A 56,582-nucleotide genomic window follows, 5' to 3' on the forward strand; every position below is an offset into this window, starting at 1 on the left:
CTCCTCCTGCCAGTTTTATGTTCTGTGACATGACGATAATAGATGGAGGTCTGCTGTCTTACCTAAAACTACTAGAAACAGAGCATTTTCTACTAAATTAGGTAAATTATTTCTGCTGTATCATGTATCTTCATTGAAGGAAGGTTTTATATTTTTCTTCTCTTTTTTTTTTGCATGTATAGCCAACTGGATACTGGATTTTTCACACATTGGTTATTTTTCCAAACTTTCAAGCGAAAGCGTTTTGGACTTCCCCAAATAAGTGCTGCATGACTTGGGTATGAGATGCTACAATAATGTTTGATTGTGCAATAAAATGCAAAGCTCAACCTGCACTGTGTGTGTACAATGTGTTTCTTTGTCATTCTCATTGAGAAGCTCAGCGCTTTATTGTACACTACAGATTTATGGTACTTCTTCATGAATAAAAGTAGAGAAAAACTGGTGTCATTTTAGATCTCATTGTTCTTCTTGGTGATTGACAGTTACTTAAGAAGAGGAAGTGGCACATTTTGGAAGCACAATTTAATGAGTACAACTGAGCTCGGTCTATGAAAACACCTTTGCAAATGAGACACAAATCACGGTTCCGGCAGCTCAAAGTGTTCCTGTCCTTGCCTCACTAACATAAAATAGAAAAAAAGTTAAAATAGATCATCCAGAAACAGGAAGGATGTAAAGCATTTTTCAGCATCATCTGGGAGCCCAGGACTGATTCCCACATGGGTGCTTAGCTTCATCATTTTGTAGTCTTGCCAGAGAGCTGTTGTTAGACATAAACCTGCACATAGTAATATTTTAATGGCTTTTGCTCTCAGAGTCTGCTCCAGCATGTTTCAAACACTCGCTGGCTGGAGAGATGGCCCCTGGCTCCACCTGCATGTCAAAGATATTGATAGTTGTGAGTCACTTAGTGGTTCCAGGCTCAGATACCTTTCTTCTGATTTTACTGAACATGAACGCTTTCCCAAAAAGGAGGAAGAGGAGGTAGAGGAAGTCTGTCTGTTTGACCGTCAGCTGAGCTTCGGCGGGGGAGAAGCTCGCCAATGCGAGGAGACAGTTGTGTCTCCTCAAACATGCAAGAACAATTGTTTTCATGTGCCAGACAACTTGGCAAGGCCTTCAGAAGGAGAGGGAGGATGACGGAGAGTGAAGGGTGGGCGGGCAGAGTTGGTAAAAGGAAATCCCAGAGAAGAAATTAGGGAACAATGCACACCGTCTTAACACTGCTCTGTTCTGTTTCAGGCTCGGACAATCAAGCTTTAGGAGTCAGCAGGCTGCCAAAGCCCAGGGCTTGAGGTGAGAATCCAGCAGCACAGACTTGAGGGGTTTTTGCTTCCTTAAATAAACAATTGAACAGGCAGCATGATGCAGCTCTGCAGCGTGTTGTGCCTCACAAAGACAGGATTTATTTCAGTCAGTTACAGAACTGACCAAAACAAAACAAGACATTATCCAGATCAAACGGGAAGGAAAAATAATCTTCCCCACCATGTGGAAGCGTTCATTATTGGATGTTTAGAGGAAGTGTTTGTGTTCATTTAGATACATTTTCTCAGTTTCCCGCAATAAATTCTGTCCCACTATTTCACTATCTTCCCTTTTAAGTTTGGTTTTATTGCTTATTCCTTGTGATTTTTTCTTGTTGGTATGTTTTCCTAGTTTGTCCTGTTTGTTATCCCATACTTGCTGTTAAATTTGTGGTTATCATGACATATGTTTCATTTTATCACTGATTTTAATTTGTTCTCTTTGTCATATGATCACTGATCATGTGGAAAGGACAGAGGATCAACAACCAGCAATAACTGGAAATAATGTAACTGCACAGACATCTACAGGAAAATGGACCTTTAGCTCTCTTCATCTATGACCTCAGTGAATACCTTTCTGATGAGTTTATGGTCTCGTTTGCTAGTTTCAAGTCCTACTGAGCACAACATAGGGCTGATTTCATAAATTGTAGTCAAGATTACAGTCATAAAAGACAATGAAGCGGTCACATTTGGTTCTAAAACTGTGTTTAAAACACAATTAATTTAGAATTAATATAATGATTATTTTCTTGATTTTAGGACCTAGATTTGTGAAATGTTTGTTGCATATTTTCATGCTAGAGACAACCATAAGGCAAGAGGCAGAGTACACCCTGGACAATTTGCCAGCCTGTCGCATGGCTAAAACAGTGAGGCAGACCATTTAAAATCACTAAATAACCTTATAAGCGCATAAATTAATGGCTGTTTTTTAGGTGCAAGTTTTCAAAATACAATGTATTTAATAATTTTTGTTGTTTTTACATATAAACCTTGTTTTGTAATATGTATTCGGTTGTCCTGCTGTGTTTTATTGTGTTTATGTTTCAGTGTTTTCCCTCAATGTTATCGTGGAATAAATTACAACAGGGTATTTTAGATCAGTCTATAACGTGACCCCCTGCTAGCACAGAATCACCGGTACTGTTATGGCCCATCAAAGAGCTATATATCTGTCAAACCCTAGTAAACATGCGTGGTCTTCATGGGAAAGTCTCTGTGTACAGGGCCTGTGGGAGAGATGGCGGAACCATTGGGATGTTTCATTTCAGCAAACAGAGCAAACAGTCAGAGGATTTCCTCAATCAGAGGCGAAAGAGTTTGCAGTGAACAACCTCGCTGACAGAAACATGGAGACCTGCACAAGCAGCTGGGCGTGCTAACAACCTCTGGGATTTACTGTGGCGTGCAACACCCTTTAACAACAGGACTAAGAGGCAGAATCAGACACACACACACACACACACACACACACACACACCATACATTCACTCACTCACATTTACACCAGCAATTAAACCTTCAGAGAGTCACAACTTCGATGAATCTTACAAGTTTTTGTCACTGACTTTTATGACTGCACTATTTCCTTATAACACATAGTTTGCATGAACTTTAAGACTCCCTTGAGCTTGGTTATGACGCTTTTCTTAATCCAGCACAGGAATATCAGCACATCTGCAGCACAGAGATATTTAAGAAATGTGGAGTAGCATGTTTTTGTATAAGCTATTTATTTCTCATGCTGGGATTATTCCCTGTCACAGATCTGAAACTGCTCGCAGCTGCACTTAATGGTGTCCAATAGGAAGTGGCCCAAAAAAAAAGAAAGAAAAAAAAGAGAAAATCCTCATTTCCACCAATGTTCTGCCTTAACATCAGTAAATTTCTATGTCCCTTTGCCAGCTGCTGCTGAATGAGGTATTGTTTAATGCAGATGGTGGAATCCAAAGACCTCACGCTTCCCTTTTCCATAAAGCGAGCCTGCTATTAATAACCATATATCGACCTCCTTTGTCAACAAGAGCGACGCATACAAATAATATGGTTCAAGGAAGACAATGGGGAGTTCCCTGTGTTAAAAACAACAGGATGAGCCAGACTCATAAGAGTGTGTGTGTGTGTGATTAATGTGAGACAATCTGTCTGTGGGAGAAAGATCTTACTGACCGACTTAAGATCTGTTTCATATCTAACATGTTTTGCATTCTTCCCTCTGGTCAGTGATACATTTTTCTCAAGGTGCAGCTGTACTGACCAACAAGACATTAGGTCCTGCACACACCTTTTACAGTTAAGGCCACAATTGTTAGACAAAGACAATTTTTGTAATTTTGCCTCTGTGCACCACCACAGTGGATTTTAAAGTGAACAACCAATATGTGATTGAAGTGCAGATTTTCAACATTAAGACATTTTATATAAAACAAATCTTGCATTACCTGTTTAAGTATCACACCCATTTTTATATATAGTTCCCCCCCATTTTCAGAGGCTCAAGGTTAACTGGACAGACAACATTTTACATATGGGCATTGTTTTGAACGCTGCACTCAGAAGTCTGAAGTCTAGAACCCACTGACATGATAAAATGCTCTGTTTGTTGAGATGCTCTGAGCAGCTTTTACTGCAGTAACCTTCAGCTGCTGCTTGTTTGTAGTTCTTTGTGGATTTAATCTGTATTTAATAACTAAAAAGCATGCTCAGTTGGGTTGAGATATGTTACCTTGATTCCTGGGTTGTTTTTGGAGTATACTTTGGGTCTTTCCCCATTTGCATTGTGCAGAGCTGTCTGGTCAGTTTTGTAGCATTTGGCTGGATCTGAGCAGTACAGCCCTGTGAATTCATTCTGCTACTCCTATCAGCAGTTGCATCACCAGTAAAACACTAGTGACCTGGTTCTACTGGCAGCCATATATGCCTATGCCATAACATTGCCTATATGTGGCATGTTTCAGATCATGAGCTTTTTTTTCTTCTTCTTCATACTGTACTTTTTTATCTCCATCATTCTGATAAAGATCCTCTTTTTATTTCATTTGTCCAAAGTTGTTTTGTTGTTGTTGTTGTTTTGTTTTATTCCTGGACTGTGCAGACTCTTCTGTAATTTAGCCTTCCAGTTCTTGAGTTTAACAACTGGTTTGGACCTCATCGTAAATACTCAGTAATTCCATTCATGAAGGCGTCTCTTGATAATCTGGTCTTTCAGGTCTTTTGGTGTTGCTGAGCTGACCGGCCCATTCATTTATTTTGGCTACTCCTAGTAGTCCTAGTTCTTGCTCTCTGTCTCTCTGACAGGCTTATCTCATTTTTTTCATGTGACAGCCTTTTTTACTTACCTTAATTCTAATACTTTAATGCTTTAATACATTTTTTTTAAATAAAAACTTTATGAATCAAAGCTGATTTAAAATCACCTTTAGTGGTGTCTAAAGGCAAATTGACAAAAACTGTCCCTTTGTCCAACAAGTTATGCACGAAACCTTTTTATGTTTTGTACTGTGAATGTTGTAATTACACATATAATGCTCATAAATTGGTTTCCTTTGTCTTATTGTATTATTGTTTGATGTGTTTTCCGGTGGGAAAGCTGGTCAACCACAAATCCTTGTGTCCACGTTTCAAAGTGTTTAAAGACAAACAGTGAAAGGAAACAGGAAAGGATCTTACATGGTAGCTGCAGCAAAGTGTGAATCATGGAAAGTATAAAAGATTATCATGGCTTCTGCGTCTGAAACATGAAGCCGAGCAGGAGTACCCTAAATCTCTCTTTTTTTTAAACAACCAGCAGGGGAGACACCTGGCCTGCAGCAGCTAATTTTCTTACTAAAATGAAACAAAACAAAATGAATAAAGTCTTTGGCTAATGACTTGTGTTTGACAACTCATAAACTCAACAGGAAAAATCAGACATTTTACCACTGCTTTATGACTGAACATCTTTTTCCAGCAAGAATTATCGCCATCTGGTACCTTCATATAGAGTGCTTGTTTTTATGCACTCCTGCATTGTCCTAATTTTTCCGACCTGGACCTAATATTTTTCATGTCAGTTTTCTGAGACATGACTAGAAAACACTTTGGAGCAACTCCTGTCGTTTTACGTCTGCTAGACAAATAGAGATCAATAAATCTGCTAAACTTGACATAAAAACGCCTCACATTGCCTCAAACTATACACCTGGTATTTTCTTAAAAATCGCATCATCTGGTTTATTTGTTAAACTTTAAAAAGCTCATTCAAAGTCACAAAGTATATAATCCAAGTGTCTCCACAGACTGAAGAGGTCTACTTCTGTCTGCATGACTCTATACTAAAATGATGGCGATTAATGCCACAAAATGTATTTTATTCTAAAATGACTTGATCTGACATGAGAAGCTGGACTTTATATTTATCTCTGACGGAGGACAGCGTGAGAACAAAGTCTCACAATTTTTACAACCTTGTCCCCGACGCTGCTCTTTTTTCGGAGCTGTTCAGATTTCTGGCTGAGGAGGTGGTGCTGCTGCTATTTTTAAAAATTCATTTTTATCTCAGATGATCTCTTTAAACTCCATTCAGATGGTGAAAACCAAAATTGGATGACTTAACACTTTGTATGGTATTTTAACATATCATCCACTTGTGTCTGCTGCACTTTTTATCTTAGACTTTCAGGACTTTTTATCTTTGACTATTAAGTGAGGCAGCATTATCATTGTCTGGACTTTAACAGACAGCGATACCGAGGAGTGTGAATGTGCTTGGCCCCATTCACCTTGCAGGACATGCTTTGGACTCTGCCTTCATAAATGCAGTCGCTTTCATTTTAATGTTACACAGAGATAAAACAATTAAGTACAAAATGCAGGTTTTGAACTGGCCTGGCCCTATCTGAAAAAGTAATTGCCCCCTAGCTGGTTGTGCCACTCTTGGCAGCAGAGAACTCCAATCAAGCTTTTGTGATATGTGTCTTTCACATCACTGTGGAGACAATTTGACCCACACTTTAAAGAACTGCTTTAAATTGTCCACCTGGGAGGTTTTCGAGCATGAAGGGCCTGTTTAAGGTTATGCCAAAACAACTTAATAGCTTTTAAGTCCAGACTTGGGCCAATTCAGAACCTTCATTTTATTTATTCATTTATTATTTTTTTTTGTGCTGGTGTGTGTTGGATCATTGTCCTACTGCATGATCCAGGTGTGCGTGAGTTTCAGGGTACAAACAGTCAGCTGGACACGTTTTTCCTGGTAGAGAGCAGAATTCATGGTTCAAGCAGTTCTTTAGATGTTGTTCTGAGTTCTTTTGTGTCCTCCTGGATGAGTCATCTATTTTGGTAGGCTGGCCACTCATAGGAAGGCTTACCACTTATCAAAGTTTTCTCCATCTATTAGTCATGGCTCTGAACTCACTGAAGTCTCAAAGCCTTTTAAGTGGCATTGAGACTGATAGACATCAATGACTTTGTTTCATATTTGTTCTTGAGTTTCTTCAGATAGTGGCATGATGTGCAGCTTTTCCTTTTCCTTGAGTCAGCAGTTCTCTCATTAATCATACCTGGACATGGCTACTGAAACTGAACTCAGCTTTTCCAAAAAAACAGTTAATCTACGATTTAACGAGAGTGGAAAAAACCATGTGTGCTTTTTCATAAAGGGCAAAGTTTTTGGACAGCCTTTTTTCCTCACTAAATGAAATCATCACTTAAAAACTGTATTTACTGAGGTTATCTCTGTCTAATATTAATTTTGTTTTATGATCTAAAACATGTTAGTGTGACAAATGTGCAAAAAATACGAAATCAAGAAGGCAGCAAAGACTGTGTTACACTGTATACACACACACTGCACCACATGGGGGCATACTTTTCCACTCAGTAAATACCTCCTATTAATATGCTCGGCTTAAAAAGCCCCTTTTACAGGAAACTGGTAAACTATGACTCACTTTCAAGGAAAATGAGAAACACTTGTTACAGTGAACTTAAGTGTTGATTGACTTGTAAAAGATGTGCAGGCTGACACTGGTCATCAAGGTGAGTTAAATCTGAATTTTAGAGCATCATCAAAACTTTTTGCAGGTGCTTCCAAATATTCAAACTGTAGCTCTCTTCTCTCTGAACGCCGTGGTTTGTTTATCTCAGCTGTTGCTGTTGCATTATGCGAGCCAGAGTAAAATCGATATCAAAAGAAGCTGCAATGAAGATGTCTCACTTGAGTGTCCAGTTGCTGAAAAGAACAGCAATTTCCTCTCTGTGGCATGGTACAAGGTTAGTCATTTACTTCAGGCTTAAAAGTGTAGATTGTATTTTGTAGATGTAAATTTTGTAAACATCAAAACTGCTTGTGTTTGTTATTTAACAGGTAAACAATGGGAATAAACATGGCATTATCAGGAGGGGTAATGGTGAGGATCCAGTGTACTACAACTTTTCTCGTGAGGTCACATTTGGGGAGAAGCAGAATCTTCTTCTGCGTAAGGTTTCACCTGCCGATTCAGGCGATTACGAGTGTGCCATCAGCGCAAATGTAGGGGGTCAAAACGAGAATCACAAAGTCAGCCTGATCATTAATGGTAAGCTTTCAATTAAATATCGCTGGCAGAAATATGAGTTTTCGCTACCTCAGGTAGCGCATTGAAACTGAGCTACATATGAGCCTAGACAATGTATTGACATATTTGCTGATCTTGAGAGACAGAGTCAGAGTTTATTATGGCAAAGCATCGTCTTCGTACAGGGCAGTTAAAGCTCTGTAGGATATACAGAATGTTAAAGGTTTATCAGGAAATGTGAATATTGAACAAATGTTTGCTAATTTAAATGTATTTATTGATAAATGTACAGTGAGGTGTTAATGAAACTGTATACGATAAACCTAAATATACTGTAAAATATATATACAGATATGTCCTCATATGGGACAATGATTTTATAACACAATAAAGTCATCATTGCTTAACAAAGTATAAAACACTACTGAGCAGACCTGTAAGTGTAAGTGGCATCAAAGCCAGTGCATCATATAATTCTCACACAAGTCTCAGGAAGTCTCAGGAAGTTAAATCTATCTAACAGTCTTACATAATTTAACCCCCGCCGTACCTCTGCAAACTGTCATGATGCCACATCAAAAGGCAGGAAAAGCATCTCCAGAAATCACACTTTTTCCATTTCCACTGTGACATTTAAAGAGCATATTTTCCATCCAGCCTCTTTTATTATTTCAAGCAAAAAAAATTTCTAATGGGAAAATGTTTAATTAAACCACATTTGTATCCCAAATGCAGAAATTCTGCATAACTGATATCACAGTTTTTCAGGAAGTAATTTGAAATCAATTCAAACTGATATGCAAATAACCTCACTTTGTGCTATAGTGATTTTTTACTTTATGTCGTCTAAATACAGAATGCGTGCCCACAGCTCCGCTGACAACACTGCATTATTTGAACACAACAATGACAGCTCCGACCAGTCCGCCCTGCCAGACACAACTCCTGGACCTGCCGGTCACGTGGAGCATAGCTGGCTATGCGGCAGTGGCCCTGGCCAAAATAGTTCTGTCTCTAATCGTCATCTGGGTAAATATAGTCTTTTATTTTTCTGCACACAGAGGAGAAATTAAACATTTAGGGGATATTTTGGTACACGCAGCACTTCAGATACTTAAACAGTTTTAAGCCTATTTCACTAGCGCCTGATCACAGAGACCATGGGGTAAATAGATTCAAAGATGACTTCTAAAGTCACAGCCACTTAATAATTTGACAGTTGCTAAGTCTTCTCTTAATAACACATTAAACCGTTTCACATTGTTCATTTGGGGGATTTTCCTCAGTGTTTCCAGTAATGTGGCTTTTGATTTTTGGGGAAAAGAACAACCGTTGTTGGGTGTTTAAAAAACAAAACAGTGTTTTGTTGGTGCACACATCTTTGCTCCTTCATAAATAATAAAAATAAAGTTATTAATTATTCCCCATTTCCTAGGTCACAGTCAGCAACTTGACCCTTTGCCCCTAAAATTGACCACATTTTGGTCTTGCAGTGCCTACCAGAATGACTAATACTGTCTTTTTTATTGAGAAGACAGTTTCCAAATGTAAAGTACACAAAGTGAAACGAAAGCAAACAGAGAATTACACAGGACTCCAACTGTAATTTACAGGCTTATGATTGCTACAATAAATTATTGCCTTTCAAAAAATCATCATAGACAGTTTAGAAAGGAACTATTGGTTAAGTTAGCTAAGTTTAATCAAAACAGATAGAAAAGGGATAAGACTTGATTTTTAACACACTTGCAAAAATCAAACATCACAGTCTTTTCTGGTTTCAAAACAGAATCAGCGGTGAAGCTAAAATTTCTTCCATGTAAACTGATATTTAAAGTAAGATGTGTAGCCTGAGCTGAGGGAGCAAAACAATTAAAACATCTATGTCTTACCAGTTTTTATCAAGAAAGAAACGTTCACCCATTCTGTCTGAAAACATTGTGGTTTTAGGGACCTAGAAACACATCTGGTGGAAACATATGTAGGTAAAAACAGATAAGGCTGAAACTAGAACTGTGTGAAAAAACCACAGAGACAAGTAAAGAAGAAATTCAACTTTTTTAAGTGTCCTTACTTTTATTTACCAGCCCTAGAAAAGTTCAAGATGTGGTTAAAGTGAAGGCTTTCAGGTTCAATTCAAAGGGTTTAGCTATTTCCTAATACCCCATTTCCAGAGGCTCACAAATCATGATGCAAAATAACAATGTCAAATATAAGGAATTCCTCTAATTATTGGATGAACAATTTTTTGCAGTCAACGACTGACAGAAGTATAGAAGCCATGGACATCACTAAATCCTTGTCTTTCCACTCTCCGTCATCTGCAGTAAATGCTCTGCGTGGCCTTTACACAAGCCGCCTCCAGTTGCTGCTCTCTGCGAGTCTTTTGGGGTTTGGTTTTGTATTTAATGACAGGTGTATTTAATCAGGTGACTGACTCGGCCCTTGAGTAATATCCAATTTCTTTGCATTAAAAAACTCTTGGGGGTACTTTTTTTTGTATATGTTGGGTTTTTATCCATTTGCACTGTGGACCACAGTGAATCAGTTTTGCAGCATTTGGCTGATTCTGAGGGGAGCGTGTAGCTACGTACACTTACCAGTTACGTCATCAATAAACACCCTGGCTCCACTGGCAGCTGTAGACTTTAACAATAATACGCCTACATCCTCAAGAGTTTTATTCACTTAGTTCATGTGAAGTTGCTTATCTTACCTAGAAAATGATTCTGCGATTTTTTACTTCAGTTGTCTTCATTGTCATTCTTTTTAAGAATGTACCAGATTTTTCAGTTTTGTCCTTTGCTTACTTTTTTTACTGTCTTTTTTTATTTTAATTTATTCAGAGGCCTAATGATGGCCTCCCTGCACTGACATCTCTTTGGAACTCAGATTTTAAATCACAGTGAAAAACTGTATAAACATAAATTCAACACTTTAAATCTGCTTTAGATGATAGGTCTGCTTCATTTTGCAATGAAATATCAGGGGAACAGAGCTCATCTGTACATGAAACTTGTGCCAGTTGTGCAATTAATTTTGAGCCTCTGAAAATGGGAGAATATCTATAAAAATAATTAATCCCTAATCAGTTAATACAATGCTTTTGTTAAACCCCTTGAATTCAACATAGAAGGCGCCACTTCAATCTTGACTGTTTGATTTAAAAGCATGGTAGTATACAGATTTAGAGTATATTTCCCAGACTTTGTAGAAATAAAAATAAAGAATTTGTATACAAGTCAAGAGAGCCTAAACAGACATTTTCAAGAATATATTTATGTTTGTGATTACGTGAACACAACAATGTAAACACTGCAACAGAAGAAACGATTGTGTATGGTATGATCTGGTGGTTGTAGTTCAGGAAGTAGAGCAGGTCATCTACTAACTGGAGGTGGTCCATTCTCTGTGTGGTGAGGCCTGGTCAGTGGTGCCATGCGGACGCACCTGCATGGCATCCACAATCACGCCAGCCGTGTTAAAAACACAGGGAAGAAGGGGTTGTTGGGTATGGTGGTGTGTTGCATGTGCGGCTGGCAGCTTGTGAGCTGCAGCCGGGCCAAATAAAAATGGTCTTTACCTTGCAACTTTATTGCAAGGTAAAGAGCAAGTACTTCATGAGAATCAGAAGGAAAAATTCCCTTTTAACAGGAAGAAACCACAAAACCACAAAACCAGGGAAGTTTGATAATGACTAATGATTAAATGTGGAGTGGTGTATAAACATGAGAGTGAAAAGAGGTGAGTAAAGAAGAAACTAATAATGAATATAAAAAATAAAAATCTTTTTTCATTTTGATAGCCTGATTTCATTTAGTACAAAAATCAAACTAACTAATGAAGAAGTCAGGGAGCATTTCTTTTAGTAGAGGACAGACATTACAGAGATGTCTCTTAATGTAACAGTAATGGCTTAATATCACTGTTGACGTTATCTCTAATATTCTAAATACTACGTAAATAACACAGTTAGTGTGAAAACCCCATTTCCTGTTAGTCAGTAATGTCACTGCCATCCTCCAGTTGATAATGTGCACCCATGCAACAGTTTGGTTGATGTGGTTCATGTTGTTGAGAAAATGTAGGCAAACAGCCTCTATTTCTGCACTGCATTTCCTGTTTAACTCTGATGGTATTTCTTCCTACAGTCAAAGCTGACAGTCTTGTTTCCAGCATAATTCCCTCAATGTATCTTGTATGTACATTTTTTTTTTTTTCTGTGTGTTTCTTTGAAAATCCAGGTTATTCGTCTCAGATCTTCAAGGCAACGATATAATAAGTGGCATGACTGAACCAACAATACAGACCGTCTACACACAGCCTTCCACGCGAGCGGGGAATTTTTTCCTTTTTAATTTATTCTATTTCTAAATGAGTTTTGTAAGACTCGTGTATTTTTTTTTTTTTACATGTAAATTGTAACACAGTTTTTGAGACCTCTACATAATGAATGTAAATTTTCAAATGTAAGAAATAATAAACACTCCGGTTTTAACAAATTAGTATTTTCTGGCAGTTATTTCATGTTTCGGGCGTTACAGGTTTAAAAACACGCCTCGTCTCTTTATTGGTAACAAGGAGGTCAACGTTAACAGGCAAAGGTACACGATTTGTTTATTTCCTGTGGCCTAGTTATTTTCGTCCACCACAATTAGTTTCAGAAAGCAAACGTCCACAGAAAGCAAAAGTATTGTATCAACTCTTTAAGAAGTATAATCATTTTTATGCATAGTCCTTCATTTTACAAAAGCTCAGAAGTATTTCTAGACTAGTATATGTATATTCTAGCCTAGTGTATTCTAAACTAGTGTATGTTTTTCATCTTTGGATGAAAACCTTTGCAGCCTGCCTGAAATCTAAGACCTACAGACTTCTTGGGTTGCTTTTGCAGTATGCTTTGAATCGTTATCGATTTGCACTGTGAAGCACTGTCTGATGATCTGAGCAGAGAGCAGAGCCTTGTACAATTCACCTCGCTGCTTCCATCAACAAGCTATCCTCAATAACCACTAGTAACCAAGTTCTTCTGGTAGCCTTACATGCCCACACTATGACACTGCCTCCTCTGTGTTCAATAATGTTGTTTGGCTTGGGGTGCTGTTTCTCTCCTTCTTCATACTGTTTTCTTCCTGTCATTCTGCTACAAGTTAATCTTGGTTACATCTGACCAAATGTTTTTTTCCTAGAACTCTTGAGGTTCTTTTAGATGCTTTGTGGTGAAGTGTAATTTAGCCTTCCTGTTCTTGTGTGTAACCAGTGGTTTGTTCCTTGTTGTAAACCCTCTGCACGAAGATGTCTCTTGATTTTAAACTTTGATGATGATAAAACTGGAGAGTTCTTGACTTCATCAGAATTGTTTTTCTTAACCATGGAAATAACTCTGTCAGCATGCACAGTGGTCTTGGGGCTTTTGTGGTTGCTGAGCTTGCAATTGCATTCATTCTTTTTAAGCATGTACCAGACTGTTGATTTGGCCACTCCTGACAAATTATCTAATAGGTTTTTTTCTGCTTATCAACCTAATCATGGCGTCTTTCACTTGCATCGACATCTTTTAGGACGTCGGTGTTAGAGTTCCAAATGCATGTTTAACACTTGGAATCAACTCCTGATGTTCCAGTTTCTCTTAGTTTGTCGTGAAATAACGAGAGAACAGACCTCAGTTGTTCAATTCCTCCTGAAAATGTGGCACTATACATAAAATTAGCTGGACATATAAAACTACTGCTATAGTCAGTAGTTTTATAGTTTCAGTTTCAGGGACAGTTTCAGTAACGTACAAGAGGAAACCAAACAGTATTGAGGTCTATTGCAGAGCAACAACTAAACTCACACTATCCTTTTTCCTGTGGAGAAATTGGTTTTAGTCATCATATTTCCAAATTATTCTGAAACCCACATCGTTTGGTAATCTGCATCACAATGTAAACGTGTCATTGCTTTTCATTTGCATATTTGTCATATATAGCACTGTATATAATTTCCATGGAGCTCATCTAATAATTCCCTATCAGATAACTTTAACAACAACATGTAAGCAACTGTAACTGAGTGTTCCTTCCTCCTTTTCTTTTTTCAAATGTCACAGTCTACCAACACCCAATGCAGTTTTCTTGATTTTGAGGTCTTGTTTATAAAAAGTTAAACACACCCTTACTGCATCCATAGGAATTAAGAGGCCAAGTAACATTGAGGGGGTGCTAATCACATTCACTTGATTAACTGATCATCAGTATGTGCCACTTTTCCCTTTTACACAGCTGACTCTCGTCAGTAATCAAAAGTATTAAATCCCAGGGAAAGGTGAGCTCTGGGCCAGAGTGCCATGTGAGTGTTTGTAGCTAGTGAGCTGCTCTCTTTCTTTTTGGCTTACGTTTTACTTTATTGACCAACACCTGAGTTTTGTTTGTTTTCTTAAATGGTGATAGCGGCTTGTCCGTCTCTTTTAGTTGAGCTACTTTAATAAAACTCTTTAATGTAACCCTTATGCCTTCTTGTCTCCTTTTTCTGACCCGGACACTTTTTGTTACTTCCCATCCACCGCCTAGACCCCTCAGGGGAACGTAACAGATCGATCATTATACAGTTTTGTTTGAAGAGAGAGAGACCAGAAAACAAGCTGGTGCTCTTTTATGAGGAAGTAACACCTATAACTAAACTTAGCACAAAAGGTAAGGAAACTTGTTCTTTGTTGTAACAATGCTTCTTGGCAAGAAATCTTATACTTTTGGAAAGCTTGTTTATTTCCCATCAAATGGGTTTGAGTTGAGTATGTGGGCTGCACCCATGAAAAGCTTCCCAGATCTTTTCTGCCAATGCCAAACAGGTTATGCTGTAATTAACTCTTGTTTGGTGTCATTTATTGACATGACTGAAGTCTGAAGAAACAAGACATATCGTAATTTCACAATGTATTAATTTAACGAAAGCATGTGGAAAGCCATACACAGCCACAACAGCCTTGTTGTAAAGCACAGGCGTCAAACTCCAGGCCTCGAGTGCCGGTGTCCTGCAGGTTTTAGATGTGTCCTTGATCCAAAACAGCTGATTTAAATGGTTAATTAACCTCCTTAATGTGTCTTGAAGTTCTACAGAGGTCTGGTAATGAACTAATAGTTTGATTCAGGTGTGTTGACCCAGGGTGAGATCTAAAACCTGCAGGACACCGGCCCTCAAGGCCTGGAGTTCGACAACCCTGTTGTAAAGGCTCACCATTCAGCACACTCACTTCATCAGATGCACCTTGTTTCTTTTCCTCACCTTTGATTGGGTGCGGTGCTTGCCCTTAATTGCACTCACCTGTCACCCGTTATAAAAGGACTGCACTTTATACTACTGAGTTCATGTATTGTTTTGAGTTACTTAAATCACACTTTATTTCCTTTCAGAAATAGCAGTCCATGTGTGTCTTTTATTTTGCTCATTATTCAATAAAATGAGAAACTTGCAAGTGATTGCTGACTGTTCATTCTCATTTTGATCGAATGAGCCATGATGGTAACAATCTCCAACCTCCTCTGAACCTTCATTCAAAACAAGCCTAGCACCTCCTCCTCATGCATGGAAAACAGGCCTGGCTGTGAAGGGCAGTCGTGGCAGGTCTACTGGAAGCCCTATGAGACCAGAGATTAGCTGTCTTCAGTCTATTCCACATTGTCTGGGTAGAGAGCTGCCAGCCATATCATCCTGCAAACTTTGACTGGAAATCTGCAGGACTGCCTACAGTTTCCAATTCTTGACAGGGTGGTGAAGTTGCCCTATGGCATTGACCCTATACAGATCAGTCAAATGTGGCCTGCTTGGTGAAGACACCAATTGACCACTGTAGCAGGTCCATGCTCATGGGTGCTGCTAATCAGGCACTTGGCTGTCAGCACCTCAGGAGCAGAATAACCAGTTTGGCATTGGCAGGAAACATTTGTCAAGTTTTTCATGGTTTAACCCACATACTCAACTCTGCTGCTCAAGCCACAAATGTATTTTCCTTACGAACATGGAATTGGTTAAGGGGGGAAATAAACAGGATTTCCAACATGTAATATTTATTGCCAAGAAACATTATTACATCAAAGAAATAAATCAGCCAAATATAAATTTCCTTACTTTAAAGTTTTCAAAATTAAAATTTCGAAATTAATAGCATTCATTTTCACCCCCACAGAGCAGCTTCTTTTGGGTGTTATGACTGCAGTTTAAGTTGCAGATAATAAATATTTTAAACTTAGACACAGACTGAATGCTTTCTCCTTACGTTATTTTTATCCTAAACTCTGATAAGATACTGCTCCACAACAGATTCACATTTTAAAAACATGCTTAACTGCTTTCATGCTGAAGATCAATACCCATCATGTCTGCTTGTATCATTATGATTAACTCATCCATTTTCTGGATCAGTAGCACAAAATATATATTTTTACAAAAACAGAAATGAGACTTCTGTGTTAAGAGGAAGTAAACCGATTTACTGGCATTCCACAACACTGAGCTCTTCCTGTGTGTACCACCCTTAATTCCTGTTTAAGAAGTGAAAGTGTAGCATAAGCTTGTGCTCTACAGTCTGCACAGACTTGGACTATTGTTGGTGCAGGATTCTAGCAGCTAGAATAAATGGTTCACTCAGTAGAGTGGAGTAAATACCTACCTCTGAGTTCTCCTCCTGCTTTACAAAGTCAGACACAGGATACACGTCATTGTGTTTGTAAATACGGATTAGAGATTATACAAGAGGTGAGGTGGGAGTACATGCTGCTCACTGGGAGCAGCATGTACAGTGTGGAAAATAATGTGCAGAGGCCACCATCTACTGGCAAATCCTCAGAAAACATCACAGTCTGGCAAACCGGCACAACAGCTGACTTATCCAGAATGACACTGGACTTTTAAAAAATATTTAAAAGACAACCTTTTAAATAATGGCCTATGATTACAAAATGTTTGGATGCACTTTCAAATTGTGCATATGTGCTGTGTTTAATGCACCTGAAGAGCATTCAACATGAAAATAGAGTCAGGGGCCACTAGTGCAATGCTTGGGTAACAAAAGTTATATACTGAACAGGGTGTTCAGTATATAACTATTAAGTAAGTACATTTTTTCAGCTCCAAATTAGGTTAAACGGAGCAGAACATTTTACAAAGCTATGATAATGAAATTTCTTTAGTCAACCAGTTAGGCGCTTAGTCAAGAAAGTAACAAAAAGTACAAAAATTCAATGAATCTTCCAAAACAGACCCCAACAGCACATGCTGACTCACAAAAAATAGCACTGGAAAGAGGGCTCAAATGTAGGACACTGAAGCCAGTTAAATACACAAACAAAAAAGGCAAGCCTTTGATGGCCAATGGAAAAACCGAAGATACAAATTCCAACAGGTGAGTAAATAAAACAGAAATTCACACACGGGGCACAAGAAGCTAGGGAAGGCCAGCCAGAGTGAACAGTGAACCAGTGTTATAAATGTGGAGAGCTAATTAGGGGATTATGTGAATGCAGGCACAAGTAGGTTGGTTTTAAGTTTTGTGTCTTAATGGAATTAAATGATTTCTATTTTTATGTTGTCATCACATGTAGTGGTAGAAAACATTTCTAGAGTCTGCAGGGCGAAGAAGGAAACGGTTAACAATGTTTCTATCTTCTACCCTTTAAAAGCCGGCAACCTTTGACAACTTCTGCACATTTCAGCCCATTTTGACCTTTAAAACCTCTCATTTTTATAACAGGGTTAATGCATAGAGGACTCAGATGACCATCAAAAGGTGTTTACTTAGTTTAAAACCACAAATTTCTCAGGCAATGGAAGGAAAAAGCAATCTGTGTCAAGCGTTATGTCCTTTATGTTTCCTCATATTTATACTCTAATGGTATTCTTTGTGTGGCAGCATTATGAAGTAGTCACAAAGTTCTAGGGAAAACAAACTTACCCATGGATGCTGACACAGTAAACACTAAATACAACACAAGTGGATGATTTTTGCAGCAAATACATAGCAGCAAAATAAGTTTTATTTGATCTTTTCGAGTCTTCTTTGAAATTGCTGTCAACCGTTTCTGAGAATAAAAAGCTTTTCTGCACTTTGCAAATAATGTTTGATGTTTTTCTTTTTACATATGTTTTATGGATTTAGAGAATAGAATAGAATAGAATAGAATAGAATAGAATGCCTTTATAGTCACAATACAGACGTACAATGAGTTACAGAGCATCTCCTACTCAGTGCAAACATGTGGGAGGAGAAAGGGAGGTGAGGTGCACAGTTTCAGCACTATATACATATGAACAGTATTTAGAAAAAACATTAAATAAACAAGTAAATAAATAGTGTTATGTATTTACAGTGTGGGTTGTTGCAGGTAAAATTAAGTGGTGGTTTATAGAGGGACGTCCTTGGAATGGGGGGTGGAACTGTGTTACCAGTGCATGTATGAGTTCAGGGTGGTTATGGTTCTTGAAAAGAAACTGTTCTCGAGTCTGTACACCTGAACACTTCCCCTGAGGGAAGCAAGTTGAACGGGTCAAAACCAGGGTGGGAGCTGGGGGATACTAAGATACCCACCCAAGCCCGCTGCCTCTCACCAAGGGCAACTTCAGACTGAGACAGACTCCAGTGAATGGAGAATGGAGAATCTAGAGCCCAAGCCATGCGTTGAGGTGGGCCTCACTATATCTAGTTGGTACCCCTCAGCCTCGTGCACTAACTCAGGCTCCTTCCCCACCAGAGAGGTGATGTTCCATGTCCCAATTTCTAGTCTTGGTAGCCTGGGATCAGTCTGCCAGGGCCTTCACTCCTGGTACGGCCACCAAACACTTGCTCTCAGGCACCCTCCCTGGGCCTGGCTCTAGGCCAGGGCCCCGGTAACCCTATCCCGGGCCGGGTGAACTGTTCCCTTGATCTTGCACTCATAGGGCTCTTCTGAGTCGCTCTTTGTCTGGTACCTCACCCAGAACCAATTTGCCATGGGAGACCATACCAGGAGGCAAAAGCCCCCGGACAACATAGCCCCTAGGATCCCTGGGACACACAAACTGCTCTACCACGATAAGGTAGCGATTCGCAGAGGGGTAGTGTAGTTACCTGAAATAAAAAAAATAAAAGTTACATTCTAAGAAAAACAGCAAATTGAAATACTTTATATTTACAAACTAAAAAATGAAGCAAGAATGCATTTAATGTGTTTCTGTCTTTGTCAGGTTTAATTTCTTTTTTCTTTTTCTTTTTTTTTTTTTTTGATGTACTGTATTTGAAAACTAAGTGTTGAAAATTGCTAAAGTGGAATAGAAGGACCTTAAAGCACACCATCTTTATGACTTCTTAGTATGACATTTCTTGGTATTGTGTATTCATGTTTAGATACTTTTACAAGCTTAACAAGCAACTCTGAGGTAGTCTTGTGTGACTAGTTTGTGTCTCTCTGTCCATCTGAGGCACAGAGGAAACTTGCAGGAGGAGAAGTGCAGAATGCACAGGTGTATCCTTTTACTCTTGAAGTATAAAAGAGCCATTGCACACAGCTGGAACACACACACCATTTAGTTATTTAAGTTCACCAGCAGCATAACCTGTTCTTTAACTTGTATACATGTCTAAAAATAAATCTTTGTTTGTTAGCTCACATTACCCGGGGTTGGGCTGGGAAAGGCACACTGTAGCTGCTTCCTTGGCTGGAGTTTGGCCTCTTGTCTTGTCCTGTGTCCTTGACCTTCTTGCTTATTATAGGGTCTTCTCTTTGGTTTTATGGTTGCTTATTGTTATATTAGATTTTCAGATTATTTTATATCTCAAGCTTTTGCTCATCTTTATTGATACTTGTATTTTTGCTTAGGGCTTATTTCATATAATATATATAATAATAATATAATAATTCTTTAATAGCCTTGTTCCTTTCAACTGTGTGAAGTTTAAGTGGATTTTGGTATTTTATTTGTGTTTAGTAAGTTACTTCCTGTTTTATTTTGGTAGTAGTGATGGAATTTCCGGATCTTTTAGAGAACCGGCTCTTTCAGCTCACATCACTAAAAAGAGCCGGGTCTTTCGGCTCTGAACCGGCTCTTCAGGTTGTTTTGTTGCTTTAATTAATTTATTATTAACAATAATATAAAATTATGCACAAAAGGAATTACTAATGTAAAAAATGTCCAAAGACATGCAGCTTGTGGGGATAGGTTAATTGGATAATCAAAATTGCCACTAGGTGTGAATGTGCGAGTGAATGAGAGTGCGAATGGTTGTCTGTCCCTGTGTGTTGGCCCTGCGACAGACTGGCGACCTGTCCAGGGTGTACCCCGCCTCTCGCCCTATGACAGCTGGGATAGGCTCCAGCGCCCCCCGCGACCCTGAAAAGGATAAGCGGAAGAGAATGGATGGATGGGAAAAAAAAGTGGTTTTATTTATATATGTTTATATATAAATATATGTGGTGGCCCCTAGAGACAAAGCACATACAAACTCCAAAGCACATACAAACCCCAAAACACATTCCTAGAGTTAACTGAACTTCCAAAACAGAGCTACCCAGATCACTTAAATTACACAATTGAAAGTATATGTGTATTGTTTGTGTATTTATACACAGGCACTCATATATATTCAAATAATTTTTAAAAAAAAAAGTTAATTTACCTGTTACTAACTCACACCAAATCCGGTCGTTGGTACTTGCTGACTTGTGTAGCCACTAGGTAACAAAAGCTCAACACTGCGCCCTAGCATCCTGGAGCACTTCTGTTGTCTTTTGTACGTGTTTGGGAGTGTGTATGTGCTTTGTCTCTAGGGGCCACCGTAAATATACTTTTATTTATTCACTCCACATAAAATGTAATAAATAAATCATATAATACAAAAACCAACTAGTCACAGTTCAGCTTTTAACTATTTAAATTTTCAGCTTTTTCCTTTTAAACAAATTTAAAATGAAACAACATAAAACACTACAAACCACAACACAATTAAATATAAATTAAAATATGAAAACAAAAAGAAGATGCACATTCTCTGTCATATGGGCCTGCATGAATAAACTTTCTGAATCCTTTATCATCCGCAACTGAAAATAGTTGTGGATGATTACTATACCTTTCTAATGTGACGTTGTTGTCCCTGGCTCTCTTTCTCTCTCTCTCCCTCCTGCTCTGTTCCTGTGCTACTGCGAGTGTGACTACCACTCGTAACTACTACTAACAAAAATTCATTAAAAATCATCCTGAATAGTTGAGGTCCAACTTTCAACACATCCCTCCTCTGGGACGGACACCTACTGTACCTGTGTGCCAAGTTTCAGCCAGATTTACTGTACAATTCCTCAGAAATTAAAGGACATTTATATTCAATTCAATACAGTTAATACACTACAATTATGGAAATTTTAAAAATTCATTAAAAATCTTCCGTAATAGGTTAGGTCCAACTTTCAAGACATTTTTCCTCTGGGAAACCTGCTGTACCTGTGTGCCAAGTTTCAGCCAGATTTACTGTAATATTCTTCAGAAATTCAAGGAAACTTGTGTTCAGTTCAATACAGCCAATACAATAGAATTATGTCTATTTAAAAAAATCATTAAAAATCATCCTGAATAGTTGAGGTTCAACTTTCAACACATTCCTTCTCTAGGACACCTACTGTACCTCTGGGCCAGGTTTCATTTCAATCCGCTGCATTAATAATTGTTTAATATTGATGGATCAAAAGTGCTGCTGAGAGAGTCATAACAGGGACTATAAAGAGACAGCATATTTGCTTGTCTTCACTGACTCGCTTTGAAATCCAGATTTTAATTTTGGAATATTAGATGTACTTGTGGTTCCTATAGAATTTTAAGATTGAACAGGAATCAGAGTCTTCATCTCTCAGGCCTCTCTTCTGTGGATGCAGCTCACATCATTCTGTACAATACGATCATTTTTAATTCTACAACTGTTTATAACCTGCATAGTTCACATTTCTGTACAGCTGTATATCTCGTATTTCTGTTTAGTTTTTTTTTTTATTTCATATTCTGTATAGTTTTTCATATTTATATCCTGTTCATAGCTGGTACATAGCTTGTACTCACTACAGCCTGTACATACTTATAGTTATAGCATATTCATAACATACCTTCATACCGTGTACATTGTAACATACCATAATAGACCCATTTCTGTAATATACTTACATACCTATATTATTGCTAATATATATTGTAATATATCTATATCATGGCTAAAGCACTTCTTGATGGATGCAAACTGCATTTTGTTGCCTTGTACCTGTGACATGTGCAATGACAATAAAGTTGAATTCTATTCTATTCTATTCTATTCTATATTAATTCAGAAGACAAACACCGGTCTCTGCTTTTGAGATTAGCATTAAAACCCTCAGTTTTGACAAATAATACAGTTATAGTGGATCAGGTGACCCTGAATTTTCCCTTATTTGTGCTGCAATAAGCCCAGGCTCTTGCGGGCTTCCCATCATGTATGAATTTTTTCCTTCTTTGCTCGTTCTGTGTTTATACACCTCTCTGCATTTAATCATTAGTTAGTATGTATCTCTTGCACAGTGTATATGTTGTCCTGTCTCCTTTTCATCAACCTCAGCCAGTCACAGTAGATGGCTGTCTCTCCTTGAGCCTGTTTCTGCCAGATGTTTCTACCTCTTCAAATGGAGTTTTTCCTTCCTATTCACACTAAATGTTAGCTCATATGGGGTACTTAAATTGTTGGGGTTTTCTTTGTATTATTGTTGTGTTTTTACCCAGCAACATAAAGTGTCTTTAGGTGACTGTTGTTGTGATTTTGTGCGCTATAAATAGAATAGAATAGAATCGAATAGAATAATGTACTTCAGACCGGGTGATTGGCAAAATGTATAAATAGGATGGCGATTAGGGGAATTGGAGACAGCTGTGTAACACAGCAGGGATACATTGGGAATAAGAAGACAGTGGAAGACTCAACACAGGAAAGAGACAAGAGGCCACCAAACTAAAACACAGACTAAGACACACGAGCTTGACACAGACAAAACCGTAAACAGACATGAAGACAAGACTGGCTTTAACACTAGAGTGGTTTCACAAGTGTTCCATCCACTTGTGAAACGCTGAAAAAGAACTACACTTAAAAGCAATATGGAACTGAAAACAAAAGAATACATAATGTAAACATATCATCAAATAATCCAGGACTCACAAACAATGATATGATGAACAGAACTATAAAGAACAAAACTGAGAAATGCTTGGTAAACTGACCAAGAACTATGTCATCATGTCATTTTTTAATATCATAGTTAATGTGTCCTGATTTGTAGATAGTGCCATCTTACAAATACCAGGAAATCCAACTGGGTGACAAGCCAGAGTTGTTTGCCTACACACCCACTGACTAGAAAAAGGGTCCAGGACTCTTCAAGCTGGGATACAGGCATCAAAGAAAAAGATGTAAACAGATAGAAAGTCATCAGGAAGGCATTGCCTGTTGTTGCTGCTGCTGTCAGACTTTTTAATTCATCCACTTGTGTCAGACACATATTGAACAGGAATAAACATGACTCACTGCGCTCTCTCACTTTGTATGCCACAATGTTTGCTTAGACACCTGTATGCTTATATTGTTTATTATATCCCAGAAACATTAATGTTAAAACTTGTGTTCCTATGTCTATATATAAGTTTATTTTCATATCTCTATATTAATCTATTTATAGCTTCATTCCCTCACTTCATTTTATACAATTGCTTTGTTCCTGCATGAGAGCTATTTAAAGTGGTTTCACACACGGTGCCTCCAGATGAATACAGAGTAGTTTTGGACAGCAGAGGCTGGAGAATGGTATTGCTCTCTGTGTGGAAAATAACTACTTATTTGAAATGAAGATGAATGTATGTTGTCAAGGCAGAGTTGGCAGTTCATCTTATAATTGGAAGGTTGCCGGTTCGAGCCCCAGCTCCCACAGTCTCAGTCGTTGTGTCCTTGGGCAAGACACTTCATCTACTGCCTACTGGTGTTGGCCACAGGGGCCGATGGCGCGATATGGCAGCCTTGCTTCTGTCAGTCTGCCCCAGGGCAGCTGTGGCTACAACTGTAGCTTGCCTCCACCCGTGTGTGAATGAATAGTGGAATTGTAAAGCGCTTTGAGGGTCTCGAAAAGCGCTATATAAATGGAATCCATTATTATTATTATTATTATTATAAGATTAGGGAAACCTGCAGTCAGCTGAGACTGCAGAAGTCACTTGGATGAGTGACGAAACTTTTCTCCCACTGAAAACGCTACGTCCAGATGAACAGAATCAACCTTTAGGGATTTAATTACCTGGATGATTGAGCATGCATCAAGACATTCTCCGTGTTGTTTCTGAATTCTTTGTCTCCTTATGAATAATGTATATAATTTTGAATAATTTCATGTAAATTTAAGTCTTATTAATAGAAACTGAGGAAAGAATGTAATTTGTTTTTACAGGTCTTGATACTTGGATATGGGGATTAATAGGTGGTTATTTGTATATTTTTTATTATGTTCTGTATTTCAAACCGTAAATTAAGCTTGTTTGGTTATATTTTTTATTGCATTCTTGTAATTTTTCATGCTTGTACTTTTAATACATTTTTGATAACATAAAAATAAATCTGAAAGATACCTGCATTTTTCAATACAAAATTCACAGATATTTTCAAAATTGATTTGGCATGCAGTGTTACATTGGTAAAGTATAATATATTGCATTATAAACTTTCACAGGATCAGTACTGGACTATATCAAGTTCTGTATTGCAAATGTGACTGTGGACAAAAGCATTCGGGTTTTCCCAAACCAAAAACCCTGGATGACCAGCGAGGTCTGCACACTCCTCAAAGCCCACAATGCCGACTTTAGGTCTGTTGACAGAGCTCTGTACAGGTCTGCTCGAGCTGACCTGAAAAGGGGTCTCACCTGTCCAGCAACAACACACGAGAGGTGTGGCATGGAATAATAGACATCATAAACCATAGAGGCAGAATTGTGAAAACAGAAAACCTGAGTGTGCAGCTAGCAGTGGAAATAAACAGCTTCTTCGCCCGCTTTGAAACACTACAACAGCAGCATTCATCTGCCTCAGCCCTGCTCCCATCCTCATCCTCACCTGGTTCCTGAAATTTACATAATTGTAGTGCATTGGCTGTATTGAATTGAATATAAATGTCCTTTAATTTCTGAGGAATATTACAGTGAATATGGATGCAACTTGGCACACAGGTACAGTAGGTGGCCCAGAGGAGGGATGTGTTGAAAGTTGGACCTCAACTACTAAGGATGATTTTTAATGAATTTTTGAAATTTCCATAATTGTAGTGTATTGACTGTATTGAATTGTATATAAGTGTCCTTTAATTTTTGAGGAATTTTACAGTAAATCTGGCTGAAACTTGCAAATTTGCGTTGAATATAAGTTTCTTTTAATTTCTGAGTAATATAATATAATATAATATAATAATATATTGACATCAACTATTATGGATGATTTTTAATGAATTTTTGAATATGATGCAATATTTAAGTAAGTGTATTGAATTCAATATACATGTCCTTTAATTTTTGAGTAATATTACAGTAAATCTGGATGATATTTGGTACAGAGGTACAGAAGGTGTCCCAAAGAAGGAATGTGTTGAAAGTTGGACCTCAACTACTAAGGATGATTTTTAATGAAATTTTGAAATTTCCATAATTGTATTGACTGTATTGGGCTGTTCCATGTGTGTGCGCGCGTGACTGTTCGCGCGCGTGCACGTGCGCGCGGGTCAAGGCTTTCAATTGGGATATAAAGCGAAAAGGCGCTACCGTAAAGACTGGTGGAAAAGCGCAAGGAAATTTACGCGGCGGAGAAAAAGCGGCTGGCTTGACCGCGGCTCACAAATGACGGCTCACTTTACTGCGGTTATTTTTGCAGTCCGGCAGTTTGCAGGGTACTTTTTAAAATGAACGTATGAGCGGTGACATTTCCATCTCTGCCCCTGAAGATACCTCACTCCTGTCATGCAAGAGTCCATTCAGTTGGGAAATTTGGCAGTAAGTCGACTATCCCATTTAACACACCATCACAGGAGGAGTTAACCAGTAGCAAAGCGTGTGGTTAATCTTCTCTATGCTCAGCCACGGGCTTCAAAGTGCTGACTCACAGGTTGCTCTCAGCCAGTCTGGACGTTTCCTAAACTGAGCACAACTTCAAGCCAGGGATGAGAATATCCGTACTGTCCAAGAAGCTGTGGTGCGTCCACAAACAGCTAATCCTTGTGCTCACTCCGCTCGTGTTTCTGCCTTTACTTTTTACTCTACCGGAGAAGGTGAGTACATTTTTTTGTGCCACAGTTATGCATCCACTGTTTTCCAAAAAACTTACACACACGAAAGCACGGCTGTCCTATTATAAATGCATAACACAGGTGCAAGCAGGAGATTTATGTGTTTAAAATCAGACTAGTTCGCAAAGGGTTTGGTCCATCTTTATACTTGTTTTGATTAATCAGAAACTTACAGACGTGCTTATATAAACTGAGATTTTTTAAGTAATAAATTTAGTCAATAATGCTAAAAACACTCAGCTTCTAGGGTCACTACAACCTCAATGCTTTTTACTCTTGGTTAAGCACAATAAAGCTTTTGCTGGGAGTATTTTCACTGTTTGTGCATACTCCGTGAATCATCTGATTCAGCCAAAGAGTCAATAACGCAAATCTAAAACTAAAAAGTGATTATTATGTTAATGCTTTCATGTTAACGATGTAAAAATGAATGTTGTCTCTCTGAAACACATATAATGTGAAGGATACACAAGTTACTGAAAACATAACGTGTACTCTGCTTTCTTTTTTCTTGTTAAGTCTTTGCTTTGTTTTTTAGCTGTTTTTTTGTATTATTGCACAAATATTATTGACATGTTTCTGATCTTTTTAGGAGGGAAAATGTCTTTACGTGGTGGTGCTCATGGCTATGTTTTGGTGCACGGAGGCCCTCCCTCTTGCTGTCACAGCCATGCTTCCAGTCTGCCTCTTCCCAACACTGGGAATTCTTCCAGCCAAAAAAATCTGCCCTCAGTACTTCATCGAGACCAATTTTCTCTTCCTCAGCGGCCTTGTGTTGGCATCATCGATTGAGGAGTGGGGCCTGCATCGCAGAATAGCCCTAAAGGTCCTCAGTATTGTTGGAGTAAAACCAGCCTGGTGAGAAAATAACTTTATCAGAAGGCAGTTTAAAGCTGATGAGGATTCTGTATTTATCCCATTTTAAGTAATACCTGGAACTTATTTTATTTCCCTGTGTTGTGGACCTCTGTGCTGTCCAGAAATACCTAAGTCACCCTACATGTCCTTTTCACGTCTGTTTAAATAACATTGTCACAAAATATGGTAGATAGTTAATTCAGAAAATTCTGCAACAGGGAGGGATATAATAATAAAACATATAAATGTCTGAATCTTTTGCACAGAACTACATCTTTTAATTATTTTTATTTTCATACTTAGGGTTGTTTACTGAGTTTAAGATTGTGGACTGAATGTTTTTTCCAGGCTCATACTGGGAATGATGCTGACCTCGTCCTTCCTGTCCATGTGGCTCAGTAACACCGCCACAACAGCCATGATGCTCCCTATCGCAAATGCCATCCTGGAGAGCCTGTTTGGTGATCTGGAAACCCTAAAACAAAAGTGCAAGTCTGTCGAGGATCACGAGAATGTCGTAATAAATGGTACGCTGTCAGTTTTCAAACTTATAATGATGACAAATCAAGGTTTTCTCTGAAATTTACATCTTAAATAATATACTGAATGAAAGTGATCATCTTATGAGTGAGAGAAAACGTTTGACCAATTTTAAATCTTTTTTGGCTGAACCAAAACATTGTTTAATTCAGTCTTATTGTCTTCATAGTCGTTCAAGCAGCAAAGGGCATTGTGACAGGGGCGAATGAACATTAAACCCTTCATCCTCAAATGAACAGGAACATAAATTTCATTGAAGGCAGGTTGAACGTTTATCATCCAACCGTGTCTCTTCACAAAATGTTTCATTCTGGAAAGATGATTATTGCATGGTTTTAACTTTAACCAAGAGCCTTTAATATATAATCTAACATATGAACTTTGTGCAGTGTTTCCAATGAACTATCTGACACCAAGTTAGTCAATCCTGAAGTAGTAATTGATTAAGGGGGCTTTGTTGACTCAAAGTCAGCTATTAAATAAAACAAAAGTACACAACTGTAAAAGAGCTGAAACTCACAATTTAACTCATGTTTGGACACTTTGAAGATTGAGTAAGTTAGGGTTCAGGGTTACATGTGAAACTGCCAAAATCTATTTGATTTATTTTCTTGCAGGTCAGTCTAGTGTAAAGCTGCATTCACTGCCCTCAGTGCCAACAGAAAAACAAATGATGGCAACAGAAGGGTAAGAAGCCTTTTTGTGTTTTGTTTTATATTTTTATTTTAAAGACATTTCACTCCACTGATGTCTTTGATAAATAATTGCACAAACAATAGATGTTGAGCTTTGCTTAGCTTATGTCATGGTTGGCTGCGTGGCAGGCGAGCAAGCAGAGTGGTGGACCCAAAATGCAGAATTCAGACACGGAAGTGAAACTTAAAGCGCAGCTTTATTGCTGAAAATTGAAAAACCTCGAACTAACTAAACTCACCAAAAGACAAACAAAAGTCTGAACAGAGGAACCGAGGACTGAAACACTGGAAAAGAAATAAAACACAAGGAGCCCAAGAACAGGAATTACTCAAAACAAATCCCACTGGGTCGACCATGAGTCCACTAATCAAAAAGTTCAGGAAGCCGACCCGGAGGCCGACAGCACAAAAGTCAAACACAGGGTACTCAGGCGCGGAAGGTAGCGGCGGCGGCGACAGAGCTGGTCCGGAGGCCGGCCACGACGGCGACGACGCCCAGCCAGTGGCCTGGAAGGCGGTCGGCAATGTTAAGGGGCTGGACGTACATTGGACGGTAGCGTAGCAACCGCAGGACCGGGCGAGGCCGAAGCTGGACCAGACGAGAATGGCGCTGCAGGCGGCGGCGCAACAGGCTGGACGGATCCCTTGGACCCTCCAGCGACGACAGGAGGCTGAACGGGCCCCTCAGACCCTTTAGCAGAGGGTGACGGCTGGGCAGGCTCTCCAGAAGCCCCAGCGTACGAGGTAGATGCAGGGCCAGAGGTCATTGAGACCACTGGTTAACCAGGTGGGTGAGAGTACAGCAGGCTAGGGGGCTGAACTGAAGTCTGAACTGGCGGCCGTTGAAACGGTTGTGGTGAGAGTGGAGTAGGTGATGGAGTAGATGACTGCACTGGCGGCCAGGCGGGTAACTGGGCTACAGGCAACGGGGACACTGGAAACTGAGCCGAAGGTGGCGACTGAGCAGAAGGTGGCTGCTGGGCAGCTAACAGAGCTGAGAGCGAGAGAGCAAAGGACACTGGTTACTGAGCTGCGGGCAGCACTAATGATTGTGATGGAGGTTTAGCAGGTGAAGAAGTGGCTAACTGGGCTGCAGGCCGGGCGGCTAGGTGAGCTACAGGGGCTTGAGGTAGTGACTGAGCTATGGACTGGAAAGATGACGGAATTGACGGCAGGGCTAAAGACTGAAAATACCAAGCAGCGAGGGTTTCTAAGAGGGTGGCTGAGTCTACTTTGCCGGGGCCACCAATGCCAAAAAATCCAAAACAGAGCCTCGCTCTTAGTTTTGTTATGATTCGAGACAGCTCACTGATGTCCGGAAAACTCGGGGGGAAAACTTGTAGTTGACAGGAAATCATCAAAAAACACTACCTGAATCAGTCTCTTGGGAGTGTCCCCAGCATGAATTACGGCCCGGCAATAATCCTACAGCTGCTCTAGCAACTCCTCCTCCCAGCCTAAAAATACCTCATACTAACTAAACTCACCAAAAGACAAACAAAAGTCTGAACAGAGGAACCGAGGACTGAAACACTGGAAAAGAAATACTAAACTGGAGCAGGAGACGAAACACTAGAAACAGAAACACAGGGCTTATATACACAGGGGAGTAATCAGGGAATGGAAAACAGGAGGGAGACACAGCTGGGAGGGTATGGGCTAACGAGACACAGGGAGAAAAGCTAGACACACTGAGATAAGGCACAACCTTTCACAATAAAACGGAAAACAAGAAACAGACACAGACTTGACACTGAACTGAACTTATACTGAACGAGAGACACAACCTAAGAACTAATCCCTCACAAAGAATAATACTAATAAACAAAGCATGACAAAAGGATCAGAATACAACCCATAATACAAAGGAATATAAGAACTGAAAATGCTGGTTTAAAATGACCCAGGACTGTGACAGCTTACTGCGAAGACTAGAAATGAGGTAGATGTAGTTCTAATGGCAACAAAATCCAAGAAACTATCCAGGTGCTAGTGCTATGAATATAGGGCAAGTTTAAAATACCCAGGATATATTTTCCTCTCTAGCATCATTTACCCTGATATCATGTTAGATGAGAGAGTGGTGTGATGTTCACGTTTTTGTGGTGTTATATGAAAGAAGTGGCATATACACAGCCAGACAGAAGACATGTGGACAGGTCTACTTACAGCAGAACTGCAAAGACAAACTATAATATTAGAAAAGCTCTGTACAGTAGTGTAGTATTAAAAAGTGTTGCATGAATATGACGGTGCTGTGGAATGCAAAACTGAAAAAGTGTCATATAAATGCTGACCTTGCAAGTCAACAGACTTATAAGTAACATAATTATGTCATTAAAATATGAGGACCTGACTGTAACTATAAATATGTTCTGTTAAATTAGCAGGCGATGCTGTTTCATGTGCATCTAAGAGTTTTTGCCTTAGTTTTTCATCTTCAGCCCAGGCAGTGTTAACTGACCCGTAATGAACAGATGAAAACCAAAAAAAAGATTTCAGATTGATAAATTTTCTTGGCCTTATGGTTAGGTGCCCTGTTTCAGTGTTGTAGTACTATAGTTTAGGTTTACAGAACAATACGATTGCTTTCAATTGCTTATAGCAAACAGGTAAAAAGGAGGAATAAAGCTGCTTTTAAAGACCTATCTTGACTGAGGCTCATCATAGAAAGAGAAGAACTTAATAATTAAATGTTCTAGTCCTAGAACATGCTGTTACCTAAGCACTGAAGCCCGTGCATTTTTCAGGAAAGGAGGCAGTGATTTTGTACATGATGATCTCTGATTGTGAACATGACCTGCTTTCAATCAGGCTTTCACAACAAGGTTAACCCTTAAGTAACCCTTCTAAGCCCCAAATCCTGCTTCATAGTGCAGGCATCATTCCCTTTGTCTGTGTTATATTTATGTTTTAATTACTGAGCTTTACATTTTACAGACTGTGAAATACAAAACTAAGCTAACACATATGAAGTTTGCGGATTCATTTTGACATACAAACTAAAGAGTAATATCCAGCTGTGCAAACTCTGTAATAATTCACATTTTATGTAAAATAATGTTTCTGAAAGGACTGATACACCAGAACTGACGGACCCGAGGACAGCTGAGGAGAGCCGAGCAGAGGCGCAGTATCAGCTCAAAGTCTGGAAGGGGTTTTTGATTTGTATCCCTTATGCTGCCAGTATCGGAGGAACCGCCACACTGACGGGCACGGCACCTAACCTCATTCTGATTGGACAGCTGAAAAGGTAACTCTTTTGTTTTTGTGTAGCATTTAAACAATGCGGATTCAGACACAGAACTGATATGTTTCAGTGTGTTTAACAGTTATAATTTTGTCTTTCACAGCTACTTTCCAGACTGTGATCTTATCAATTTTGGCTCTTGGTTTGCATTTGCTTTCCCACTCATGCTCCTCTTCCTGTTTTTGGGATGGCTATGGATTGCATTTCTCTACGGAGGATTGAATACAAGGTTGTGTATCTTTTCTTGCTAAATTTTTCAATAACACCATCGGCATTACAGGATACAAAAACTGGACCATTCCATGAGTAAGGTTTTTATTTTATGAGAGACAATGTTTACATCATGTGTTCAATTTTTTGCAGATTGTGCATCACAAAACAAGACAGGAGAACCCAGGCAGAAGCCAGAGCCAAGGCACTGATAAAGGAAGATTACAGAAAACTAGGGCCCATAAAGTGAGGACTCGTGTATGTCTTGAAATCTCATGCAATAGATGCTGGATGAAAACTTTCTAGGACATAGTCTTTGACTTACTCTTATTCTGCATTCATGCTTTCAGCTTTGCAGAGGGAGCCATTTCTTTCTTTTTTGTACTGTTTGCCGTTCTCCTCTTCACAAGGGATCCAAAGTTTGTGACCGGCTGGTCTGTGTTTTTTAAAAAAGGGTAAGAGAAGCTGACTTTTAAAACCTTGTACGAAAGCTAGCACATTGTATTCTGGTTCTGTGCTCTATTAGGTGTCCATTTCTATTTTGTGCTCGTCTTGCTGTCCTTCAGGTACGTTTCGGATGCAGTCACCGGTGTCATCATTGTGTCTATATTGTTCTTTTTTCCTTCACAAAAGCCTTCCCTGAGATGGTGGTCCGACCCTCAAGGTTAGTGATAGCATATCTGCTAAAATGCCATTTATGAGGCATCATTGTCTCATTTCAGTTCTATTTGTTACCATATATAGGATTTTCTGTCGCAATATTACAACTTTGATAAGTCAAAAGTTAATATCTAAGACCAGATATTTGTGGAAAATTCAAAGATTCTGTGTCTCTGTTTCTAGAACAGCTTTTGCAAAACACAGAAATTAAGCTGAGGAATGTTAATAATATAGATTAGAGAGTCTGAGGAAAGTTCCCGTCTGAAAGTGAGACTGTAGTTTCTCTGTTTCTGTGATTAGAATAATCTCTTAAAGCTATGTGGACACACTTTGGGTTTTTTTCTTTGTGTGTTTGTGTACTTGTATTTTGGATTACTCGTGTTGTAGCTACATGCCTGAAACGTCCATTTAATAATCAAATTCTGGTGAATCTTTTTCTCTTGGTGGACAAAAAAACCTCTTATGGAAATAATTTTATTGATTTGGTTAACTCCAAAATGTGAATACAAATGCGAATCAGCATCCACTAAAATGGAGAAGCGTGTGTGTGTGTGTGTGTGTGTGTGTGAGTGAGTGAGTGAGTGAGTGCTTATGTTATGTTCAGCTGGTCAAATAAACAACTTGATGCTGGAAAAGAAAGCAAGCCATGTGGTTCATCTGTCACTGAGGGTCACATTATTCGAATAGAGTGGGTTCACTCTATGTCAAACAGAGTAGGACTTTCAGCTCATTAAACTAAAAATAGAGCAAATAAATACAAAAATATGGTAAAACTACAAAAGAATATTTGGTAGAAAGCACTAAGATGTGTATGTTAACATGCCAAATATATTATATGGTAGACTATATGGTTTGCTGCTAAGCAGTTTGGTGGTAGTTTGATTTTCAACTCATCCATATGTTAACGTGTTCTTCACCACAACCCTAAACCCAGAGATACTTCTTCCGCCTTTTTAAGATTCAAGATTCAAGATTTTTATTTGCCATTTGAGCACAGGACCAACAGTCCATGCACATTGGAATTCTTGTGCAGAGCTCTCCGGGTCAAGTCAAACTTTTTACAAGATAAAGACAAAGCAACTAAAAAAGGAAAATAGAAATAAAGTAAGGAATAGAGATGTTATACTGAGGCAGAATCTTTTACTACTCATTATAAGGTTAACAATTAAGTTTAAGGATTTTAATCTCACACTGTATCGGTGCACAACAGCCTTTACATTTTTCTACACATGATAAACATTTTCTAATTGTTTTATCTCACATTTTTCCTCAGCTCTAAACACTCCTTATGTGCCTCTCCTTTCATGGAAAAAAGTCCAGGAATCGGTTCCTTGGAATATCATTATGCTGCTTGGAGGCGGCTTTGCCATGGCCAAAGCTTGTGAGGTAAAGATGCTACATATAATATGTATGTAATACATATAATACACGAACAATGTTTCCTGTCTCTGTGCTAAGTTAAAACTGCTATGTGGTGCCTATGGTGGCATCCAACTTTTTAGCAAATATTTTGGGACCATTTCCCCCAAAATACCAAAGGAAGCTGTTATTTTCAGCTTGCTTACTAATGCTTCTTTAAACCTCTATAGTTTAGAGTGGAAATGGAGGAAGTTAAAGTCTACTAAGTCTGTTTATTAAAATGTGTCTCTGCTCTCCTCCGGTTGTCAGTGCTTTGTTTGATTCAAGTTCTCTGTTTTGGTTTATTATGTTGTTATTTGATCTTCAACCTTTCACCTCTGTCACGTGGCATTCTGCAGGAGTCTGGACTCGCGTCCTGGATGGGAGGCCACCTCCAGCCTTTGGCTCAAGTCCCTCCTGCTGCAGCTGTGATGTTGATCACTGCTTTCCTGGCTTGTTTCACGGAGTTTGCCAGTAACACTGCCACCATTATCATATTTTTACCTGTCATTGCTGAACTGGTAAGGCTGGTCTACAACCTAAATATATACAATTTCGCATACAGTTTTAGACTGTATGCGAAATTAAAGTGAAAGTATATCATCAGATTTTTTTTTCTATTCCTGTGTTATATTTTAGCTGAGAAAAATATCTTCACATATCAGTTTACCTGTGTGAGGTACAAACTCATTGCACCATGCCAATGCAATCAAACTGACACAGACGACCATCAGGGAAACAAACTGGACGACTGTCTTACAAGATAAAGAAGTCAAAGTGAAGGGTGAACACGTTTTGCTGTCGACCTTGTCCTTTATGTCACTCAGAGGTTTACTGGTCTTGTTAAACTTTTGCAATAGATGTTCTTATGTTTGTAGACTGTTGGACATTAACTCTTGTTAGACAATTATTATCTGGAGCTTAAGTACTCCAAGACAATGGCTACACAGGAAGAATAACCACTTAATAGCATATAATTGTATAGGCTAGGTTTAAACTTTAGGACGCTAAGCTGTTTTTACAAACACAAACAGGCACAACACACATTTTGCTTTTACTGTATTTGAAGTTGTACACGTGCTAAAATAATAATTTATTTCTAGACTAGATGAATAGCTGTAAAACATTTATCTTATGGGGATAACAAGTGAATGGCATTTCCTATATTTTTATTTTTCTCCCATTCTGCAGTACCTTCATTAGTGGTGTTATTATTTGTTATTTAACTGGTTACTGAATTCCCATCCTTGAGCTGAGTATTTTGGCCATCATCATCTTGTTTTGAAACTGGAAGTTACAAACAATGGGTGGCGCTGACAATAAGACTTAAAACTAGTGATTAAGACCACAAACCCATCAACAAAGTGTTAAATGAGTTTATAGATCGAGGGAGACAAACATCCATTTTCCCGCAGATCCCAATACAATTGTTTTGTAACTAGCAAAGTTGCCTCCATCTTGATATACAGTCTATAATTATATAGAGTGAACATGTGATCACGTTAACGCTAGCATTTAATAAAAAATAAAAAGTAACTATTCTGTACATAGTTAGTTCATATCAGTACTGTAACATGATTTTTCAGAAATGTAGTCAGTGATGAGTAAAGGCTTTAGGATTTAAACAATCTGTAGGCTAGCCTCCTAAAGCACACAATAAAAGAATGGACTGATTGACTGTTATTGCATTTACAGCCCATATTAGTTTCTTAATTAGTTTCTTAATTTTTTTTAACTAATTTTGTATATTATATGTTAATTGAACTCCAGTGAATATGATCTTGTTGCACTTCTGGCTGCAGAGAGCCATGCAAACCCAGCTCCTGTATTATCTGTTTTTGCAAAGTATTGCTCCAAAATGAAGTATATAAAACTTTTATGCTTCTGTATTTTGCTGCCTTTGCCAAATGACTAATGAATGTTCTTTTCACCTTTGTCCCCTTACTGTACTTTAAATTTAAGATTCTGGATTTTCACTCTAAATAAGCATAATGGGCCTTTTTATACATCCTGTCATAAACATCTTTTCCCTCCACAGGCTATTAATGTCTCAGTGAACCCTCTGTACTTCATGATACCTGCCACAGTAGGATGTTCATACGCCTTCATGCTGCCAGTGTCCACACCACCCAACTCAATTGCCTTCGCATCTGGACACCTTATGGTGAAAGACATGGTAAGATCCTCATTGGGTCTTGACCTTGAAAATATTACACAAAATTACAGCTTTTGTTTTCCATTTCTGGTTCCTCAGGTGAAAACTGGCTTCGTGATGAACATCCTGGGTATCCTGTCAGTCACTCTGGCAATGAATACGTGGGGCATTGCCATGTTTAATTTGAATACTTACCCTGAATGGGCTCTCCCATTTAACAAGTCTGCTCTTGTGACCAATGCACACTTATCTGTGGCTCAGTCGCTTAATGCCACGTTGTGACCACACACCAGATTTTAGCAAGAAGTTATTATAGAAGAAGTACCAGAAGAGTGAGCAGGGAGGAAAAACTGAAGTAGATACAGTTGTGATCAGAGGTTTACATCCACTCATCGTGGGCATGTGTGTCTCTGTAATTTAGGGCTTTTAATGATTTCTTTGAATTCGAGATTTTAATGGGTGGGATGATTACACAGCATACATGTTTCATTGGAATATTTGGGATTTTTGGTCATTAGACATCTACCAATGACAGGGAAGAATACTGTTGATTGACATAAATAAAGTAGTGGGTCACCTAGGCAACCAGGACCTGAAATGTCCACAAGTGACTAGGTGGCAACTTTAAAGCAATATATGCTGTGAAAATTGACTCCTTCCAACCGTACATACATTTCACATACATCACATTGGGAAGATGGGGAGAAAAAAGAACTCCACCCAGACTGAGCTCCTACAGGAGGGCAGTTTGAGAACAGAAAAAAACACAGCAGCACAGAGAGCACATGAACACACCATACAACATAAAGGACGGGCATCGGAGGCATTTGGAGGGGGAGGAGGGGGATTGTACATCTGTCTGTCTATATATTTGAGCCTGTACATATACTTTTGACTTGTGGATTAGAGAAAATCCAAAGTAAATTCAAACTTAAGATGAGATAACTTTTATTAGTCCCTTGTGCACCTATATTCATAAAAGATGCTGTAGAAGTCATTCCACCCTTTAAAAAGTCTAGTTCAAAGAAATCATTAAAAGCTCAAAATTACCATGACATTCATGCCTATGATGAGTGTAGATAAATTCATCACTACAATTGCTTCTGTACTGTCACAGCCAGAAAACACATTTTTCCAGCTGTTAATGATGCTTTGAAAAGGTTATCATATATATATTTGACTGCCTTTTTAGGGTCTCAAAGGTCTAGATTTTAAGCTGTGAACAGATTTGGTACAAAAATGTTACATTTTAAAGACAATGAAGCAATACATGAACTCAGTTAATGAGAGTTGATGTATTGCTAAGTTTAAAAACTGCTGAAGTATTTTACTCTCTGCTTTCTTAAAACTGAATTAGAGCAACATTTAACCTCAAACACATGCTTTGAGCACTGAAGAGTGTTTTATATTTTTTAAATAATCAGTCAGACTGCAGAGTGTGCTGTTTGTATCGTTACTACAGGCTGACCTCTGCTGGAAGAAGGAATGAGACTGTGAATAACACTTTTTAAAGTATATATTATGGTTAAAATCACTAAAAGATTGTTACTTGTTTATGTTTCACATGGCACACTGCTAAAGCCATACCACATAAACAACATTTTAAATCATTTCCTTTATTATATTATGAATCTTGACTAATGAATGTGTAACTTTTGTTACATGGTGATCTGCACTCATATATTGTGCTGTCATAAATAAAGCCAGTTTGTAACTTGATGTTGTTTATGTATTTGTTATGCACTGTTTTTTTTTTTTAAGTGAGTTCCCCTGTTTGTATCAGGAACGTTTTTTCAACTCTTGCTGGAACGTTGCGGCCCCTGCACACACACATAGGCACACAGCACAAAGCACAAAATTCCTTATAATGTTCGCTTGGTGTTCTCACATGCCCCAACAATTGTTAACTTGTGCAGTAATGTGGTGGTTATTCAGTGTAAGCGTTGCCACAGCAAAAGGTCTGTAGTGTTTAAATGTGAAATCAGAAAGGTTATCCAAAGCTAACAGACCGTAACCAAATGTACTAATTTGTACAACAAATACAAAGGTTACAGGCAAATAACCTTTGACCCAAAGCAGATTCAAAACTGTGACTTGATGCTTTTATTTATTTTGTGTGTGTTATTCATAAAATTTGAAACAAAAACCAGTTAGTGTAACCAGTTAGGGCGACCGTGGGTCAGTGGGTTGGGAAGCGTATCTGTAACCGGAAGGTCGCTGGTTCGGGTTCTGGCCCCGGGTTCTCTGTCCTGGTCGTTGTGTCCTTGGGCAAGACACTTTACCCTACCGCCTACTGGTGTTGGCCAGAGAGGCCGATGGCGCGATATGGCAGCCTCGCTTCTGTCAGTCTGCCCCAGGGCAGCTGTGGCTACAACCGTAGCTTGCCTCCACCAGTGTGTGAATGTGAGAGTGAATGAAAAATGGAATTGTAAAGCGCTTTGGGTGCCTTGAAAAGCGCTATATAAATCCAATCCATTATTATTAGTAGTAGTAGTATTTAAGACTCAAAATAAATAGGCCTACCTTTTTACCACTATAAGTAATTAAGTATTTTGTGTATCTTCTCTAACAACTCACACTGTGTGCACAGCTGACAGGTTAGCTTACTTGAATAATAATAATAATAATGGATTGGATTTATATAGCGCTTTTCAAGGCACCCAAAGCGCTTTACAATGCCATTATTCATTCACACTCACATTCACACACTGGTGGAGGCAAGCTACGGTTGTAGCCACAGCTGCCCTGGGGCAGACTGACAGAAGCGAGGCTGCCATATCGCGCCGAATAAGTTAAAGTAGGCTTTGAGGAAGGCTTTTGGGAGCCATGGGTACAGCTTTCATTACAAACAGATATGCCAGCACCGATTATCCATCAGAGTCCTGAGTCCTGACTCAGTTTTGACTTCTTATGATCTTTTTAAACTTTTATTGTTTTTAGGGTGTCTGTCTGCCTTTAGGTTTATTGATTAGAATTGAATTCATTTGTGTTAGTTTATTCCTGCCTACTCAATTGTTTTCTGCCGATTACCCCTATGTGTCTTTCAGTATAAATAGTGTCAGGTGTCCTTTATTGTGGTGTCTCATGGATTTGTTATTCTTCTTTGGATTTTTGGATTTTAGTCCCTTTGCCCATTTAAACATGACAGTCCCTTAAACCTGAATTCTTTCTGATGTTCACCTGACTCACCTGGTTCCAAAGGAAGTCTAAGGAAAAATAGCCTCAATCTCCTTCGAATGTTTGACCCCATTAGATGTTTGCGGTCTCAACACTAGTTTATACTCTTATTGACTATAGCAGAGTGAACATTACGGTTCCTATTAGAGTCCAAAAGGGAACTAAAACAAGGTGTGCTTTCCTGGAGCTGGTGTAACAAAAGTAAGCCAGGATGGCCAAGCAACAAATTAACAATCCCAAGACACAGTGCCAATAGACTTCCTACGTATTCAAGACCTGTGTGAAAATTATAATCCATTTGGTAGGTAAATAAACAAGGCTTACGGATTGAAGATGTAACATTAGCTTGTCTGCAGTTTTAGGGTCCTCCCAGGAACCTTGTGATTTTTTTTGGCATTGCTTCCACCAAACCGAGTAACTAAGGACGCAGTGGACAAAACGTAAAACACAAGGTGGTTACTGAATGTCAGCTTTTATTTGTTTAAACTTGAAGCAATTCTGATGTTTTCTGATGTTCAATTGGACAAAAAAGAGAAAACAAACCCACCTTCATGGATTTCTTGCCTCCATTCAAGAGCTAAAGTTGTTGCTAGATATAATTGCTTAATATATCTTATTCTCGATTATATTCTTAATTCTTAGCACCCAAGATCAGTTGACACAAGACAGAAAGTAATTTTCAGTGGTAGAAACCTTTTAAACTACATTCAGATGACAAACCAGAGGAAAGATGACACACAAAAGTGTTATGTCATCTAAACTATTTTCAGTTTAGAAGAGGAGTTATAAGCAAAGTGCTCTGTTACTTGTATTGTCAGTGTCACCATCATCAAATCATTCTGAAAGCGCACTTTGGTTAGTGTGACCTGCCACAAAGGGCTTACGAGTGTGTCATGCTCTCCATATGATTTTGTGTCATGTGTGGTTTAGATGCAGAGGGACTATCTTTTTTATTTTCCCACGTGGAACTTGTAGGCAACCAACATGACAGTGACTGTTGCGCAAAGTTCCCCTTTTTAGCTTTTACAGTCCACCAACACTTCCTGTTTATTTTCCCAGGCTCCTAATTTCTTAGAGAGGATGAAGATGATCACAGAAAATTTTGTTTTGCTTGTCAGGTAGGAGTTGATCTATTTTTTTGTTATTTAAATTATTTATAATTAACTGTTATTATTATTATTATGATTATTATCTCATTATTACAAAACTTTTGTTTTCCACTGTGTCTTTTACAAACCCAGGCATTGAAAATGCATTATTTGTAAAATAACACAATAGGGAAAAAATAGTTGCATGGTTTTTTGTAACGTGCAGACAGAAGAAAAAATAATGTTTTAGTTTAGCATATGTTTCAATATTTTAGTCTTATAGATGTTGTTGTTTCTCCTCTGATCTTGAGTTTCTATAGATTGAGCATAACGTGTTGCTTTTTTAGATGTTTTAGCCTACTTTACTTTGTCAGACAAGTTCTAGTTTAGTGATTTCTTGATTCAACTGGACTAACAATTCAGGGCTGGTGGGAGGATTTAAGCTTTCCAAAAGATGTAGTTGATCAGTTATTTTGTGATTTAGGGGGGAAATTACTTTTTTTTTACATAGAGCCAGGTAGGTTTGAATAGCCTTTTTTCCTTTAATAAGTAAAATTATCATTTAAACCTGTATTTTGTATTTGTTTGTGTTGTTTTTATCCAATATTCAGATTTGTTAGACCATCTGAAACATGAGACAACTATGCGAAAAAAAAAAATAGAAAGGGGACAAATACTTCTGCACTGTTTAGTGTTAATAAGAAATGCTTAGAGCCACTTCTCCGTTGAATCTTTAAATATTCTAAATAGAAAGTGTTGTATTGTTTTATCCTCAGAAAGAGAGCAGGATCTTGCAGACAGGCCTTAACGTCTCTGCTGTCATACCTCTGGGACGTTTACTCTGCACCTTCTCCTGCAGGCAGGGACATCCTCACTCTGCTGTCTCTCTGTTTCACACTTGCCTGTGTTACTGGTGGCTTGCTTCACCACTGGCTGTCAAAGAGTCTGAGATATGATTACGAAGCGTCGGTTCAAACTGTCAGTATCTACAGCGTGAGCATGTTTTTGGTCTCCTTCCTGTGTCATCCCCTGCGCTGTGTGCTAACAATGATTCTTCCTACAGTCTGCACCAAACAAGGACGGAAACTCCTCATCACGGCCTCTGTCATGATTTTGGTGCTGAATGTCATCCCTAATATCACAGTAAATGTGGGGGCAGTGGCACGCATCCTGAAATGCACTGCTGAGGGTTTTGCAAAGACTTTATTAAACTCATCTGAACCTTTGAACAAAGCCAAGACAGACCTTGTTGAAGAAGCCATCAAAGTAAAGTGGGAGGACTTGAGCATTGTTACCAACTTAAGGACTTTGGATCATTACACACATATTGATGTGTCAGATGTCAAAAGCATGTTTACTAAGATAATTGGGAAGATAGAGGTCAACTTCTCACATGCCAGGAACCTCCTCAGAGAATACAAACTGCTGTCAAACCGGATTCTTGCTGCCGTCTTTGTTGCACTGCTGATCGCTGAATCTGCACGCTACTTGAAATCTTATCTGACATCAGTTCATTTTGATAATGGGTACATTTCCAAAGAGCTCTTGCAAAAAATGCCAATTAATGAAAGGCCAGCTAAAAATAAAATCAATCTTGAAAACTGTAAAGTAATAAGTCAGGAATGTTCCTCTTGTTTCCTATCACTGATTGTGGTGACTTTATATTTCATTGCAATAACCCTAATAGTAGTTTTGGATCATGTTGTGTACTATATAGTTCAGATGATTGTGCCATGGTTGCTGGATTTTCCACCTACATCTGCTGTTATAAGTGTCAATTATAAGGTAAGACAGCACTTGCTCAATTTAATCTTTTTTTCTTTTTCTTTTTGGCTTTTTGGAGTCTTTTATAAATTTGTTTTTCCTTTTAGGTTCAGTGGTTCCCCCCTGCGTTTTGTATTATCCCACAATCCTGCATCAAACGGGAGCTGGTAAACTTCCACAGGGATTACAAGTGGAATTTCAGCCCTGGGCCATCTCTCTGTGATGTGACAACTTCAGCTCCAAACCTGGGAGTCACACTCCTGCTGGGATGTCTCTGGCTGATGAGCTACTTTCTGGTTTTCCTTGAGGTTTATGCAAGGCGGCTACGCAGAAAAATCTCTGCATCCTTCTTCAGAAAGCAGGAGGAGAAGAGAATAGCTTACTTGATGAGGAAAATGCATGTGAAGCAAAATAAAAAACACAGAAAAGGGCACATTTCTGTTCATGTGCAAGTTTGAATGACATGTACCAGCTAATGAATAGACTGCTATGACAATGGGTTGCATGTTTAGACCATTTGGATCAGCTTATCTAGTGGTACTTTCACTTTGTGATGTAACCAAAGTTGTGTGGATGTGTAATTTTGTATATTGGTATGATCTGTCCTGTTAGCCTTTTAATTACAAACTCTAATGGAATAGCTTTGTTTGATTCACAGTTCGAAAAGTTATCTTATACTGGGCTTTGGTGCAGCCCCTCTCTTTATTCTCTATCCCTACTCACACCCATCAAAGCCAACTTCAGTTTTTGTTTTGTTTTTTAATTTGAGGCTTTTTGCAAACAAAAGGTTCATGCCCACAGAGCTGTGTATTTGTGTCGTATTAAGGCTGTTCAACGACTTCAAACAAGAGTAGAAATAACAGAGCTGTCTCAATCCTGACCTTTTGGCTCACAGGGCTCACACTGTTTCTTGTTTTCTTTGATGTCTGTATCATTCGGTGGTCTTCGTTGTTTCTGTTTTGCAAAATGTAAACTGAATACAGTGCATCCTGTGTATGAGTCACAGTTATAACACCTTTCCTCTGTAAGCGAGTCAACACTCAACATACACCTCTTCAAACCTCCCGCCTGTGGTTCAAAGCGATGCACCAACACTTCTGCTGAATCTGCATCTTGTTTTGGACAGAGACTCGCCTGGTAACTTTTTCCCCCCCATGATATCATCACAGAGCAATGTTTTCCGTGTTCTCTTTTATTTCTCTGCGAGTTAGCCTTTTTTTGTTGTTGTTTTACCACTCAGCCCCACTAGATGCCACCATGGTGCTTTGGACAGCTGGGGACAAAGACTAATAAGAAGTAGTAGTTCCTGTCAGGAAATGAACAGTAACAGGTCGGATCTTACAGTTTTTGGAACACTGTACTGACCCGAATATCTTTAATAGATTAAAGGAATCTGTTTCATCCACATGTCCAATGATTCGTCAGCTTATTTTAATCACAGTGCCCCTATTTCCTTTCTCTTTTGCATATCAGTATGCTCCTGCTTTAAATTCCCATGAGGCTGTGAGGGTTTATTTTAAGACCTCATCCCAGAATATTAATAGACTTCTTCATTGTCTATTTTTACTCGTGACTTTTGGCCACTTCACAATTGTCTCAGCAGCGTAGAGATGATAATAATAAATTATTCATGTTTAGTCTGATATTATGAGTTATTGCTCCTGTGTTATAGTAAATAAAACAAAATAAAATAAATCACTTTATCATCCTTTTATGTATATTTTTCATAAACTCTGACTGATACCTTTGACTTGACATGTGGGCTTCTAAACACACTAACTATAATCCTCATTAAGCTTTCATAACATGAAGCAGTTCAATCAGAAAATTACCTGTTCTGTAAGTTTTTTTCTTCTTTGACACTGTTACATATTCATTACACGCAGTCTGCAGACTGAAAATCCAAGAATCTGCATGCATTAGTATTCTCAGTGACAGCCTTGTCCAAAGACAGAGGGTCAAAAAGCTTTTTAATCTGTTTTCAATCACTTCTGATTTTGTGGATGACCAGTGTTATCATTTTTTCTGCTATGTGGAGTGCAACAATTTAACAATATCAGCTCTACCCACACATGTATAATGGCAGAAGCTGTAAAAGCGTTCCCAAATGTGCATCCTGGGAATAGCAAGACTCTTAATCTTAGGATGTCTGTGTCTGTTTGTCCCTCTGGGGAGAAGAATTATTCTAATTCTACACACTTTAGAAAACTGGAGAATTTAATGTAAATTATACAAGGAGAAGAGTTAACTAAATTACATCTGGTGTCCACAAAGGCTGTACTTAATACAGCAATTAGTGCTATTTTAATTGCATGTTCAATCATTCCAGTGGATGGTGTGTTGAATTGCATGGTGCCCGCGCTGTTCTTTCAGTAATTACAGGGTTATGGCCACAGAAGCTGACATGATGTTCAGGGCTTGGATGGTAAGATGAAATTGATTTGTAGATGGTGACTGTAGGAGGTGGGTTTGGATATAATGGTGTGAGGTGGAGGGAGGAGTATATTGGGAAAGGAGAGAGAGGGAGAGAGAGAGAGCGAGTGAGACAGATGTGGGCGACTGGAGCAACTCTGAAAGAGGATTAAGCAGTCACTTATATTTCCTAGGATACTGCACCTGGGTACTGCCTTTCACAAATGATGGTAAGCTGCCAATTTTTTCCCTTTATCATCTCATTATTTTGTTTCCCTGAACTAAATCAAATCCGAACGTGCATTTTTGTTCCTTCCCGAAGAGTCCGGCATTTGTAGGAGAACTGGGAAAGCCTCACATTTTTGATCACCCTAAATGTATATTGCAGCATTACCTTGTGAGATGTTTTTAAAGGGTCAAATTGCTGGAAATTATAGATTTAGTGTGCATGATGGCCTTTAATGCAGAGGAGAACAATCATTTCAGTTTTGAGGGTTACATTTTTTTTTTTTTATCACATCCAAGCATTGAATAAAATCAGTGTTTAATAATGAACTGAATGAGGACAACATTAGCATTTATGAAGATGGGAGTTTTCTTTTTAGAAGCATAATTGTAGCACCTTTTTAAATCAAGTTGCTGCTTTTAATGTGTGCATTGATGGCTGTTAGGACTATTTCTTAAAATCTATTATCGTTTACAGAACTTTTATTGCTACAGTTATTTCATGAAGTGTGACAACAGGAGTCCATATAGGGAGGAGATTAAAGTGAGTAAATGGATCAACAAAGCACTAGACTAAACATTTCACACAGTATTGTTATTTAAAAAGTGTAACCTTAACAAAATGCCTCATTTAACCCAAACTAGCTTAATTGGCTGAGGTCATTGTTTAACAAAAGCAATTTGTCTATGCTCATGTTTGTTTATTTACGTTTATGTTTGTTCATCTTATAATGTATTATTATATTTTGTTGCATTTAGGCTGTCACACCAGAAAACCTTCAGGCAGTCTCTGTTGTTTAAATTTGACTTCTTGTTTATTTATTTACTAATTTTAAATTATTCTTATGACATGCCCCTTTTAATCAAGGTGCATCCGTACACTGGTTTTAAACTGTAGCTGGGAGAGGGAGTGTTACACTTTTTTAAAATCTAGACAAGAATTAAAGGCTTTTACAAAAAGAATTGTAATATTGAACACCCTGCAAGCAAAACTGCTGTCTAATAATTTTGTTTCTCCACATTTTTGCCTTGAGGATTCCCATTTTGCCCCTGAAGATTAACTGAATTTTGGCAGCTGGACTTGAGCAAGATGGAGAACAACACAACCACCTTTCAGGATGTCAGTCGGGTTGTAAATCTGACAGAAATGCCTCTGAACCCTCTTGAAGAACAAGTCATAACGATATTTTTGACCATGCTCATTTGTGGAGTTGGGATTGCTGGGAATATCATGGTGGTGCTGGTTGTTCTACGCACTAAACACATGGTGACCCCGACTAACTGTTACCTTGTCAGCTTGGCTGTCGCAGACCTCATTGTGCTCCTGGCTGCAGGCCTGCCTAATATCTCTGATGTTGTAGCCTTCTGGATATATGGCTACACGGGATGCTTGTGTATAACTTATCTTCAGTACCTGGGCATCAACGTGTCATCCTGCTCCATCACAGCGTTCACTATTGAACGATACATTGCTATTTGTCACTCCATAAAGGCACAGTTCATATGTACTGTTTCCCGAGCCAAGAGAATCATAGCTGGAGTGTGGATTTTTACCTCGCTCTACTGCACGATGTGGTTCTTTTTAGTGGACACAGATGAGACCGTCTATACCAACGGGGTGGTCGTCACCTGTGGCTACCGTGTCTCCAGAAGCCTCTACATGCCAATTTATTTCCTAGATTTCACTCTGTTTTACGTGATCCCTCTCATTGTGGCCACTGTGCTGTATGGGCTCATTGCCAGAATTTTGTTCATGAGCCCTCTGCCTTCGCATCTTAACGACCGAGCCGGAGGCGGGTCAGTTCACCAGGGGCACTCCAGTACCACCAACAAGGCCAACAAGGGTGCAGTCTCTGCAAGAAAACAGGTACTGCTAAGGTTATAAAGACAAGAAGCTTAGAGGGAAAAGGAAATAAAAGTAATAAAAGGTTTTCTGAGTGGTTCTGAATAAAAATCCATTTTTAAATGTCAAAACAGATTTAGGCTCAGTCCTAATAGGGTGCTTGTTTGGGTTCAAAGTGGCTTTGTGGATGGGTTTGACTATACCACAGTTAAATAACTCAACAGCCTGACAAGATAGTTCATAAACACGCTGAGTATTCCCAGAGGAGGAAACCAGTCTCTGCCATCCCCGCTAACCTGACCTTTGTAGTTTTGAGTGAACTAATAGAACTATTAGTGTTTGCCATGACATTTGGATTGGCCACTCACATCCCCCTCGAGGTGGGCTGTAATTGTTTTGTTCTTCAATTATGTTTTCATCTAGCCTAAGGAAACAATTGATCAAAATTCATTTGTCCAAATTATTTGTTCATAGCCAAAAGGTACCAACAACCCGTCAGCTTTCACTGATGAGACTAATTAACAAATGTCTTTAGGGCTAATTAGCAAAAGTAAACACTATGAATGTCTTCAAGGACTTAAACTGAGTGCTATGATCTTCATATCAACATATTATTTATCATTTGGCTCTCTGTGATAGCAGACTTTCTCACTGTGGTTGACAGGGTCTTTTATTCTCACCGCAAGCATGTTTGCAAACTGACCTATCCTGTCCTTATGTACAGCCTTAGAGCTATTTATGTGCGTCATGGATTCATATTGGGCATCCTCTACAACACTCACTTGACAGTAAACTCTGAGTCATGGCATGCAGTATGTCTGCTGAGATAATTCACATAATTGTATTCTTCCTCATTGTTATTCCTTATTTCCTTCCTCTGCTGTCTCAATAGATAACAAAGATGCTGGCTGTTGTGGTCATCCTGTTCGCTCTGCTCTGGATGCCTTACCGAACGCTAGTAGTGGTCAACTCCTTCATTGACCCGCCGTACCACAACACCTGGTTCCTGCTCTTCTGCCGGATGTGCATCTACACCAACAGTGCCATCAACCCCATCATTTATAACCTCATGTCTCAGAAGTTTCGTGTTGCATTTAAAAAGCTCTGCAAGTGCCACTGGGGCCACAGGGAGGCCGAGTACAATGTGCCGATGTATTACAGTGTGATGAAGAATTCGACCCATGAGTGCAATGAACCGGTCACAGAGCAAGAAGAAGTCAGTTATCACATCACCCACAGGTCCAACATGACAGATGATGAAGCTCTCAGCATTTCTTCGTGAATTCTCCTGAAGAAATGAAGCGTTTCAGTGATTGTGCGTGTTTTATCGGTCCATTGTTACTGGCTGTGGGTGCATGATAAATTAATTATGACAATGTTTAGGTTTTCTGTTATTTGCACCTGTTAAAAAATAACTACTGTGAAATCATTTTACGTGTGGTTTAATAGTTGTGGTACTTTGTGAAACAGCATTGTAACACCTATGTTGTAAATATCAGTAGAGTCTGTTAGCCCAAGCATTCATGATCTCAGTTACCTCGCCAAAGGAGGTTATGTGATTGATTCAGTTTGTTTGATTGCATGATTACTCAAAATGTTACAAATGGATTTGCATTTTACCAGAGGTGGAGCAAGGCCCAAATTAGAAGTTATTAACTTTTGGAAATGCTCAAGATCCAGGACTTTTTGGAAGGATTCTTTATCGCAGCACTTTGGATCATATCTTCATAAATACATATCGAATTGAGTTAAGAAAAAAAATGGGAGACACTGTCTTGATGTTATCGAGAAAATATCACAAAACATTTGCAGCCACATATCCTTCAGTGATTCGTTTTACGCATGACGTGGAGGAAATTTTTAGTCTTGGTGGAGCTATGAAGTCTCCAGCTGCTCTTGTTACAATGTGCGCTAAACAAAATGTATTTGTTCTTCCAAATGCTTTGTTTTAAGACACACTGGGGATTTTATGTAATGCATGCTTGGAGTGCGTAGCTTGCCTCAAGACATTGTCCAGCCTTTGTAACTAGTTGTGTCAAGAGCTCGTTCTCTACAGCTAAGCCTCTGCGATACATGGCTCTACAAATGTTAATAACAACTGCACTTCTGCTCTTAGTGTGCTGAACAGTCTGAAGTGGCCTATGCTTTGTGATAAATCACACTTTTTACCAACACCAATGATCCACACACACCACAGTCCATTATTTTTCCTCTTTTTTCCCCCACAAAGGACTACATTTACTACATGTAAACAAGATAATATAAAGAGTACAGACAACAACTGCAAAGACAGCTTAAAATTTACTTCTATCTGTGGGCACTGAGCATTTCAGACTGTGCAAGTATATCTTCCATTCCATCCAAATTTCAACATGACTAGAGGTCCATGAAGCGAGAATATTTGAATTCCTGCACAAGTGTTGACAACTTTCAGTGTTTCAAGCATTACATAGTAGCAAAGTCTTTTTTCTTTATATCCCATTAACCCTCATCGTCTCTTCCCTGAATTTAGACTAACGTATAATGCTAAAAACTAAGCAAATCTTATCCCCTCATCAATCCACCAAAATTATTCCAGACTACACAGGATTTTTTTATGCAGGACATGTTTGTATCATTACTTTTTCAGTCCTGCAGGAAAGAGGTAATGATCATGGAAAGCCTGATGGCAAACACATCCGTTTTGATTCGAAACATTAAAATACAGCCAAAGGAAATGTAACAACAAGCAACAGTATTAAATAAATATTGTGATGCTAATTGGCATCAACACGTTTGCACTCTCCCTTATCTTCTTATTGTTGTGGTGTGCTGCCAGCTGTATCACGGCGTGTCTTTGCACCTAAATATATGCAGGTCCATTTGTCACTTAGTATGTAAAGAACCAGTGTGAGGCCCATGTATTAAACATTTACAGATGTTTTGCATATATTGCATTTATCTATTCTGTACTTGGCTATGTAATTTTGTAAACAAGCTTGTGTTGCCCTGTGAACTGGGATTAACAAATCCCCTTTACACATCTAAATGTATTCATTATCTTTATGACAGTTCTGTGTGTTGAATTAAAATAAATCCCTACCATATTATTCAGGCATTTATTTTAGAAAATAAGGATTTAATGTAGATTTGCTTTTGTGAAGTTGATTCACAAGTACAGTGGGGAATTAATTATTTGACTCCCTGCTGAATTTGTTCTCGTTTGCTCACAAAGAAATGAACAGTCCCTAGTTTTTTTTTTTGTTTTTTTTTTTTGCAGTAGTTGCAGGACTTGGTTGTGCATTAGCAACAAAAAGTTTAATTTGAGCCTGAGAGGGCTAATGGAGAGAGACAGAATATCAACCAAAAATCAAGAAAAAATGCATTACAAAAAAATTTATGAACTAAAAGTGAAATAAGTATTTGATCCCCAAGCAAAACCCTACTTGATGGAGAAACCTGCATTGGCGAGCACGCCGGAAAGATACTTCTAGTAGTCGGTCACCTGGTTTTCACACATCACAGGGGGGATTTTGACCCACTATTCTTCACAGAAACTCTCTAAATCCTTTATGTTTCTTGGCTGCCATTTGCTAAATGGCAAAGCTTCAGTCCTATCCACTGATTTTCAAAAGGGTTTAGAATTTTTTCTTCTTTAGCCACGTCTTTGTTGCCTTGGTGGTATGTTTTGGGTCATTATCATCCTGGAAAGACACATCCATGCCCCACCTTCAGTGTTCTGGCAGAGGGAAAGAGGGTCTCATCCAAGATTTTATGTTACATGACACCATCCATTGTGCCTAAGTGTGAGAGCTGATGTTGTTCTCTACCCTTAGGAGAAAAACAGCCCCAAAGCATAACGATTCCACGTCCATGCTCGGCTGTGGGGGTGGTGTTCTTTGGGTCATAAACACCATTTCTCTTTCTCCAAACACAGCAGGTCGTGTTGATCCCAGAGAGTTTGATTTGTGTTTGAGCACAGTATTTCCTCCCACGATTTCTGTAAATCATTTAGGTGTTCATTGGCAAACTTGACAGGCCATATCTGTGCCTTCTTCAGTAGGAGGATCTAGCAGCACTGCAAGACTGTGTAGCCACATAATGAGTTGGAGAATCTGTAATTCACTGGCTTACTGATTGTAACAGGATCAAATAACAATTTCCCCTACTATTGTTCTACAGGATATTTCAAGCAGCGCATAGCTATTGTCCGTTTTCATCACTCTTAATAACATATGTCTGCTCACAATATGAATTAATTCCATATGCAGAGTTTCATAGTGAAGCACCACAAGAGCCTGACAAAGAGAGTGAGGGCGGAAACCTATAGCACAGAGCCAAAGAGAAGCAGCAGAAGCTGTTGACTGAACTCTAGGGTGTGAAAAAAGGAACGATACTGTGTGTGTATGCATAATAATAATACCACATGATTTATAATTCTCTCACATTGTTGTGGAGGACTTCCGACCCACTCTTCTTCACAACGTTGCTTCAGTTCATTGAGGTTTACAGGGATTTGTTTATACACAGGGCTCTTAAGTTCCTGCCACAGCATTTCAATCAGGTTGAGATCTGAACTTTGACATAGCATTAAAAGAACTTGATTATTTCTTTTTCAGACATCCTAAAACAGATTTGCTGGTGGGCTTGGGAGCAAGCAGTTTGTCCTGTTGCATGACAGGATATACTGTGATAGGTCTCCACCAAACATGGTGCTCTGCATTATGGCCAGACATGTCCATTTTGATCTTGTCTGCCCAAAGGATACTGTTCAAAAAGCCATTTGAACAAACCACTCAGTAACTGGGCTGTTTAGGTGCAGCAAACTGTTGACATGTAGTTTTTAAAGAGAAGAGGCTTTTAGTTCTACACAAGCCGTGCTTGGTTTTGTTTCTCAGAGCCTTTCACAGTCTGACATTGGCATGAATTTACTGGGACATCCACTCCTGAGAAAATTGTAGCAGACCAGACCAGAAACCTGCCAAAACTGTTTTTACAAAGACAACAGTACTGTATGGGTGACGTAAGGGCGTAGATAGTTAACTGTGTAGAGTTCTGTGAAAATTACATTTTCTTTAAACTGTAGAGTAAATACACATAAAAATGTGTAACATACTCGATCATTTGTCATGCATTGCTGTTCATACGAAGTGTGTCATACTATTACTTTTTTTTTTTCGCTACAAGAAATAGAGGAAAAACTACATCAATTCCTGAAATAGATGAAAGGCTGCAGGCTGCTGTTTCAACACCTTCCCCTGCTTGTTGTCAGTTTTCATAGAAACTGCCCAGACATGCTAAAGAAATGACTCAAAGTAACGCAGACCAAATTTGAAAGAGATCTCATTTCTTTCAAAGCAGCAAGTCTGACTAGACTTGGTTACCACATGTTGAATTGTTGTTTGACAACATGCTGTGCTTCAAGCTGACAGTTGTTAACATGGAGTTGTCTGGCTATAGATTATTCAGTCAGAAAATAACTAGCAAGGAGGTTTACTGAAAGCAGCCCTCTCCATGCAACAATTAATGAACCTTTAAGGGACAATTTAGTAATTTTTTTAAATTATTTTAATTTTCCTCTAGAGTTTTCTTTTTCCCAACGATTCACATCTGCGATCCTAAACAGATTTGTCAACAGACAGTTTTCATGTTAATACTGTTATAACCTTTAACAACATCAGTGATTCCCAAACGTCACCAAAACAAGAAAAACATGCAAAAAGCTCAACAGTTGCCATTGTTTCACATCAAATTGAAATGCTAATGAAAAGCAGCTCATTTGAAATTTAAATGCAACTGAGAGAAGAGTGAAGTGTTTAAGGCACAGGTGTCAAACTCTGGCCCATGGGCCAAATTTGGCCCGCAGCTTAATTACATTTGGCCCGCGGAGCCATACCAAATTGCTATTAGAGCTGGCCTACTGGTATTATACAGCTAATATATATATTGTTTAGTATTAAGCTTTGCTTGTTCCATATTCAGTTTTTCAGCAAAACTTGTTTGAGTCCATACGAAAAGATTCAGTCTTATATCTGGAGGAAGATTTTTTTTTTCAATAAATATTAATGTTAGCCCACGACTTTGTTCCAGTTTTGAATTTTGGCCCACTGTGTATTTGAGTTTGAAAATACGAAGATCAGATAAAGCAGAGTACGTTTATACAGAGTCAAAGTTCCTAACGAGTTTTACACAGTTTCTCTAACTTAGTGGAATTTAGTGTTTCTTTTATGGGAAAAACAATTATCTGCAATCAGAAATCAAGACATTTCTGTTAAAGGGCATTTACTTTTTAATCACAGAACACACAAAACACAAACCACAGCTTGAATAATGAAAAACAAAAACTGGATAAGAGCTGCTTCAGCAGACAAATATGCAAAAAAAAAAAAACTACGAAGGATATGAAGCCATTTTAACTCAAATTATAATATTATAATATTTTTCAACCCTAATTAAGTGGTTTTGATGGCTGAACTTAGCCAAACAGGAAAATAAAAAGTTCTACCACAGGGGTCAAACTCCAGTCTCGTGGTTTAAAGTCATATGTTTGTGCAACTCACCCTAACAGTTTCATCAAACTGAAAATGTTCAAGTCTAACATAGGCACACACATTGACAAGAGTGAAATGAGACACAAGGTGATATTCTTGATGGTTTTATGTCATATTAGTATAATGTTGACACAAATGCTACAAAAACATAAGCTCCTTGGCAGAAGTAATAACTTGACTGGCTTTTAATGATTTGTGAAGTAATTCTGATGCCTGTCCTTCTCATTACATGCACAGTCATTAATAATCAGGCTCCATCTTATCTTAAAGATGCCATAGTACCATATCACTCTCTCTCAGAATGCTGGTTCTAATCTAAGGTCTTTAAAAGTAGAACAGGAGGCAGAGCCTTCAGCTTTAAGGCCCCTCTTCTGTGGAACCACCTCCCAGTTTGGATTTGGGAGACAGACGCCCTCTTTGCTTTTAAGATTAGTCTTAAATCTTTCCTTTTGGACAAAGCATTGGGGCAGGATTGGCTGACCCCAAATCTTTCCTTAGTTATGCAGCACTGTGGGCTTCCCATGATGCGCTGAGTGTTTCTTCTTCTCTCACCATTTTCACTATATTTTATGCACCACTCTGCATCTTTGCATTTTTAGTTATTAATAACTATTAAAGGCTCTCTTTCACAGCTTGCCTTTGCCCTGTCTTCCTCACCTCACCCCTAGTTGGTTGCCCCTCCTTGAACTAGTTCTGGCAGGGTTTTCTTCCAGTTAAAAGGGAGTTTTCTACAGTCATTTGCTGATACTAAGGGGCCCAAAGTGTGAAAATAAAATATTCTTCACACATTCTTCCCACCCAATAAACCAAGACCAGCAGTGATATGTATGTTGATAAAATGTAACCGTGTGGCAATTATAGTGCTAGCATTGGAAAATACATTTATTGAACCGAAGGCATTGTATATTATTGCACCTACAATGATCATTTCCAGGCCCCCAGTTTTATCTTTAGCCTCCACGGAAGTATCTATGCATGATTTACAGTTCAAAACAATCCCATGTTTGTGTTTGGCCTTGGTGCAGCACCTCAGTTTATCTGTCTGAAGCAAGTTTACCTTCTTTAGCTCTCCAGTAAACCACATTTTTTTTCTGATTGGCTGCCACCTGTAAACAGACGCTTTAGCCAGTAGTTGGGTGTGGGGTGCCTAGATAATAGTGATAGCCACTCTTAGTGACATCATAAAGATCCAAGAGTGGAGACTGGTGTCTGAAACAGAGCAGTCTGAAGCCTGGGATTTTGGTTTATAGGTGTTACTTGCACATACACCATTATTTAATACTTTGGAAATGTCCACTATCAAGGTTCTGAAGTAGGATTTTTTTTTTCAGTGCACTGATTCCACATTTATGGCTCTCCTAATTTACAGCCCTTACATTTGATTAATGTAACAGATGTGAGGGGAACAAAGCCTAATGTGATTAAGAAATGAACCAAATTGTGTTTTATTTGTGTCACAGATGAATCTCAAAAAGCTCCTCTCAGCCTTTTTGTAAACATCATGCAGATGATGTTGAACATAAAGAAAAGAACAGGCAGCAGCAAATATTTTATATTTTAAACCCTTTTGATAACGGAGAACACGAGAAGCTGCTCTTCTGCGAGGATGAATAATTTGTTCATTTGTTATTATTCATTTTTTAATAACATGCGACTGTCGAGAGCTCTTGTCTTGTCAGTATCAACATAAATAATCAAAGGGCAGCCAGAGTGTTTTGTGTTGAACAGGAAGCCCATTACACTGTAATGAAGAGCCTGCTTATTTTTTCTTATCCATTAATCCTCCCATGTTTGAATGAATTAGTCTCTTAGAAGGTCCTTTAGCAAAAGTACAAAATGCTAGAGAGCCAACTTTATTGTGACATGAAGCTGGAAGACACGGGATGGGTTTTAGCACATCTCACACTTTTCAGTACCCTCAAAGCAAAACTTTTGCTTTTGTTTTGTTCTTCAAAGGAGTCTGATGCGCACAAAAATAAACACCCTGGAGGTCTTGAGGTAAATAATATAAATCCATGGACATAACTTAATTTTTTTACTGACCTTCAACTTAAAGCTCTTCATGTTTTTGAACGCAGGCACCAATTTTGTAAGATGAAAAGGGAGCTGAACTTAGCCAAGCTGATACTTGATGTATATGTACACACGTTCAGTTTCGGTTAAAGTGTGCAATACAGTACGCAAATATTTACCCCATAACTGCTGTCATAGAAATCTTTCTTACACCATTTATATAATTTCTTTAACTTTTCCAGGATCCAGTTATTTAAGTTGCATCTATAATGTATATGTTTGTTTTTAGCTCAACTTGTGATGCTTTTATCCTGAAGGTTTGAGCCACTCCTTCAAGCAAACAGCAAGCATGAGCATGTAATTCTCTCTTTTGAAAGTCATGCTAATCAAAATGCACTTTAGCAGGATATTTTTAAGAAAACCTTTGACGAATGGACACAGATTTTTGTGTATATGGCCAACAAGAAATGTATTAGTTTTATCTTTGTTATTACTTTAGTACAATTTCATTTTGCCAGCTGTGTCTTATATTAACATTCTTCATCTTGCTATTGCAGTGCATTTAGTTTTCAGCATGGATTTTGAGACAAATCTTTGAATAAATCAATTTGTCTGCCTGTAGTTCAAGAGAACAGTCATTTGACAAAGAGAGCACACCCTCACATTTGGCATTTGACAAGTCCTGTAGGTCTGAAATCTAGCGCCAAGGTTTTCTGCAACTGCTCTGAATATTTCACTGTCTCACATTGGGGTGAATTTGCTGGGACATCCACTCCTGAGAAAATCAAGAGGTGTCTTCAAGGTTGAATGAATAACATTTCTCACTGTAGAATGATGGACTTCAGCTTGTCGGGAAATGACCTTATAACCCTTCCCAGCTTCATGAACAGCTTCCCAGAAGATCACCGGCTAATGTCTTTCCTACTCATCATATTGTTAACACACACCAACATTTGCATCTTATATTCCACTAACATTTGCTGATGATCATCTACTTTCCCTCCTAACTCATATGGAAGCAGTAAATTGTTCTTAGTTTTCTACAAACATTAGAATTAAAAGTTGTTTTCTTTTTTTTTCTTTTTTTTTTACATGACTGCAGTTTCAGTTTCCAGAGAAATTATAAAAATTAAGCTGTGTGTGATGGAAAAATTGTCAGAGTGATATTGCAAAAATATTAGATTTGATTAAACAGCAAATTCTCTGTTCTAATTACAAATACAGAAATTACTGCTACTGAGACAATTTTATGAATGCAAAACAGCGTATTTATGCCTTCAAATTGAGCAGCTATAGTTTTGAGAATCTGAACATCAAAGATTTTAATGCCTGCTCGCAAGAACTTGCTTTCTTAAAGCAAAAATAACGATATAAATTGACAATAAAATAAAAAAAAATTATTCATATTTAAGATACAAGTTTATGGTGCAATCCAACAGCCTTAGATGGTACAACTGTCATTTGCTGATTGTGATGGTATAATTTAGAGGCAACACTGTGAAGTAATACTCTCTGAAGCATGCTGGTGCAGAGTACTAAAAATATTATTTCTAGATGTCAGTAGATGTATTTATCAG

General features: G+C 38.6%; 4 protein-coding genes across 4 annotated transcripts; all 4 read left to right on the forward strand.

Moving 5' to 3' along the window:
* Positions 1–7,245: 7,245 nt before the first annotated feature.
* LOC118454432 (uncharacterized) lies at positions 7,246–12,186 on the forward strand. The gene is made up of 5 exons (XM_035909231.2): positions 7,246–7,334; positions 7,443–7,568; positions 7,663–7,873; positions 8,709–8,881; positions 12,097–12,186. The coding sequence occupies exons 1-5, from the start codon at positions 7,308–7,310 to the stop codon at positions 12,145–12,147; spliced, it is 588 nt and encodes a 195-aa protein (XP_035765124.1). The 5' UTR covers positions 7,246–7,307; the 3' UTR covers positions 12,148–12,186.
* Positions 12,187–25,691: 13,505 nt separating this feature from the next.
* On the forward strand, positions 25,692–37,672 carry slc13a3 (solute carrier family 13 member 3). The gene is made up of 13 exons (XM_006794089.3): positions 25,692–26,169; positions 26,780–27,045; positions 27,394–27,572; positions 28,203–28,272; positions 31,354–31,533; positions 31,634–31,759; positions 31,894–31,986; positions 32,091–32,195; positions 32,307–32,404; positions 33,674–33,786; positions 34,158–34,319; positions 35,837–35,974; positions 36,053–37,672. Exons 1-13 carry the CDS (start codon positions 26,062–26,064, stop codon positions 36,233–36,235), a joined length of 1,821 nt encoding a protein of 606 aa, XP_006794152.1. The 5' UTR covers positions 25,692–26,061; the 3' UTR covers positions 36,236–37,672.
* Positions 37,673–40,131: 2,459 nt separating this feature from the next.
* Positions 40,132–42,440, forward strand: ocstamp (osteoclast stimulatory transmembrane protein). The gene is made up of 3 exons (XM_006794088.3): positions 40,132–40,248; positions 40,995–42,003; positions 42,090–42,440. The coding sequence occupies exons 1-3, from the start codon at positions 40,211–40,213 to the stop codon at positions 42,438–42,440; spliced, it is 1,398 nt and encodes a 465-aa protein (XP_006794151.2). The 5' UTR covers positions 40,132–40,210.
* A 2,134-nt stretch (positions 42,441–44,574) lies between these two features.
* Positions 44,575–47,744, forward strand: LOC102786184 (thyrotropin-releasing hormone receptor). Its single transcript, XM_006794305.3, has 3 exons — positions 44,575–44,624; positions 45,654–46,486; positions 47,355–47,744. The coding sequence occupies exons 2-3, from the start codon at positions 45,710–45,712 to the stop codon at positions 47,742–47,744; spliced, it is 1,167 nt and encodes a 388-aa protein (XP_006794368.1). The 5' UTR covers positions 44,575–44,624; positions 45,654–45,709.
* The last annotated feature ends 8,838 nt before the right edge of the window (positions 47,745–56,582 follow it).

This window comes from Neolamprologus brichardi, chromosome 20 (assembly GCF_056152115.1).
Source record: "Neolamprologus brichardi isolate AB-2024 chromosome 20, ASM5615211v1, whole genome shotgun sequence".
NCBI lineage: Eukaryota > Metazoa > Chordata > Actinopteri > Cichliformes > Cichlidae > Neolamprologus > Neolamprologus brichardi.

What these genes read in the sequence shown, in the direction of transcription:
- LOC102786184 (XM_006794305.3), top strand. Translation starts at nt 45,710, where the DNA reads ATGGAGAACAACACAACCACCTTTCAGGATGTCAGTCGGGTTGTAAAT. An exon ending in CAGTCTCTGCAAGAAAACAG is followed by an intron (nt 46,487 to 47,354) that starts GTACTGCTAAGG and finishes CTGTCTCAATAG; the next exon opens with ATAACAAAGATGCTGGCTGT.
- LOC118454432 (XM_035909231.2), top strand. Translation starts at nt 7,308, where the DNA reads ATGTGCAGGCTGACACTGGTCATCAAG. An exon ending in TCTCTGTGGCATGGTACAAG is followed by an intron (nt 7,569 to 7,662) that starts GTTAGTCATTTA and finishes GTTATTTAACAG; the next exon opens with GTAAACAATGGGAATAAACA. An exon ending in AGTCAGCCTGATCATTAATG is followed by an intron (nt 7,874 to 8,708) that starts GTAAGCTTTCAA and finishes GTCTAAATACAG; the next exon opens with AATGCGTGCCCACAGCTCCG.
- ocstamp (XM_006794088.3), top strand. Translation starts at nt 40,211, where the DNA reads ATGAAGATGATCACAGAAAATTTTGTTTTGCTTGTCAG. An exon ending in AATTTTGTTTTGCTTGTCAG is followed by an intron (nt 40,249 to 40,994) that starts GTAGGAGTTGAT and finishes TTTTATCCTCAG; the next exon opens with AAAGAGAGCAGGATCTTGCA. An exon ending in TTATAAGTGTCAATTATAAG is followed by an intron (nt 42,004 to 42,089) that starts GTAAGACAGCAC and finishes TTTTCCTTTTAG; the next exon opens with GTTCAGTGGTTCCCCCCTGC.
- slc13a3 (XM_006794089.3), top strand. Translation starts at nt 26,062, where the DNA reads ATGAGAATATCCGTACTGTCCAAGAAGCTGTGGTGCGTCCACAAACAG. An exon ending in CCATGGCCAAAGCTTGTGAG is followed by an intron (nt 33,787 to 34,157) that starts GTAAAGATGCTA and finishes GGCATTCTGCAG; the next exon opens with GAGTCTGGACTCGCGTCCTG. An exon ending in ACCTTATGGTGAAAGACATG is followed by an intron (nt 35,975 to 36,052) that starts GTAAGATCCTCA and finishes CTGGTTCCTCAG; the next exon opens with GTGAAAACTGGCTTCGTGAT.